This window comes from Convolutriloba macropyga, chromosome 8 (assembly GCF_964194025.1).
Source record: "Convolutriloba macropyga chromosome 8, txConMacr16.3, whole genome shotgun sequence".
Lineage (NCBI taxonomy): Eukaryota > Metazoa > Xenacoelomorpha > Acoela > Convolutidae > Convolutriloba > Convolutriloba macropyga.
In genome coordinates this window covers 41867642-41939730 of record NC_134475.1, presented here as the reverse complement: position 1 = coordinate 41939730, position 72089 = coordinate 41867642, and the positions used below count along the sequence as shown (strand labels likewise).

Sequence of the window (72089 nt, the reverse complement as noted above, 5' to 3'; positions counted from 1 at the left end):
TGTCTTATATAATTCTGTCAAAATTTCATAGCCCGGGATATTGAAAGGGCGGGGGAAACTAAATGAGTTATGATACAATATGGTCGTCTGAAATTTGAGCTTTCCAAGAACGAAGAAACACGACAAATCCTTCTAGCTCACAAAATGGCACAAATTAGGCTCGCTGCAATCATGAGAGATTTTAGTTTTATTAGTTGTGCCAGATTTAGTTGAATGCGTGGCAATTCGAAACAATTGATGTCAAAATTTGGTATATAATTTTTTCTGATAGGGGGACTATATAAATAAATGAGATTCAGTATGCGATGAATCTCATTTATTTATTTGTTTTACAGCATTAAAAAATCTTTTTTACTGACAAATACTGAGACTCACAACAAAAACAAACAAATTGCATAACGGACAAATTGTCAGAAAATTTTGGAAAGTGATCCAATTGACGGTACGAGAACTACAAAGTATATTCAAAACCTGCATTAGTTGAACTTCGGCGATGTGAGATTTAGAAGTTGAATTTTAAAAGTGAGACGGTTTATTTCGAATCTAATATCTTGCTTTCAATTTATAATAATAATGATTTTCTGAAGTGGTCTCAACAAAAAAGATATTTTCCGAACAATTTGAAAAACAAATTTTGGACAAGAAAACTAAAAATTGAGACTAAACTGTATTTTTTTGTAAACAATTTCAAAAACATTGGTTTTAAGAGGATAGATACGACATTCGAAAGAAACAGCTTTAATAATTAATTGTGTATTTTCTCAAAACTGGCTTAAACAGGATCCCTAAAATCTTAGATGAAATGTGATCCATTTTTTTTAAGATCCATATTCAGAAACAATGTCAAATATACAAATTAAATTGGACACAGCACAAATCAGGAAAAATTTGATTGATAACAGCATCAAATTATTTAGAAAAAGGCAATTTGAATTGTTTTTCTGTCAAAGTTGTTGAAGGTGAGCTTTAAACGTATCTTTTGACTGGCTTTGGTACCCAAATCAAGTTGCGTTTTTTTGTATATCTGAATACTAGATATGTATTTGCTAAAAAGATGTGTTCATATTTGCATGTAAATGGCCGACATTATGCCTAAAAACGTCAAAAAATTCGCAAAAATGAAAAAATTAACTATGGTACATTTACATATATTGTCAAAAAATGATCTAATCAGTAAATTGTGTGAAGCCAATTCAGATAGAATGATTTTGAGAGAACTATCTCTGAGGAGGTTCAGAGATAGCAGCAACGTAATAAAAAAATCACAAAAGGAATAATAAAAAAATTATTAATAATAATAATAATAACATTAAAAATAATAATAATAATAATAATAATAATAATAATAATAATAATATTAATAATAATAATAATAATAATAATAATAATAATAATAATAATAATAATAATAGTAATAATAATAATAATAATAATAATAAAAATAATAATAATAATAATACTAATAATAATACTAATAATTTTAATAGTAATAATAAAAAAAATAATAAAAATATTAATAATAATAATAATAATAATAATAATAATAATAATAATAATAATAATAATACAAATATTAATATTAATAACAGTAAAAAAACAATAATAATAATAATAATAATAATAATAATAATAATAATAATAATAATAATAATAATATTAATAATAATAATAATAATAATAATAATAATAATAATAATAATAATAATAAAAATAATAATAATAATGATAATAATAATAATAATCATAATAATAATAATAACACTAATAAAATTAATAATAATAATAATAATAATAATAATAATAATAATTATTATAATAATAATAATAATAATAATAATAATAATAATAATAATAATAATAATAATAATAATAATGAAAATAACAATAATAATAATAATTGTGGTGAGAGCAAGAATAAGACAACGAGAATAAGTAATTTCCGTTTCGAGACTACAACTTTTGAATATAACATAAAAGGCAGAACTGCACTTATTGTGTGTGGGCAGACTAACACCTGTCACTTTAAAGATAAACACATCGCTAACAATTCACCAAAACTCGCATCTAAGAATAGCTCGGCTGGTTCTGATGCTTTATGCCACTATTTACAACTAAGTATGATACTAGATAAACATACAGTTTTAAGAGTATTTATAAATAATACTTGTAGTTCGCTTGATTACAGTTTCTGTTCTCCATCTGGAGTCACGCACCAAATTCCCCCTGCCAGTTAGGAGAACCCTACTTGTAAAAATCTGCTTCATAGAAATCTGCTGACATTATATTCGAAATTGAGCTCTTTCCGGGATGAAGCATGTGTACATCATGTTCTTCGTTCTTTTCGTTTTCACTTATTTCTTTTTCTTGTTGGAACTCGAAAATATGCTATCTTTGTTGTTGGTTATCTGTGCGTGATGTAGGTGTGCTTAGTTCTTGGATATTTTTGATGGATTTTCCTTGTAATATTTTCTGTTCAATGTAGAGCAGCAATTGGTTTTATTGGAGAGGTGTTCTGGATTGTCTTTGGTGTGCACTTCAGTCTCTGAATTTTCTCTACTGCCTTGTCAACTTCGGGTGTAGATATCTTTGATGTGAATGTTGTTGGGAACTTGGGCCGTCTGGGGATGTTACCATAAAATCGTATTTGTTGGTCGATGTGTTTTCTTTGAGGGGCTGTTTTAGGTTGATTCCGAGGCCAAAGTTATTACTTCTACTGTTGGGGATTTTGTTTTTTTCGCTTTCTTCGATTCGTAAGAACGATCTATTTTGTTGTGCATGTTTCTCCATTAGGAGTTTTGTCTGCTGTAGCGCTGCGACTTGGGATTTTGACAAGAACGATTCATTCGGGCTCTTCTTGGTGCTTTCTTCTGGTAATAATGACCGTTGTTGTTGTTGTTGGGCTCCTTTCTTTTCCTGTGGAATGTGCTTGTTGCTAAGCAGCGTTGCATTCTCGGAGTCTTCGCTTTCTGTAGAGTTGGCACTGTGTGTATATGGTTCGCTCTGAGGTTGTTGTTTATACTGTACATTCGGTTGGGGTTCGGAGTCTTGTTCCATGTCCCACATAGCTGCTGGTGTTTGTACGGGCTGCTTTCGTAGTCTCTGATCTTGTTTGGTGCATTCGTCACATGCTTGCTCCTATGCTGTTCAGTTTCTATGGATGCACGGGAACCATATTAAGTTTCCGGGACTTAGCATGCCTGCTTGTTCAGGATGTGTTTGGTGAATTGCATCTATAACTAATTGTTTTGATTGCTGGAAAATTACTCGTTTGTTATCGTTAAGCAAACATCCGGTCAATAATAAATCTTTGCGTAAGGTGTAAAAGTTTTTGTTGGTCTTCTTGTTGCTTTCCTAATCTTTCTCATTGATAAGTTTTATGATTGGGGTGAGTGACTTGTCTAGCTTTGTCGCATCAGCAGGGAAATCTCCTCCGAATATCTTTGATAAATTTTTCCTGTAATCGGGCATTGCTGGATAGAATCAATCCTTTTAAATTTTCGTTTGCCATAGCAGCTAAGTTAAATGTGGAGAACCACTGTGACCATTCTTGACAGGGATTTGCTCCCGTCTCCTAATATAAGTGAACTCATATTGGAGACTTTTGGTTGCTTGGCTGCGCCATGTGGTGAGGGCAAGAATAAGACAAAGAGAATAAGTAAATTCCGTTTGGAGAACACTACTTTCGAATAAAACACAAAAGGCAGAACTGCAGTTATTGCATTTTCGCGCGTTCACACTTTCAATGTACGTAGACTAACACCTGTCACTTTAACGACAACACTTCGCTAACATTTCACTAATATTCGCATCTAAGATTCGCTCCGCAGGTTCTGATGCTTTATGCCACTCTGTAGAATTAAGTATGATACTAGATTAACATATTGTTTAAGGGTGTTTATAAAAAAAACTTGTAGTTCACTTTGTTACAGTTTCTGTTTTCCATCTGGAGTCACGCACCACAATAAAACTAATAATAGTATTAATAATAATAATACTAATAATAAAAATAATAGTAAGAATAATAATAATAGTAACAAAAATAAATTAAAATAATAATAATATTAATAATAATAACAATCATTATAATAATAGTATTAATAAAAATAATTTTAATAATATTAGTAATAACAATAATAATAATAATTAGCGTTACCATAAAATCGTATTTGTTGCTCGATGTGTTTTCTTTGAGGGGGCTGTTTTAGGTTGATTCCGAGGCCAAAGTTATTAATTCTACTGTTGGGGATTTTGTTTTTTTCGCTTTCTTCGATTCGTAAGAACGATCTATTTTGTTGTGCATGTTTCTCCATTAGGAGTTTTGTCTGCTGTAGGGCTACGGCTCGGGATTTTGACAAGAACGATTCATTCGGGCTCCTCTTGGTGCTTTCTTCTGGTAATAATGACCGTTGTTGTTGTTGTTGGGCTCCTTTCTTTTCCTGCGGAATGTGCTTGGGGCTAAGCAGCGTTGCATTCTCGGAGTCTTCGCTTTCTGTAGAGTTGGCACTGTGTGTATGTGGTTCGCTCTGAGGTTGTTGTTTATACTGTACATTCGGTTGGGGTTCGCTGTCTTGTTCCATGTCCCACATAGCTGCTGGTGTTTGTGTGGGCTGCTTTCGTAGTCTCTGATCTTGTTTGGTGCATTTGTCACATGCTTGCTCCTATGCTCTTCAGTTTCTATGGATGGACGGGAACCATATTAAGTTTCCGGGACTTAGCATGCCTGCTTGTCCAGGATGTGTTTGGTGAATTGCATCTATAACTAATTGTTTTGATTGCTGGAAAATTACTCGTTTGTTATCGTAAAGCAAACAACCGGTCAATATTAAATCTTTGCGTAAGGTAAAGTTTTTGTTGGTCTTCTTGATGCTTTCCTAATCTTTCTCATTGATAAATTTTTTGATTGGGGTGAGTGACTTGTCTAGCTTTGTCGCCTCAGCAGGGAAATCTTCTCCGAATATCTTTGATAAATTTTTCCTATAATCGGGCATTGCTGGATAGAATCAATGCTTTTAAATTTTCTTTTGCCATAGCAGCTAAATGTGGAGAACCACTGTGACCATCCTTGACAGGGATTTGCTCCCGTCTCCTAAAATAGGGGAACTCCTATTGGAGACTTTTGGTTGCTTGGCTGCGCCATGTGGTGAGTGCAAGAATAAGACAAAGAGAATAAGTAAATTCCGTTTGGAGAACACTACTTTCGAATAAAACACAAAAGGCAGAACTGCAGTTATTGCAATTTCGCGCGTTCACACTTTCAATGTACGCAGACTAACACCTGTCACTTTAACGACAACACTTCGCTAACATTTCACTAATATTCGCATCTAAAATTCGCTCCGCAGGTTCTGATGATTTATGCCACTATGTAGAATTAAGTATGATACTAGATTAACATATTGTTTAAGGGTGTTTATAAAAAAACTTGTAGTTCACTTGGTTACAGTTTCTGTTTTCCATCTGGAGTCACGCACCATAATAAAACTAATAATACTATTAATAATAATAATACTAATAATAAAAATAATAGTAAGAATAATAATAATAGTAACAAAAATAAATTAAAATAATAAAAATATTAATAATAATAACAATCATTCTAATAATAGTATTAATAAATATAATATTAATAATATTAATAATAAGAATAATAATAATAATAATAATAATAATAATAATAATAATGTTAATAATAATAATAATAATAATAATAAAAATAATAATAATAATAATAATAATAATAATAATTGCGACACTCCGATTGGAGATGTAACCAAGCATTTCAAGTATTATGTATAAACACTTTAATCTCATATGTTATATAATAATCTTCTGTAAATAAGTTCACTTTGAGTTACTTGTTAACGCTACAGTTCTGGTTGATTAGACCGGTACTTAGCTGGTTCGTCTGACAAGCGATGCAAACTCGCAGACGTAAATTAAGCAAACTGAAAAACAGTTACAAAAAAACGTGGCCTTAATTCAACTTTAAATGTTGTTCTTTTATCCGCCAAGATTCAACTATCATACCGAGTGAGACCCACACTCACTCTTGAGCGAAGTCCGGGACTTAGAGTAGAACGTCGGGCTATAGTCCATTTGGATCAGTCCACAAGATACAGCAATCTCACAGACACACATTCACCTAAACTCCACACGGAGAATCAAAAGATCCTCCATCACATGGCGCAGTCGACCAGATCTCCAATTGGAGTTAACTTATTCTGGGAAACAGGCGCCAACCCACCCGTAGAATGGCAACCGTGGTTAGCAACATTCAAGATGGCCGTAATGGCCCAACATAACATAGAAGTTGAAAAGCTCCTACGGCTCAAGCCAGCACGAACAGAATTATTTTACCCAACAATGTCAACACTAGAAGAAGAGCTTGAAAATGAAACCCAAGACGAAGCCAGACAGAGAGAACAGCCCAACGAGAAAAGACGTGTGGACTGGGAAAATGAATGCAAAATAATAGAAACAAAAGGTCCAACCGTTGACAGAATCCCCTGGGACGAACCGGACATAAAAGTCAAGAGCTTAATTTTAATTGTCCTTTGGAGCAGAGGCTTGTCGAACATTTCATCAGAGAAACCCACATACAAGAATTGACAGATGCACGACGAATGAACTAGTTCACGAATTGACACTTACATTTACAAGACCCAGAAACATCACCTTCGACAAGTTTCAACTTTTTAAAGCACAACAACAACCAAACGAAAGCCTAGAGACTTTCTACAGCAGATTCGAACACCTTGAGGAAGATATCGTAAAAGACCTATTAATAAGCAACATGAACAACACCGCGATCCAGATGGATCTATTGTCAGAAGTAAGAACTTCCCAACAGGTATTAAACTATGCAATCAACCGCGAATGCGGACAGGCCAAACAGCAAGAAATACTCAGAGCAAACAGCACCTCCGCATGGAACCAAGTCACTTATATAAGACAAAATAGAAGACCTCAAGCAATACTTCCTACACCCCAATCCGGAAAAATCGAGCCATGCTGGAAATGCGGAAACCCATTCACCCCCAACCACCTACAAAATTGCCCGGCGAAAAACACAATATGCAAAATCTGTAATTAACAAGGACATTTTTCGTCCATGTGCAAAGCACCTATGCCGGAACGAAGAAGACCACCCCAACAAAGCACGTCAAGCCCACAAACAAGATATCAAAACACTTACACACCTCGCCCCGGCAACAACCAGACTAGGAGAGTACGTCATATAAAAGACAACACCGACCAATCGGAGGCACAAAATTATGACGGCGGCTCAGATCAACCCGAAGAAGTAGACGCGGAAGCCGCCCTCTATATAAAAGAGCTCACAGCAGACTGGGCTAACGTAAACCTTATAAGACCAACAACGTTCCATACGGAGAAGAATTCAGTCATAAACCACGAGGGCACAGGAGAATTTTTGGGTGGCGACGATAACAAACAACAAACGGATTGTGTGGCTAGCTGACACATGCTCTCCCAGAAGCTTTATGAACAAAGAAACAGCAAACGAGCTACTTCTCCACTTTTCAAAAGCCAAAATTGTCCCATATAAAGAACACGAAAAATTCAAATGCTTCAACAACAAACAAATCAAAATCGAAGGAGTACTCCATCTGGATCTCAAGTCAGGATCCTGGAACGCACCGGACTGTCAAATCCTCCTGGTCGAAAACAAAACGAACAACATAATGGGAAGAAACATTCTACGAAAACTCGGAATAACCCTCACGGCCAGCAAAAATACAGGTAAGAAAATTCTCCAAATCTCCGACACATCAATAGAATCCAATATAATAAAATGGATACTTAAGAAATACCCCAAACTATGTACACGATTAGGAAAATCAAAGAACCACATGGCAAAACCAACAATGAAAGAAAATTTCAAACCAGTGAAACAAAAAAAGACGCAGAGTACCTCTACATCTACTCGATAAAGTAGAGGCCGAAATCGAAAAATTAATACAGGACAAACAAATAATCAGACAAGACAAATGCTCGGACGAATATTTTATAAGTCCAGTAGTAATAACAGTAAAACACGATAAAAGCTTAAAAATCGCGCTAGATTCAAAGAAACTCAATGGCGCAATACATAAAAACAAGTATCAGATGCAAAGCATCACCTAATAGACGAAGTAGCAAACTACATCTCCGAGAGGAAACAAAACCCAGGTCAGTTCTACTTTAGCAAAATTGATCTAAAATACGCGTATAGCCAAATCCCATTGGACCCAAACATCTAAAAACATTGCAACTTCAGGCTCCTAGGGGGAAAGCAACATGAAAATACCGGTTCATAAACGGTTTTTACGGTCTTACAGACATGCCCGCAGCATTCCAGAAAACGATTGATAAAACCCTGCAAAGCATACACTCGAAATTTGCATTTTTGGACGATATATTTATCATCACTAAAGGCTCCCTAAATGACCATGAACAAGAATTATATAAAATTTTAAATCTCCTAGACAAAGAAAACCTCGCAATAAATCTAGAAAAATGCGAATTCGCAAAGACAAACTTAGTTTGGCTCGGTTTCAAAATACATCCGGACGGAATAATCCCAACCAAAAAAAATGCGCATCAATAGTTAATTTAGACACCCCGAAAACACTCAAACAACTACGCTCATTCATGGGGTGCATACATCACCTCATAAAGTTCACACCAAACCTCGCAACGCTGAGCGAACCGCTCCGTCCTTTACTCTCAAAAAGCAACTTAAAATCACAAACTAAACTGGACTGGAAACCAATCCATACGGACGCATTCAATAAAATAAAAGAAGCAATAAAACCAATAACAAAGAACAGACTATTCGACGTAAATTGCCCCACTAGAGTCAGATGTGACGCAAGTAAAAAAGGCCTTGGGGCATGCTTAGAACAATTTGTAAACTCAACATGGTACCCAATCGCATACGCGAGTAGGTTTCTAAACAATTTGGAACAACGATACAGCATCAACGAACTAGAATTACTAGCAGTAGACTGGGCATTAGAACCTTTCAGATATTACCTATACGGCTCACATTTCATACTCCAAACGGACCATCAGGCATTATTAAGTGCACTAAAAGAAAACAGAGGAAACAAAACATATCAAAGCCGCCTTACAAGATGGGTAGATAGATTACTCCCATTCCATTTCTCAGTAGAACATATACCAGGACAAAATACGGGATTCGCTGACTATATTAGTGGAAACACGTCATCCGATGCACCACCCCCCTCAGAAAAAAGACAAAAACTTTGTCGTTAACACTGTCGAAGAGATTAAACATGCGTTACTACAAGTTAATATTGCTCCAAATGGAGCGACCAATAAGAACACGGAACAAAAACAATCATATGACGTCACAGGTACTAAACACGCACACTCAAATGAAACAACCGCTTTTCGCCAATTACCACACACAAAACAGTCGCTCTCTTCTTTACGTAAATTAAATTGCAAATCTCAAATTAAACATACTAATAAAATTGAAAATTTGGTAGCGATTACAACTCGCGCTAATCCCACAAAAGACACATTCAAAATACCCATGAAAAGAAGATTCAGGGCCCCTAACAAAAACGAAATCCATATGGAACAACAATCCCCGAGTTTAATCTCCGTGTCCACCCAAACAGACTCTACGTCAAATAAAGGTAGAGGACTAGACCCCCTAGACCTGACAAGGCATGAGGCCCTATTTACTGCTTACGACCAAACCCCCACTCCACTTTATCGGGAGAACCTCAATCGCGTATTTAATGAGGAGTTTACCGCTCAAGCCTCGAAAAAAGAACTGAGTCCAATTATTGAATTTGTTAAAAATTCCGAATGGGAAAAACTCAAAGCCAACAACCCAATTTACTACCGTATCAGAAGAGACCTTTCGGTCTCCCCCTCAGGATGTTTAATTTACGATAACAAACTAGTGATCCCCAACAAACTGAAAGGAATGGTACTCGAAACAATCCATAACAAACACCCGGGTCAGGCCGGTATGCTTGCCCTTGCTCAACTCATTTGGTATCCTCACATACATTCAGACATTGTTGCCCAAGCCCAAGCAAGCCGCCACTGCACAGAAAAAGGTGAAAATCTAAAACCACTAATCTCCAAATCACAAGTTGGAAAATTTCCATCACTTTCCGAACCTAATGAAGAAGTCCAAATGAACTTCGCTGGCCCAATACCATTTAAAGACAACGCCCTCTCCAATTACATATTAGTAACAGTAAATAGATTATCTCGATACCCACACGCAGAAGTTTTCAATAACTGCGATTCAAAAACCGCAATTGAATATCTCGACAGCTACTGTAAAGTACATGGCATCCCTAGGTCGATACGGTGCGATCAAGCACAAGCTTTCAAAGCCAGAGAATTCGAAATATATTGCAAAAATAAAAACATTAAACTAATACTCGCTTCAGCTGGAGACCACAGGGGAACTGGGATGGTAGAAAGACTAATACAAACTATAAAACGTAGACTAGCAGTTTTAGACATCGACCCCAAATGGACGCTAACAACATTTAGCGAGAGAGTAGCGATTACAATAGAAAACATCAGACCAATCCCGAACGCAAGCACTAAAGTAAGCCCGTTCGAGGCACACTTCGGACGTAAACCTAACACAGAAATTTCTAACATAATTACCAAGCCATCACACAAAAACTCAACATACAAAAATTACGTTCGAAATGTTTAGACAAAATAATCCTGAAACATGACGTACTCACCAACGAAGAGATGTGGCGCCATGACGGACTATCGGAGGTCAACCTAGACATAGCATACAAGGAACCAGAAAACCCCACCCCTATCAGTATTGACAGCGACGAGTCCGACAACATGCCCCTCCGTCCACGCTCTCCACGTAAGATCACACCATCCGAAATTCATTTCACCATAGGTGATAAAACAATAAAAATATTAGTAAACAAACGTAACGTAGCACGGAAAACAATCACACGAAAAACAAAGGAACTTAGACCAACACTTGCACCACAATGGAACATAATTCCAGATGGAACCATAACAAATTACACACCTCACACAATCACAGTTGACACGCCATTAAGAAAAAACACAGTCATTAGAAAAAGCGACATAGCTATTGCAACAGAAACTAAACCACGACTCATACACATGGTAGCTTGCAAAACTGTAGGTGAAATTAAACGCAACCAATAAAAAATAAGAAAATTCTGTTTAGAAGAAGCACGCAACAACGCAACACGTAAACAACAAAGGAACCAAGGACCATCAAGCGAGTCCAACTGGACAAACGAGAAATTCAAGAAGTTAGCACAGGCCAATTAACAACAACAACAAAGAACACCCAAAAGGAAAGCGTCCACAAAGCCAACACCTCCACGTTCGCCCAAAACAAACAAAAGAAAACTATCCGCAGCAAAATCACCAACACAAGTCTCATTCAACATGCAAGCACAACAAGCAGCCCTAAACTACGCATCGGAGTCACCGAATGCAAAGCGTCCGTCAATCAGCAAAGTAATACAATTTACCGACGATACAAATGACAACTCAGATACGGTAATCTACAACATAGAACAAGACTCAGGCGCTTCACCAATCCAAATAGTGGCATCATCCAACCCCAGCATATTTTTGGACCCAAACTTCACAAACATTCATGAACATCAGCTCATAACATCGGAAACCGAACAGCAGGAAGAATGCCCGATATCAATTATACCAGCACCCACTAAAAACACTACAAAAGCGACGGAACAGGTACAAACGGATACAACCGAGTATGCGGCAACCGAGAAAGAAACGATCCAAGTGGACCAAGACACAGGCAACAACCTAGTAGTGGATGATCAACTCAAAGATCACAGGCCACCATCGGTGATTTTCCTTGACTCTCCAAATGGAGAAACCGAAGGGCCATGCAACGACCCCAGTCCGCAACCCCATACAACAACCGAAATCGTAAAAGATGCAACACAAGCAGAACCACCCACGGACCCGGCACTCACAAGGAAAGCCCCAACAGCTACAACATCTTTATACACAACAACTTATGACTCTCCAAGCGGAGCGTCAAGCGTATATGCTACTCCCCCCATGTCACCCTACAAGAGAAAAAACTCAGATAGTTGCATTATTGACGTGTAAACTCATAAACTCACAAAACGAGCTGCTAGAATTAGCACCTCGTTTCCCCTGCAGGGGGCATGTGATACTCCGTTTGGAGATGTAACCAAGCATTTCAAGTATTACGTATAAACACTTTAATTTCATATGTTATATAATAATCTTCTGTAAATAAATTCACTTTGAGTTACTTGTTAACGCTACAGTTCTGGTTGACTAGACCGGTACTTAGCTGGTTCGTCTGACAAGCAATGCAAACTCGCAGACGTAAATTAAGCAAACTGAAAAACAGTTACAAAAAAACGTGGCCTAAATTCAAATTTAAACGTTGTTCTTTTATCCGCCAAGATTGAACTATCATACCGAGTGAGACCCACACTCACTCCTGAGCGAAGTCCGAGACTTAGAGTAGAACGTCCGGCTATAGTCCATTTGGATCAGTCCACAAGAGACAACAATCTCACAGACACACATTCACCTACACTCCACACGTAGAATCAAATGATCCTCCATCACAATAATAATAATAATAATATTAATAATAATAATAATAATAATAATAATAATAATAATAATAATAATAATAATAATAATAATAATAATAATAATAATAATAATAATAATAATAATAATAATAATAATAATAATAATAAAAATAATAATAATAATAATAATAATAATAATAATAATAATAGTAATAATAGTAGTAGTAATAATAATAATATAAATAATAATAAAATAATAATAATAATGTTTGTAATAGTAACAATAGAAATAATAATGATGATAATAATAATAGTAACAATAATAATAATAAATAATAATAATAATATTAATGAAAATAATAATAATAATAATAATAATAATAATAATAATAATAATAATAATAATAATAATAATAATAATAATAATAATAATAAAAATAATAATAAATTGTTCTCGAGTAGTATGGACATTTGTTTGCATCACATATGGTATAAATCACGACGTAACATAATATGAAGACTACTCAACAGGTCATCAATAGGTCCAAGAGGTCCTAGTCATGAGATGACCAGTGCCTTTACTATGATCAGAGGTCCTATGAGTGGCATATCATAGCATGGGAAAATAGGTACGAAACCTCAAAACATAATTCACAATGGCGTTTTCTTTCAACCAATTTTGCAAATCTTGATTTTTATTGCTCTCGGCCATTACTGAATCAACAATTACGTAGAAGCCGGTGGTAAAAACACAAATCTCTCATTCCAGTGTTCAGGTTACAACACCTTATTGTTGCCAAAGATTGTTTCTTCTTCGCAAAATAACACCTGGCCGGAATACAAAGAAAGGATGGTACTTTCTGGAGATAGAGAGGGATCATAAAAAGGAACAAACACCTGTACCGGATCGAAGCAGGATGTGTTAAGAAGGTGAAGCTTAGAGCTAGGATGAGCTCAAGTCTTATATGTAATAAATCCATACATTTGTATGTTACAATGTATCATTTCTTTTGTGTAAGTGATAGTGATCATAGTGATTAAGAAACAGGAAACTGGAAAAGAATCCAATGGGGATTAACACAATGAGGCACTAGTGGTTCAATGACCAGCTAGCCTATTTTAAAAATTAAGCCAATTTTGCAATTTTCTAGAAACTCATTCATAAATTTTCTAAATAATGCATTATTTTTACAAATATTTGCAAATGGTTTTGAATTTCCTCCTTCCATCATTAAAAATTGGCCTTCTAGGTTGCATTTTTCAAATATATCTCTGATAATGTGTATTATGCATGCGTTTTTAACCTGACTTGCAATATCCGAGCCATGGTTAAGAAAATGATTAAAGTTGTTGCGCCTTGTGATTAAACTTTAGCCTTGTGAAGAGAAAATTTGCAAATATTTACAAACTTGTCATTATCGAGCAAAAATTTGTCAGCCAATTCAAATTTGACATTAGTTCTTGACAAAGGTATATTGATTGAGCGTCAGATCTTATACTGTTGACATCATTTTACTGTTTTTTATAAAGATTTTGTTGCGTATTCTCATTATTCTTCTTCCTTCAACTGATTATTCTGCACCAACATTTCAACGAACGCTGTTGTTGGTTCTTTAAATGTTTAATTCTTTAAGCTCAAAGTCTTTAACTCTTTTATTCTTTTTCGGGAGAATTTTGTTCCCAGAAGGAAACACAATTTTGAAATTAAGCTCCAGAAAAAAATTCAAATTACTGTATTATTGCTATATAGAATCTACTTCTTTTTGAACAGCATAAGAGAGTTAAACGCACAGTTGCTTGAAGAAGAAACTGTCAAAAATGTAAAACAAATGATAAATGATTAAATTTATCTTATACTTTGCACTTAGAATCAGCTCCTTTGTGCAACGTGATACTAATTATAAATAAACACAGAAAATTTCGACTAGAAGAAAAAAATGACAAATATGTACAAAAGATGTTCCATTGATCTTATATTTTACATTTGGTAGCTGTTCCTTCTTTAAATAAAAGTGATTGAGAATTGATGCGGAGACTCAATAGTGGAAAATTAGTGGTTTGGAGAACTGAAAGACAAAAACAGCGAGGAAACTTTTTTGCATTATTTATGTGTAATCTTTGACCAGACGCGCGAGAAGAAGACTTTCTTTTTAATGCTTTGTCATACACAAACGGTATCTGAAAATCTTTATTGGAACTGGTATTATCCGTCGTTTGCTCATTTATTTTATTCCCTTTTGCATATAGATACTTAACAAGACAGCCGCTTTATATTACGAATTCCGGTAGAGGCAGTTTCTGGATAAAGAGATACTTTTTTCAACTTCAAACGCAAAAGTAAGTATACTATTGTCCTGAAACAATAGCGGATGAACAATATGCTCTATTAGATTTTTCTTTCTTAGTTCAGTCATTTTTGGCCTAGTGATATTGATTGAGTAGAAGTATATGAGTGGAAGGTATCATTAAATGTACCGCGGACAATCGACCGTCAAATATTTGACAGGAGGTTTATTTGAAGTTACAGATTAAAATAGATGTAAATTTTTTTATTTAGCGTCATTGCTTTCGTTTTTTTTGATGATCACATAATAGAGCTGCTGAGTCACTTGACTTTTTTATCATCAAACTTGAATACATTTGACCGATTGTGGTGACTCAGACTTTTTTAAAAAAATACTGTTTCAAAATTAGCCATTTTAGCATACTCTTCTTGTATATGTCAGAAACATTGCCATAAAAACTTCCGGCTCAATTTTTGAAACCAACGTTACCTCTATAACGGCTTTCAATAGCAGCGTACATTGGCATTACGGCATTGCAGGATCTCAGCTGAAATAATGCTCTTTCTAGTGATCTGTTTAAGCATTTTAAATTATAACGACAGTCAATTAAACTATTTCTTTCAAAACTCTGTCAATAATTAGTTTATACTGTCCAAAACAATAACAAGCTGAAAAGAAAACAAAAAGATTTTGATCAATTTAGAAAATTAGTTTTTACTTTCTCATTTTTCGTTGCCTCAAATATTGTTTTCTTCTAAACTCATTGCAGTTTTAATTTACCTTCTTACATTTTTGATTTTAGATGAAGAAATTTGAAAATAAAACTTTGTTTTCCATTTTGTTTTATTTATCTTTTACGAGTGATAAAATTTTTTTGTTGTTCTTTTTGATAAAAAATAATCAATTGCTCGTTTTGGTCTTGATTAATTGAACTCAAAGACACTGATCCCCAGCTTGAACTTAATGTCAAATTTGCAATAATTTATAGGAAATTTGCAAACTTTGTAAAATAATGCGTTAATTTTACAAATACTTGCAAATAAATCGAAATATTTTTGTCCATTATCGTTCGTAGCTGCCCTTGTAGGGTGAATTTACCACATATCGTTTTGAAAGTGTACTTTATACATTTTCCAATTGAATTGAGCAATCTGCGAGAAATGGTTAGGAAATTAACACATATTGCTAAATTAAACAGAGCTCGACCGGAACGTACTCGACCGATCATTTGCAAATTTCTGCAAACTAAATTTTTTTTGCAAAACTTTGCAAATTCGAACTTGTAAAGAGATAATTTGTAAATTTTTTACAATTTGGGAATTATCGAGCGAAAATATGCAATTGATTGTAAATTTGGCATTATTTTTGATCCAGGGATGTTGATATCTCCGTGAGTAGCTTCTCTTTTTTTCATATGTCTTAAAATTTGTTCAACAAAATTTTAAAAATGTTTCCATGTCCTGTTGAAAGTTTCTTTATATCAGATTGCACTATAACCTTCCAAGTGTTTTTAGAGTTTCGTGTTATCAGTCTCACGATGTAGAAGAGTTTAATCTGAATATCAGTCCAAAAGAATTGAAGTGCTAAAATTATTAGTTCATTTAATACTGGTAGCTGAAAAATCGAATTATCTTTTTTACAAGTAGACGGACGTTCTGATAAAAAATATCTGTACTGATTACTTTTGTTCAAGTAATTTCAGAAGAGCGGTATTTTCGTCCTTTAAAGCATTAAAAGAAAAAAGAATTTTGTAGGGAAAGCCATTATGCGTAGGTTGACTTAATTGTTCCTTGTTTTGGGAAACATCGTATTTTTTATAATATAGTTGAGGCTTAGATTTTTAGAAACGCAGACCGTTTTGGCCGTTTATTAAAGTTGTAAAGAAGAGTGAACAAATTGTATGGCGACAGATTCACATAGAAAACCCAAAGATTTTTAATCCAGAAGAAAAAAGATTCATGCCCAAAAATAAAGAGATGAGAAAGAAGTTTGAAGAAACTTTTGACTAAATTTCTTGATATTATTTTTTGTTCATTTGTAGTTCGGTCATATTTACATATCAAATGTTGGAACCAGATATATGAAAAAAAAGTTTTCACTTTTTATTTTTGTAAACATCATTAGTTTTCTATAAAAGAGCCAAAGTAAATTGAAGTTATGACTACTTAGGATTTGTTGAAGAGATGTCCACAACAAATTCCTTTGAGTTATCTGTGTTTGGTTATATTTTTTAGAATTTGACGTGACAGCGTAGTTATTTTAGTTTCAAACTTCGTTTTGAGATTCGACAAATTTGAATTGATAGAAAATGTTATCTTTCTGTCTTATGTTACTCTATCGCACTTAGATCTGCTAAAACGTGTACCACTAAACTTTGTCCTGAATAACCTTGTCAGAGCTTGATAAATGAAATTTACACGTTAAGTAAAGCTTGAATATTCATGAACCAAAATACTTTCTTAAAATTCTGATAAGGCCTTCAATCTTTTTTCCCGAATTTTAACAGTCGAAACAAAATGCTTATCAGAAGGTATACGACATTATACAAAATATGAAAACATTTCCTTCTATTGAAAGAAATCTTCTAAGATCTGGTAACCCAAGTTTATTTGCACCAACAAGGTCAGATCTTTTGAACAAAAGGTGCGTCAGAGCAACTGCTGAATTGAATTTCATTAGGTTATCATGAAAAATGATAAAATGAAAAAAAAAAGAGTTTCCTGCAATCATTTTATTATTGGTCCAACAGCACATTATTTATGGGAAGATCAATAAGCTCCACTGATTTTTTTTTCTGTCAACTTTTCATCTCACAGAGTTGTGAGAGGTATCATTAGATAGCTGGTCCATCGTAGAAATTACAGTTGAAAACAATTTTTTGAAGCTCGATTTTTGCACGGAGATATCGAGGTTTAGAGTTTTGTTCACATTTCACTGATTTTTGTTACCTTTGTTCAAATTTTCAGTACTTGCTCAAAATTTCGTCAATTGTATTGTGCTTAAATGTTTTGCAGAAAAATTAACGAAAAAATTATTGGTGTTACCTTTAAAAATAGAAGAGGGAGCTGTTTGATCCGGCCTTTTTGCCAAAAAATTCAACTTTTTTCAATCAAAATTGGCACCAAAATGCTTCTTTAAAATATTTTTGTTTTTTTTTGCCGGAATTGAAGGAGTTAAAATTGCAGACACAATCTTTTTAACCCCTGAAGTTTTACTTCCGCTTCCTATGAGACTGTTCTTTAATGAAATTTTCCCCAACTTTTGGCTAACTTACACTTATGTTTAATATACAGAAACTTCTCTTTGCCATTTTATCATTTCTACAAGGCGCAAATTCAGCTGTATTTAATGAATCAATTCCGATTCGAAATTCAATATTTCATTTTTCATTGGTAACAATATATTTTGAGATTAATCTTCCCCAAAGTAATTATTTTCCTGGAATATATTTTTGAAATTTTATTTTACGCTATTCTTTAGGACAATATCTTTGATGTGCGACACTTCAGCAATCTCACTCTTCAATTAAAGCTGATTGAAAATTAAAGCCCCTGAAATATTATATTGGAAATGGTTAAACGTAATTTCCAATGGAAGACATGTTATGCAGTATTAGTATTTCTTATTCTTATTTATTTCTTCACCATGAAGACGGACATTGAAACCCGTGCTACTTTCAAATACAGAACATCAAAGACTTCATTTATTTCGAGTGATAATTCCGTATGTTATGTACTGCGATTTACAAAATTGGACAACCAATCAATTGCTATAGTTAGACTATTGGGCCCAAGCCTACCTCCTTTACAAAGTCCCCAACAAATGAGTTACAATTTAAAACACTTATTACATCACGAAACTTCACTAAGGCATTCACAGGAATGTGTGAAGTCATTGTGGATTGTAGGATGCAATTACAATTTCACGGAACGCAACTTGATCATTTCAACTCTGATCGCCCACAGTCAAAATTATTCAGGAATGTTTCTTTTCCCTAGTTGTGTACAATAACGAGGTTGAGGTACCCGATTAAAGGGACCTTCGATCAGACTAAGTTTGAGTGCACAGGAAGAAAAACGAGTTTTTCCCATTATAGCCCACCTCACTGTGAAACTATAGAACAGTACAAATTTTTGTGTTGTTATATGATAGACAGTGTTGTGGATACAATAAAAATTAGCAAATTAGTGCGGCTTAAAAGTATAGTGATCTTTTCCTAGGCATAAATTTGCTTTAGTCTGAATATAAAGGATTCATTATTAATTGATACTCAATTAAAATGCGCAGATGTGAGAAACAGGTGAAAAAATTAGTAAAATCGCATCCTTCAAATATAGCCCCCACAAAATTATAGTCACTCGTTATGGTATATTTTTTAGTAATGGACGTATATGCTCATTAAGCAGGATGGGCGCTACTGGGAAAATTAGCAATTGGATCAAAACTTTGACATCTTTCTGTCATCTCTCGCATCAGATTCTGACATAATCTGTAAATCCTATTAACCTCTGAGGATTCTGGCGACCAATAATGATATCATCCGAGCCAATGTTTTCCGGTAATTAAACAGGATTATCATAAAAAATCTTATGAATTCCAACAATGATCTTTGTAAGGAACCATGGAAATCATATAAGATCCTTGCACGTTTTTTGAGATAAAATTTTTATTAAATGATCATTAGCTCAACGAAACGTGATAAACTTTTGATTATAATTGTATGAAATCGCGGGAATCATTTATGAGCTTTGTATAATTACCATGAAATAATGTACAGGCCGGGAAGTTTTGATTTTGGAAAATTTCAAAATAATTGGACCAATTAATCGTAAATAAATTTTTGGGAAAGGAAATAGCTTGCTTTCAAGTGATTCCTGGTTGTGATGAAAATGCCAGCAAAACAGCAATACTTAATTCTATGCATTCGGTCAATTCAGCCAGACAATTTGGAATTTCACTGGCTGCCCAATTGACCCCAAAACCTGCCTGGATTTTACCCTTGGACGGGAACAGCTTCATTACGAAAGAAGCCTTAATTCATATTCTCCGCGCGCTCGTTCCGCGTGATAAATTTGAAATGCATAAGTACAGAGGCATAGCCATGTTTAGAAGTTTGGGCTGCCAAGAAAGTATAATAAACGACAATTTTTCCTTGTTAAACCATTTAGAAAAAATTGACCCGAAAGATTTTGACAAACAACCGGTAATTTCTGAGTATTTGACTAAAAAAGACGAGGGCCAAGTTGCAGTTTCAACAAAAGCTCGCGACTTACATAAAGTGTTTCAGAGTAATTTAGCTTACGGAAACGACAGCAAGTATGAATTGATAAAACGTTTGAATCGAAAACGAGCAACCCCTCGATCGACCTGTTTATTCGCAAATTACATAAGAAAAACCTCGCTTGAAAAAACAAAAGAAGACATTAAAGAGTGTGGTTACGTAATTCGTCTCCAATATTGGCCTGAAAACTCTTGCAACGTGGTGCGTGATAATATGAGTGACATCAGGAAGTTATGGATTTTTGAGGAAGTGGTTGACCGACCGGAATTTACAAGCAGAGTTCGCGAGAGGCTTCGGAAAACTTCCATAGGGAACTTAGCAGACCAGGCAGTGGTTAAGAGAGAAACTATTCCAGGAAAAAGCACCCAATAATGGAAAAGCGATACAGAATGCGCTAATATGAACAGATATTGTATCATTCAAGTAGCATATCCAGTTCGAAATGGAAGAAAAATATTAACAGATCTAAAACGATACAACTTAATAATTATGTCAAAATTTCTATCAAATAAAATTAACTTTCGGGATGTTTAAAAAATTTTATATATTTCTACATAACAATATTTGAAATTTTCTTTTTCCTTTTGCTAGAAGGTTGGGAGTGAACAATCTAATTTAAATTGTTCATAAGATAAGCTTGACATAGCTTGACAAGAAACTCTACTTGTCCAACGTACATTGGCTAGAGAATGAAGCCTTGTGGAACAAGAAAGAACGTGAGAACGGGTTATAAGAGATGCCCAAGTTCGAGAGCTTAAGACCAGTTGGTGTAAATGGGTAGCAGACTAGGCTTGCAATTAAGAGATGCTGGTTCAAATTCAGTACCGCTCGAATTATACAGTAGTCGCAACTGCATAGACCGCCTAACATCGTTCTTTTTCAGGCTAAATTGAGGCGAAGTTTTACGGCAAACATCATTGTATACATCAGAAGATAGCCATTAACAGGAGAAAGTAATAGTTCCTTCGTTTGTAATACAACATTGAATTCCCTTCTATAACCTAATTCGTTGCTTTTTGAAAAAAAACCACACATTATTTTCCCTTTTTAAATTTAAATCATCGGTAAGCACTCGAGGTAGCTCAAAAATAACAATTTTGATGGCTAGCCGTAATAATTTATGGGTCTCTTCCATATTTCTGCATTCAATTTTTCGTTAATTCAAAGATAACTATAACTTTAACCTATCTTCCCTTCCAAGACATAAGCCATTCGTAAACCTGCTTTCTTAGTCGCAAGTTTTTTGTTCTTTATATGACTGAGAAAAGGTGCGCAGTCAACATTAAATAAAGTTATGGCAAATTTAGCTTAACAGAGTTAAAGTAAACCGTTGTTAAGGTAAGGTTAAGGTTAAGTTTAACTTAACTTTATCTTAACTTGAGGTAAGGTTTAAATTTACTTAACTTTATTTAGGTAGAATTACCTTTATTTATTTTAATTTTTTTACGTAGTGCAGTAAAATTAAGTTGAGTTTCAGTTTTTTTCAGGCATTATTACGTGTGTTCTTCAGGTAAATTTAGGGTATATTCGCTTGAAGTTTATTTAGTGTGTGCCTCGATCTTCTGTGGGTAATAGTAGCTTTATCAGACGTCATCGTTGTATCATACTATGGCCCATTACTGTTTGAGTTCTTTTTAAATGTATAGTTGAAGTTGCGATCAAAATACATGACTATTTCCCATTCATTCAAGGAGTGTACGCTCATATCTTAAAGATCATAGGAATTGAATGGCAGAGCTTTGATTGCCAAGTATTCTGTATCTTTTTGCTAAGTGCTAACTTCAAAAACAAATGTTCAGAAACAAACGTTTTTCCTTAGACCGCTGCTCAGATTTAGAAGTAAATGTTTAATCATTTTTTCGGGCATTTTGTAAAAAATTTGTAGGAGAGAACTGCCACAAATCGACTAACAGAAAAGAATAAATGTAGAAAAGTGATGAAATGAAGAGTGGTGTAGTAAAGTGATATAATAAAGTCCCTGAAAAATCAAACTGTTCTGCTGAGCAAAACAAGGTTCTTAAATAAAACGCTAATGTAAAGTTTTGCAGAAAAATGCACAGACGACCACAATGGCCTCAAACTTTGTTCAGGAGCGATGAAAAGATTTAAATAAGATAAACTTCAACAAATAAACATTTTGTGATTTAAAAAATGTCAATAATATAACCCAGGTTGAGGTCCGAATCGGAACTGACATCTGTTAGAAGGTTGAGAGAGAACAAGCCAAAATAAATTGTTCATAAAATAAGCTTGACATAGCTTGACAATAAGCTCTACCTGTTTAGCATAAACTTGGCTAGTGAAATGAAGCCTTGAGGAACAAGAAAGAACGTGCAAACTTGGGTTATAAGAGATGCACTAATTCGAGAGCTTAAGACCAGTTGTTGTAAATTGGTAGCACTCTAGGCTTGCAAGTAGAAGATGCTGGTTCAAATCCAATACTGGTCCATTTTCACAGTAGTTGAACATGCATAGACCCTGTAAAAACATCTAGCAGACTCATCAAACGCACATTGTTTGTTGTCAGACCAAAATATTACAGGTTTGGGAAATTAGTTGGAAGTTAGTTAGTCCGTCCGATGATATTTCAGTCTGAGTTGGTCTGATTAGAGGTTACTTGGTCTGGGATGGTCTGATCAGTGCACCCTTTTGTCTAATGTAGTCTGATCAGAAGCTCAACAAAGTCAATTCCGTTGGAATTTTTTCTCAGTAATATATAATTAGTAATTGATGTTGGCTCTGTCATGAAACATATGTTTTCTAACCAGAGACTCATTTGGAGTCCGTTGCCTTCGATCACAGCCATCAGGGCAAAGGAGGTGCAGCCGTCAACAAATTTTTGGTCCCCATAAAAGTTTAAAAAGTAACCATAGATTTAAAGGCTTCTGGTTTATTTTAAATGACTGTCTAAATTCAATTATGGGCCAGCCAACTGTAGCAATGGCACATAAAGGTTCCAATTTGCCATTTTTTGAATTGTTTTCACAGAAATGTTTCGATTTTGAATTGGGTTTACTGCATTTTCTGCCAGAAACATTATTTTTTAATGAATTGAATATATCACAGCGAAACATATATTTTCGAGCAATTTTAACTTAACAGACAGTCAGAGGATTTCGAGCGCACAAAAGTCTTATTAGAACTGATTTTGTATACGTAATTTTGGACAGCGGTCTGGGTTAGTTCTGACTAGTAGTGGTTTCAAACGCAAGAAAGTCCAATGAGAGATGACTTCGAGCACACAGATGTTTGGATACTGGTCTGGATTGGTATGGGTCAAGATTGCACAAAAATCTAGACAGTGGGCAGATTTTGTCTGATCAGAGTTCTGCTCCGGCTAATCAGAGACAATTTCAAGCGGAATTCAACCGCACACGAGGTTTCGAGCCCAAGCTAGTCTGACTACTGTCACTTTATTCTGGAAAACTTTAATCACAGGTCGCTACCATCAAGAACCCCTACACGGGAAGGTCTAAGGTCTTTTACTTTAGTTAAGAGGTCTAACGGGCAAAAAAATGCTAGGTCAAAAATGTAGTTTCACTTGCTTTTCTTGAATTTAGGATGCATAAAGGAAACAAAATTTTCCTTTTTTTAATTATATCATGCTCTCAAATTAGCTATTACAAAATCAAGTGTGCGTGTTGAAATACTAAGTAAAAGACAAAATAAATGAATCGCTCAATGCCGAATTGGTTAATCACTAAGCTCTGTAATGACGAAAAACCCGGGGTGAGGTGGTGGAAATTTGAGCCGACTGATCGAGATAAAAATTGATTTATGTCCCGACGGAAATCTGGTTTTTTTTCTTGAATTAGCACGAACTACCACAAACAAATCTCACGAAACATGTTTATGTTTCTATTCTCTGCTACTATGCAAATTTTTCGCATTTGAACCAGAAGTGTGACTATTAGAAACTGTGTGCTGATGATCAGACCTTGTGGTTGAGGCAAAAGCCGCCATGACCAAAAGCATATACAAGTAGTTTACTCGATTCGAAATTGTGAGCCTGAGAGCGCAATATTGCAAAATTGTTCAAAATTGTCTATTTTTAGATAAACATGGTAACAGACAGCGGAAATGTAGAGGCTGCTTAACAATCTCAGCCGAACCCAATTTTCATAGCCTGAGCCTGGTTCTTGAGCTTAGCGCCGACCTGGGTCTTTGCTCTACTCCCAATTGACTAAAATCTTACCGAAACCAATTGTCGCCGGGCCGCTCAAAGGATTGGAATTTCAAATTCGATTGAAGCTAAGAATATCTTTAGCGATGGACTATATTCAATCTCGTGCTGATATTCATGAGGCTTCAGTAAAATTATAATATCACTGCCAATGTCTTGTACAAAAGCTCAACCAACGAAAGCTCAAAACTAACAAAGAATCAAATTATTGACAAAAAGGAGAGACAACGTAGTTTTGTGTTTTTGAAATAAATATTTGTACACTATTTAAACCTTTAGATTTTAGTAAATAACGTTTAAAATGGGCCTCCATAACAAAATGTTTACCTATTACTGATTCGCTGATCAAGAAAGGGATTAAAATCAATAATTACAAATTAAATATCAAGTAACTGACTACTAAATACTTTAAATACTTTAAGTGACCCACGCATTGCAGTGCATTTGGCTATTCATATAATGAAGATCTAAGACTTCGCAAAGACATTAGGAAATTTGACTGGAAACAAAAAAATAGGAAAAGATCCACTTTTGCACCATATAAGCCGGGTCAAATGGCCCTGAGTGGCTTAGAGGTTATCCTAGTCACGTGATGAAGCTTTTAGTTGCTCCGGCATTCCCTTCCCAATTGCGGGGTGACGTGTACATATTTTTGATCCCAACCTGAAAAAATTTGTTTTGTTTTTTGGTTTTTTCCGGCTTTCGCAAATTCTTTCGCAAAATTTTTTAATTTTATACATTTTTTTCTTGGTCTGATGGCTCATACTTTTGTTCTCTTCTAAAGTCAACAATGAAACACTAGGATTCAACAATTCAGGCAGAGTGAAACTGCGCGACTTTGACCTGACAAACTCTTTCGCAAAATTTTTTAATTTTATACATTTTTTTCTTGGTCTGATGGCTCATACTTTTGTTCTCTTCTAAAGTCAACAATGAAACACTAGGATTCAACAATTCAGGCAGAGTGAAACTGCGCGACTTTGACCTGACAAACTTGAACTCATTTATACACGCTTGAACTCATTTATCTCATTTTTATTTATGTTTTCATGCCACTAGTTCAGCAACTGAAGGAAGTAGTTGAGAAAACAGCGAGGTAAATTCCCATTGATAACCGACGAAACATCATACTCAATAACTAACAACAAAACTAAATGCCTAATTTCAAAATCTTAAGTTTGATTTAGTCAATTTAATCAAAAAAATCAAGTTTTTTAATGCAGGATTGACATTTCTAGTGTTGTTTCTGTTAATGCAGCTAATGCTGTTAAGTTACTTGAGCTAACTTTCTCAGTTACCCCAAACAGATGAAATGTTAAAAATGAAATTCAAAAATTTAAAATTTTAATTCAGCGGCACTATGAGCCAGATTGTGAGTCAGATCTTGAATCGAAATAGTACGTTTTTGTGAAAATAGGATTTAACATGACGCCCTTTCGATTCAGATTTGCACGGCGATTCATTCAGACGTATTTGGACTATGGTTTGATTAAGTGATCTCCCGATTCAATATAGTGCTCTAATATTTTGAAATAGAGCGGCAAGACGTCTTACACATACCGTGTGATTAACGTCTGGGAGGGTGCCCCCAGACAATAATCCTACCTCAGTGAAACGTTCTATGCGAGGTTGAATTCTCACCAGAACATGACCAATCTAGGCAGCAATAATGACACCATGTTTCCGAATTGAACTGTGACCCCATAAACAGGAATGCTGCTCATTACGACGCAGAGTTATACCCCAAAATTTCCGCCTCAGTAAAATTGGCTCAAAAATTAGATACATACAATGAACGAAATTAGGAGACATCCTTTGTATCTTACTTTTCGCAAAAGGGGTTCCGCCAATTTTGCGAAATAAAAGAACATTTGGAACGAAAAGTAGGTTACAAGTCTTGTAGCACGTTTTCGCTCAATTTATGTATCTATTATTCGCGCGCGTTTTGAGCATGCAATAAGCACTTTAATAAAGATTTAATTGAAGCTTTCAAAGCTTTAAAGTGCTTTAAATACATGCAACAACAAAAACTGATTTTTTTCCATCAAAGGCTTTGTACATCAATGTGGGACTGGCCGATTTTAATAAGAAGTAATAAATAGTACTAATAAGTAGTAATAAAGTACTACTAATTGTAATAAGTTAGGCTTAATTGAATATGTAGTAATTAAATTAGGCTTAATTGCGGATTGTATGCGAAATCAAGCTACATTGCGTGCGAAAAACTGATACATAAATGGAGCAGATGCGTGATACAAGACGTGCAAAAAAGAGGTTATAAAGTTTGTACTTGTATTTAGTGGCGTGATAGCCGAGAGGTAAGGTGTGTGGTTCACACGCCAATGATTGAGAGTTCAATCCCCTGCCTCCGGGAAGCTGTCTGTGTGAGGATGAGCTCTTACTTAACCATAGCTTCAAGTTGACCATAGCCTGACCAATGTTGGCTGCAATGATGGTACCACGTGAAAGTTTTAGACGCAAAAAATGTGGCTATAGTCACCAATAAAAGAGCAATGCTGCTCATAAAGAGATCAGTCTGAAATGCGGGGGGAAATAAGAAAAAGGGTACAGCTGAAAACAGGCTACTGTAGGCCTAATGATGTTCCGCTGCGATTACGCAGAAACCACAATTATTATTATTGTTATTTTTATTATTACTATTATTATTAATATTATTATTATTATTATTATTATTATTATTATTATTATCATTATCATTATTATTATTATTATTATTATTTTTATTATTATTATTATTATTATTATTATTATTATTATTATTATTATTATTATTATTATTATTAATATTATTTCGCTGCTAGGATTAGGACACTTTTGCGAAGACGGGTAGCTTATTTCCCTTCCATTTTGCCGGTTTCTGCTAAAGTCGCTATTTTCAGCAATATTGCTTCATTTTCAATGTATTAACATAGTAAAAGTGAACACGGGATATACGCATCGGGCATATCTGCCAGTGACGATTTGGGTATACCTCTGTGTCGTAATGCTTGCAAAATAACATTCCATAGTGTGTGGAATAAAGAAAAAACAGCTGAGATAATTATCAATTTTTTATTGAATCACATAAATCTGTTCCACTGCAATTCCGAAGAAACATTTTTTTCAGTTTAATAATGAATTAGTTTTCTTCGTTATGATCACATAAATGTTTTGAAGAAAAAGTAATTCGTTGCCACCTAACCCTTGTAAATAGCACAGGTGGGAGAATATTGGAAAACTGCTGCGAGAGCATCATTGATCTGCAATCTCGGAATGATGAAAGAAAAAGACCTCAAAGAGCGATTTCTCCTTTTTTTCCCAAAAATTATTGAAAAGTTGTGTTTTGATTAAGAGTCTGATTAGTTTTTGCTGCTTCTTCTTGTTACTCTCAAAAAAGCCTGCAACTAGAGTGACCGACACTCTGTTGAAAGTATCCCCTTGAATTAAATTCATTTCAGTTCACAAAGAGTTAAAAATGATATCACGCTTGCCAAATTTCAACCAAAGGTTCAAGAATGAATGAATAAAAACAGATTTGAAATGATCGTCACGATATATGATCATAAAAATTTTGGTACGGCTGCAAAGCATAGCAAGACAAGTACTGAATTACGCTTCAAAAAATGTTAAAAATTCAAGACAGAACTGTCAGAATCTTTGGAAGAACTACCTCTGATATTAATCAAATCATATACAAAGATGTCCACGAAAATACGCAAAACAATAAAAAATCGGAAAAAATTGGAATACTTTTAAAAAAAGCCGGTATCAAATTACATGAAAACAATTCAGCGACAACGTAGAAAACGAAACAGCAAAATCATGGGCAACAATCAAAATTCCGAAACATTGCCATTCAAAAAGATGCAAAACTACTCACATTAAAAAAACTGTGAAAGTTTTCGGATTCGATAGAGTTAAAAGTAAAAATAGATAGATACAAATGTGCCTCCCTGGAGAGACAGTGAGAATTGTCATGAGCGAGAATAAGTAAGAGAATAAGAAGTAGCAAAAACAAAAAAGATCCTTACCTGTTTTTGAAAACTAGTAGTTTAAGAATCTGGAAAAACTATCTATTCAATAATGCGAATATGCGATTGAATAGGAAAATTCAATCAGCAATTAAAAAACTAATAATTAGACTAATTACAGACTCTAGGGACTGCTCATTAGTGAGATTACGTGGTAGAAGAAGAAAAAGGAAACTAAAAGCGCACGGAAAATCAAAGTCATTTGAAATTTATAAAATCACGTAATTTCAACAAGGTGAAGAGCGTTAAAAAAACAAAATCTTTTAATTGATCTGAAGATCATCAATAGGAGAGCAGAATTGGGGTTGTCAACAAAGAAACCCAGTAAAAAAACCATAAAAAAACTTAACAAGCTGAGAAAATCCAAAAAATTGTTATTTTTTTTTTAAAACAATTTTGTCAAAGGAACTTTAAAAGATCTACAAAAACACGCGCTTCCCAAAAATTGGCACGTAATTCTTGAAAAGGAAGCCTCAGAGGCTGAAAACCAAAAGTTACTCTTTAGGGGTATACATCCGCAAATATGCATGAATAGATCAAACGTATCACTTTTTAATAGTATTGTCCAGAAAACATTAGAAAAACAGAAAATTAGACGTCAAATTGCCGGAAAAAAACCGATCTGAAATTGCCACAAACTTATTAAGCGCCAATTTCTCACCTCACTTTGTGAGCAGTTTGTTAAAAATATCGTTTCCTAAAATTACTCTTTTTTGCTCCTCTTACTCCTACACAGCGTGTCAAAAATCACGACTCCAAATTGACTTCACAGTTACAAAAAATGTCGAAAAAATTGTAAACAGATCTTTTAAAATAGGTAACACACAAATACAACTCAAACTCAGTGAATTGTAACAAAGCAGCCGAGTTGATAAAAAATATTCCAAAAAATTGGCTTGAGAAAAGGAAAACATTACTACATTCCAGCATCCATCTCGTCATCAAAAGATTCGAAACTGAAAAATAATAAAAGAAACAAAAAAACAAAAGAAAGCTAATGTACAGAAGTATGATTCCAAAGCAAACGAAGAGTTTACATAAAGGAAAAATTTTTGTCAAAAAATTTATAGTTAAGGAACAAAGTCGATAAGTTGAGCGTCAAAGTAAAAAAGAAACCACATCTACGTTTTATATAAAAAATTAGATTCATTTACCTCCCACTTGTTATGTATGTAGCTAAACGATAAGCTAAAAATAAATAGCAAATACAGCCAAAACTAAAAAAAATAACAAAAATTGTTTAGAAGCGTCTAGTGTCGAATTCAAGGAAATCACAAACAATTGATCAGGCAACTGAAGTGATTGATTGTCTCTCTATGCCTCATTATCATCATAAGTTGAGAAATATCATTAATGAGAAACGCTGATTACAACCAGAAATCAAAATAAACATCGACAAAAGGCGAAAGTCAAGTAATTTTTTTTACGACAACGGAGATTCAGTTTCATAAAAACGACTGCCCTAACATCTGCTAAAAACAAGTTTATGCCCCAATTGCAATCAATAGTCTCTCAATATTTTGGACTAAATGATCAGACAATAAATGAACAACAAAGCATACAAAACTCAAAAATACGCAATTCAATAAGCTTCAAAGTTAAAGATACCATTTCCTATGAACTGGAACGATTAACTGATTTTATTTATCCAATGAGACCTGTCATTTATGAAAAATATGCAATAACGCAACAGAATTAAACAATGTAAAAGCAAAAATGAAAAAAAACTGATATTCTATTACAAGGAATAGTGTCAAAGACATAAAAAGCATTAGCAGCTCATTTAGTGACTCAAGCATTTTCAAAGAGGCGCAATTGGATTAGAAAGGTAACATCTTATTAGAAATGAAGAAGGAAAATAATGATAAAAAAATCATATTGCTACACGCGCAAAAAAAAACGTCCTATCAAAAACCGAAATTTTGTTAAAACAAAAACTTCTCACTCAACTTTACAGGCAGTCTGAGAAAAAAAAGGTTCAAATCTACTCGTTTTCTGCTCATTTTACAACAACAGCATGACAAAAAACAACACTCTAATTTGACTTTCGATTGATATCATCAAAAATTCGCAATTGTGTGAACAGATCTGAAGATAAAATACAGCGCCCCAATCAATCCAAATCTTTTGGATTGTAAAAAAAATCAAGAGAGGGCAATGATAGCTCGTTATCTAAGTTTTCAGAAAAGTTAAAACAAACTTTAAATTTATCTATGAGAAGAGAAAGTCTTGACCAAATTATAAAGCTGTACACAATTTTACCGCCAAGCAGGAGCAAAACTTTTCTGGCTGGGCAAGACGGGTGGCAACACATTGCCTCTTCTTTCGGCAGACCTCCCGGATGTCATAGCGCCCGGTGGACCAACAAAACTGCCCTGTCTGGTGATGTTATAACCACCTGGTTTCTCGGACATAAATAACGCTGACTTTTCACGTGGTCCAAGTTTGGGTGCTTGACTGTCGCTGAATTCGTCTTCGTCAATTAACAAAAGAGTGCTGCTACGGGTGAGTGGCCCTTTGACCTTGGGTTTGTCGTCCTTCATGCTTCCTGTCGTATTTTCACGCTTCAATTTTTGGCTGACTTTGGAGGAAATCTGTACAATGTTTGTTCTTTTATTGGTGGAAGTTTTGAGGCTTTGCGAATTCTGGTTTTCCTTGTCGTTGTGCGAGGAGTGCTCATTCTGAAATCATATAGGCAGCAGTCTTACTAACGTCAATTTCATATTCCGATAGTTGGTAAATCCCGGGTCGCGAAAAAAATGCAAAAATATGTAAGATAAGCGGCGAAAAGTTAGTTTTTTCACCGCAAATTTCGTACATAATTTTGCGGTGAAATGCGGTGAAATTATGCAAGTTCACCGCTAGACTAAGCGGTGATCTTACAAAAATTCACCACAATTCACCGCTAAAATATGTAATTTCACCGCCCTTACAAGGGTCCGAACCTCTCACCTCCTGCATGTCATCCACTTCTTCTTCCACTGCGCCATCTCTCACTAAATTCTATTATTTTTTGTTTGAATATAAATCGAATTCACTCTACTTTCTGCAAAACATGCGCGGTGAATTTTTGTAAGAATTGCAATTTTTAGCGGTGAAATTACATATTTTAGCGGTGAAATGTGGTGAATTTTTGTAAGTTCACCGCTTACTCTAGTGGTGAATTTACATAAATTCACCGCTTAGAAAAAGTGTCAAAAAGATGTAAGGTTAAGGGGTAGTTTTAGTGGGAAGGCAAATCTAACAATTCCTTTCAAACTCACCATTAATTTCACCGCATTCTTTGCTGATCTCAAACATCTTTAACAATTTTTTCTAAGCGGTGAATTTATGTAAGTTCACCACTAAGTTGAGCGGTGAATTTATGTAATTTCACCGCATTCACCGCTTATCTTACAAAATTTGGACACTTTTTTTCGAAGCAGTGAATTTATGTAATTTCACCGCTAAATTCAGCGGTTAAATTATGTAAATTCAGCGTTACCAGGCGATAAAGTTTTTTTTCACCGCATTCACCGCCGGATTTATGTAATTTCACCGCATTCACCGCTTATCTTACAAAATTTGGACACTTTTTTTCGAAGCAGTGAATTTATGTAATTTCACCGCTAAATTCAGCGGTTAAATTATGTAAATTCAGCGTTACCGGGCGATAAAGTTTTTTTTCACCGCATTCACCGCCGGATTTATGTAATTTCACCGCATTCACCGCTTATCTTACAAAAATTTCCGCATTAACCGCTTATCTTACATAATTTTGCGTTGAATGGCGGTGACACCTCGACCCGGGATTAAAGAATGCTCAAACTAAATTGCAGCATTTTATTTTAAGCGCAGTGGATGACAGTATTATTTGGCAACTAAAAAGGAGTCAGCTTGGGACTCGGCTCTCAAAAACTGTTTAACTTCACGAGCCAGACAAAAAACTGTTTGCAACCAGCCCCTAACCACACCCATGTATGTTTTGATAAGCATACATGAACCAGTCATCGGAACCAGTCATCGGAACAAGTCCCCAACGACATCGGACTAATTCGTAAATCTTAAGTTAGGAAACGGAAGCAGAAGAGACCCTAACTTACAATAATGTCGATTTTTTGAAACCCAAAAATTCTTTTTAATCAATGCTTTGATGCGCATTATACTGCCGTAGACTTTTGCTCCTAATTATATGCTTTTGTGGACATTAGTGAAGACAGATTCAATTGGCTTAAAGTTGATTTCTTGAATTAAATTAATTTTTCAATCATCACTCTAGAATCAACTTGGAAAGCTGATGTTCCCAAGAGCCATTTTATTGATCAGTGCTGAATTTTAACTAACCTTCTGAATCTGCGATTAATTTCGGCACTGATGTTTTATGCAATCACTTACGAATTTTCAAAAGAACTTTTCATGAAGAATATTTGCGAAACACAATTTGAGGTAACTGAGTGAAGTTTCCTGAATTACACCACTTGGGCAGGTGAGCAATTGTAAAGAAAAAGCAAGTAAGAAATAACGGTGTCAGGACAATGTACCCAATTACATTTCAACAATACCATTCTACCCAATGCCATTATGCCCAACCTGCCGTTTTACCCAATGATATTATACCCCATGGCAACAATAAATTACCCGATTGTTAAAATTACCAGAATGACTATTAAGCCGGCTATATAGTTAAATGGCCGCTTGGACTTAATTTGATGGTATCACAATCAAACATGGGATTATAAATGGTTATATAATTAACTAGGACCGTCGGACTTCATATGAAAATATCGAAATCCAACATCAGATAATTGAGTAAATTATCATGTAACCAAAATACCAATTCGAAAATAGCAAAAGGTGCTTTGAAAGTAGAATTTTTGGCGTACTCACAATTTACGGTTGTTGACGGGACAATTGTTATGCTACAGAAAATCATGAGAATATCTTGCAAATTATTGAATGAACGGCTCGCAGAACTTGCTATCATTTAAAGTCTTCAGTCTACGCCATCATCATGTAAGAATGATGCAGGTATAAGTTCAATGCATTTTCATGCATACATTACATTATTATTTTGTGTTTTTCAGGCATCGTCCACACAATTAAAGTGGTTCAAGGCGGTGATGACAAATATGATGCCGTCTTATATGTTTACATATAAACCTAAGGCTGAATCATATTTGTCCTCACCACCTCATTTATAGATGCTCAGTTATTGGCTAGAGTATTGTTTCAAACATGTTAATATATAACTCTAACAATAAACTGCAAGAATCTTAAAATATTTTTGCTTTAAGATCCATTAGAAGGTTCTATCTGGCGCAATTACTCGAAAACGGAAAAAATGACCAAAAAGAGCAGAAAAAATGGAAAAAATTATTTCTTTTTTGAAATATCCTTGCAATTGGAATTCACAAAAATATTTTTAATCGGTGAAAACTTTATCAGCTGAATTTCACAAAAATTTTCATTACAAATGATACAAATGATGGATGACAAAGACGTTGGAGTATTCGTAAAGCAATTTTTTGAATGTCTCTTCTTTCTCAAATTTGGGTCGGGAATGATTGTTTTTCGCTTTCAAAAAATTTCTAACTAAATTCAGATGAAAATTATCCTTGTATGATTACTGAGAAGTTATATATATATGACCTAGTACGACAAAGAGCCTTTGAATTTTTGTTGGTCTATTATCTTTGTTAATAATAATACTGGCTTAATTTGTTGGTTTTGAACAGTAAAATTTTTTGTTTGATCCTTGTGTGGCATCTAATAATTTATGCAAATCATATGTGACCTAGTAAGACTCCTGAGAAACTTCTATGATGAGCGACCCGGGTAGGTAATGGCTTAACTGGTTAAAAATTTTGCAGGATAAATTAAATCATGACACAGCGAAACGAAACTCTATACAACTTGATAAGAAACTCACTAAAACGTCATAAATCTTGCCATGATCTTCACATGGCAGTTCTCATGAAATCAATAAGTTTTGTATGAACTTCTAAGGTCTTTCCATCGGTATCAATAAACAATATCTTGACCAAGAAAGTCTAACCAAGAAATGACAGGACATACTATACTCTAAGAATTGTAAAGCACCTTTGAAGAATATTTTGCGGAAATTCACATGATGAATCACCAAATGTCGAAGTTTTTAAAAATATCACAACATATAGGAAAATTTAGCTCCCGTTAGTTTATTTACCAACAATTGAAACTACCTTTTGCTGGAATAAGAAAATTTTAATAGAATCAAGCTCGGAATGTACTCACCGTACACGAGACCGCCACCGGGCCCCCACTAAATTCCCCCACCGAAAAGTTTGTAATTCAAGTTCTTGGCAAGATGTTTTAATTTTTGCAAGAGATGTCAAAATCATACATGTCATCAAAGTGTATCAAGATTCGATTCACTGGACAAACCATTGATTTCTGCGCTCATTTTAGAATAAGAAGCTCGGGGTAGAAAACTAATTAGCAATCTTTTTGAGCTTAAAATTAAATAGATATTTTAAATTAAGCTCAATATTTTGAGCTTAATTTAAATAAATTTTTAATCATAATGAAATGTGATTTTCAAAATGCTGCAAATATAAATTCATGATGCAAATATGCATTCAATATACACAGGCTTAATTTGGCCCAATTGACTCTCGAACGTACCGAAACACTTCGGAGGTTGTAACTAACTGGTCACGAGCTGAAAATTTTATGCAGAGTCATCATAAACGATTGAAAAGTTATTGCTAAGAGATGGCGCTTTTTGTAATTATTCGTAATTTTGTCGATTTTGTAAACCATTTTTGTACCTTTGGGGTGCATTGGTTATCTTTGGGTTGGTGCGTTTATTGCATTTTCATTGTGCGATATATCGGTAATTTTTGTTCATTATGCGGTAAATTTCAGGTAATATTCGGGCATGTTCAGGTTTAGTTCAGGTGAGAACGGCTTAAGTAAATTCAGGTGTTTTTTCAGGTAAATTTACCTGAACTTTTTGAGTGTGTACATTTTTACCTCTGGGTGGATATCTATCTCAGGTGTTGAATAGTGGAATTTTTACCTCCGGATTGGGTTGTTCTTCTTGCAGTGGAAGAAGTGGCAGTGAGGGTGGCTTTGGGATCACTTTACTCGCGAAATTGTCATCTATGCCCAACATCTTCCGCGTGTGATTGGTCAGGGCGTTCAACTTGAGATAAACGTTGGACTCTTTTAGGCAACAGCTGAACAGAGAATTGTTACTTAATTCATTATCCTCTCATTGGCATTCATAAATTGGCATGGCTCTCAATTTCTTGAATTCTAAGGCGCTTAGAGGAAACCCACCAGAATTATGCTCAATTTTTTATATAATGTAAAACTTATCGAAGTTTGCAGATACGAAGTGTACGAGACATGTCAAGGACAAGTTGACTTTTGATCGATTTCGACGAAAAAGCCGGTAAAACGAAAACACAATTATGGTCAAAACCTGACGGAAGTAGTCGACTTCCCAAAACCTTTTATAGCAACAAACAAGCGAAACAAAACGAATCAAATTTAATTTTACTTTAATAGTACAGAATCAAAATCGTCCTAAGCATCCCCCCATCCCAACACAATTCATTAATAAGACATCTTTTCTAAAATGCTTCTCTCCAAGCGTTGAAATGAGAAAGAAATATTCCTAAATTGAGCAATACACGAGGGGAGGTGGTAAAAATCTGCAAAAATTGGTTCAGGAAAAATTGGCAATGATCAAACAAGGCAGACAGAAAACCGGCCAAATGATTCAATACCGTGCGAACTGAATGACATTGCAAAGGCAGACCTGCATTGCATTAGTCAATTTTGACCGAATATGTAATCAATTCCATTTTGCTATGTACGATTTACAAGAATTTCGCGGAACTCGCTCACAATCAAAAGCCACGCTATTTTGAAGGGAATTTGTTAACTGATGTGCGTGAAATTAACAAGTGTATGTATGAATTGCGGAATTCAGGCTGAGAACCTCGCAGCCTTAGTTCCGAATTCGATTGTAACTCAATTAATTCCTTTTTTTGGTTGCTAAATTCCGCGTTGGATCTCAATTTTCTGGTAACTAAAGCCCCAAAGTGGGTGATTATTATCACCTATCGCCCACGCACACCAAGAGTATAAAGGTAAATTCATGGGTCAGAGTTAATTTTCACAAACTTTGTAGCTCACTTTTGACCAGAGTTTCAAGTAAACGCTAAATCAGTTCTTCTGACAAATTTGTTTTCCCCTTAGAACCTACTTTTTGTTTAATTCATTTTATTTAATGGACTCCAGGTTCTGCTGCTTTGTTTTACCATTTCAGATTCATGTTTTGATGTTCTGAGTTTGTGTTAATGTTCCGTGTGACGTCTGTGACGTTTGACATCTTTCCCGTTCGATTCGAGAAGATGGCGCATGATGATGGCGCTTGGAGCTGCCTGCGGCAAATGTTGGGAAAAGATCACCTGTGCCAGGCGAAGTTGATTTACATGCAGAATATGACCTGAACAATTACAGAAAGAAGGGAAAGAGTGGGGACATTTAAACTATTTAATGCAAGGGACATTAATTAAATGGACATTAATTCCATATTCCATATTTATATATTCCGTATTTATAAATTCATGCGTTTATAAATTCAAACAATATGACATGTATTTATAATCATGCGTTTATAAATTCAAACAATTTACCAGAGCTTATTTTTTTTTGCATGAGAGAGGGAGCAATTTATTTGACCGAGCAGCATGAAACAACCACTTAAACCCCTACCAGATCAAAAAGCGGCAATATTTAGGCAGCAATTAAGCATGAATTAACAAAATGTGCAGAGCGAGTTTTGGCAGTAATTACTTGTGTGCAGACCAAAATTAGGCGGTAATTACTTATACACAGACAAAGCATAGCCGGCAATTATTCATGCGCAGATATCATTCAGGCGGGAATTATTCATTGGCAGATAAAACTAAGCCGTAATTTACCCCTGCAAATAGAGTCAACAGTAAAACTTTTTCATGCTCGTAGTATTTACTATGAAATTTTATCTGTAATTTCCCAAAAGTGACATGAACATAGTAATGGTTAGCCAAAAAAACAGACTGCAATTTTCAATGATTCAGCGATGATTTTTGCTGCAAGCAAGGTACGGGCATATATGTAATGTTATTCCACGAATTTGTCCGTAAATTAATTTTAAAAGAAATACTTATAAAAGTAAAGCAAAACTTCAAAACTTTTAAATGTTTCAGCTTTCCGTCAAGGTAAATGTTTCAGCTTTCCGTCAAGAAGAAATGGGCAATTCTGTCAAATGTCTTTTTTCTGTCGTGTTCATAAGCAGTCCCAAAGTACAAAATCGCGTAACTTGAAAATTAGCTCTTGTAGGTGTCCAGAAACCACAGAAATAATCAGTTTCCTACAATTTGCTTTTGATGAAATTATTTCATCAGACAATCTGATATTCAAACAATTTTGTTGAAACTACTATTGAAATTGGAATCAAACTATTGATCTCCTTGGTGCTCAGTTGTTGCTAGATCAAGATACTTTCTGAAAGATTCCTTGGCGAACAGAAAGTAAAGACTTTTTCAGAACAAAAATATTTAATTTAATAAAGTTTTATCTATTTCCTCTGCAATCTATAGTGGGCAAGTTTATCGAAAAAAAAGTCTTCTTTTGCCCAATCTTTTTTTGGATGTGAAAAACAGTTAACCAAATTTGAACTAAGTATGACAATTCTTATCGTTTTAATTCAAATTTAATAGCCATTGAAACTCACATGTTAGCGATTCCCTAATCAAATTTCAGTAAAGCACAATTAGTGCACAATCAGTTAAGAAATCGTCATATTTATGAACACACATTCTTGAATTATTTACATATACTGTTGAATATTTATAACGACATTTTAGAAATTAGAAACACAAATTTTGAAATTTAACAACACACAATTCGGAATTTAGTTATTCCCTAGTTGAGAAGACCGACCAAAAACGGCAAAAATTTTGTTAGAAATCTTCGGCGTCTTCGGTTTCAGTTGTACGAAAGCTTCGTATGTTTGGTTTGTTCTGCATTATCAGTTTCAAACGTAAGAAAGATTCGGTATGGTCGTTTTGGACGCAAGAGAGATTCAGTATGTTGGGTTTTGGAAGAATCGGTATGTTCAGTATTTAACGGTAAGAGATCGTCGGTATGTTATGCTTTACATGAGAGAAATTGTCGTTTTTTCCATAAGAAAATTTGTTTTTTTTTGTCTGCATATAATGAAGAAAAACGTTATGATTCGGTTTTTTTGCAGGAGTTTCAAGTGTTCTTCTTAGATAAAAAATCTGAGAGAATATGGACTTTCATTAAAAATTCTTCATAGCACATTCGCAAAAATAAAAGAATGAGTATAATTCCTGGTTAATTTTGAATTCAAAAGGGTAACATCCTTGTTGAACTCTGATGAGAATTCTGTTGATTTATTCGCATTCACTGAGTTTTGCCACTACTTCTTTTTTTTGAAAGCAGAGTTGTTGACATTTGGTTGCGTTTCAAAATGCCCAGTGCCAATCGTTTTCATTGTTCGGTCTGCTGGACTAATCTGCTTTTCAGACCCGGAGTTTAAAAAATCCGGGTGTTTTTCTAAAGATACGAATCTCACTTAATTTGAAAAATGACGATACCGAATCGCTCATAGGTTTGAAAACTACGGTGCCGCATCCGGCTTACAGTTAAAAACGACAATGCTGAATCTTTCTTATGTTAAATACCGAAAAAAATGACGACACCGACGAAAAAATTGTAGGAAATTTCGTCGTTTGTGGCTAGAAAAAATACAACAATATCGACGTTTTCTTATATTTAAATATCAAAAATTTCGCCACAGGGGTTCTTTTTGTGAAATTCAGTTCAAAACTTTGCGAACAGAGTTGTTTTGAACGTAACGCAAGATCACTTTTTTTAAAATTCGTTTTTTTTGGAATTCAAGCTAAAAAGTATATAGCCCTTGAGATCAGAAGTTGAAAGTCATCAAACTCCTCAAGGGACAAATCAGTCGAACCATTTCAGGGCTGCATTTGCGGTTTCATTATGCATATCAATATATTTCATAAAATTCGTTAAAAAGCATTCAATTTTCAATTTGCGTCGATAATTTTCTTAAAATTCGAAAAAAGCATTTATTGACCAGTTTGCTTATAAGATTGATTCGACAATTGTGAATTTACAGACTTTGATCTCAGTGGTAAATTAGCGTGGGAACATATTAGTTTAAATTAGAAATTAGACCATGCAAAGAAACTCAATTTAAGAATCATTGAAATATTGAAGCTTGAGCTTCAAGAGCATTCAATTTTCTTTTTTTCCTGATCACAGAACCTCAGTCCAGAAGAACAAACAAAAAGACCTTATGTATATTTATCACACGTTTTCTTCTTTAAAATCTTGCCTTTGTTTTCTTCCATATCTTCTCCATATGCTTTCTTCCATGTTTTCTTCTTTGAAATCTGAAAAATTCTCAGTTCCGCATCTTCGAATTTTTTGCTTTTAAAAAGCGCCGGTATGCTTGGCTTGAGAACTGTAGAAAACAATTCGTACCTCTGTTCAATATGAAATAATTTGTCCATATGTAAAAATAAAGAAATTGTTGGTTCCTTAACACAAAACTTGAGTTCTCTGTTGATAAATGTACTTGATAATGAGATCAAGTTTATAAAAGAAATGCGCGAATTTTTTGTTGTATTTTTTTGTTTTATTCTTTGACAAAACAAGTTGAAGAGAGAGCTACTAATATCTGAATAAAATCTGAACTCAAAAACGATTTTATTGGCTACCAAATAATAAAATGATAGAAAATTTTTAAAAACATGCATATCGTTCGAAAAACCACTAATTAAAGACAATTATGCCAATATAGAGGACCGATAAAGTTTTTTGTAAATAGGACTACTAGAAAAGACAATTAAAAAAATCAAATAACAAAAAATAATTACGACCGAAATTCGATGTGTAAATTAAAGGCCAAAATTAACAGGATCAAACTCGCACCACATAAAATCTGAACATAAGAATAACCCATACTTCATTTGAAAAGATATAGGACCTGTCCTCAATGCTACTGGGTAACAGGTCGACAAAAAATCAAAAAGTTTTGAACTTCTTAAATACATTTCTATTTTTGAAATCAATTAATTATAAAGCGTTTAATATCATTAGATATTAACTGAAAGCACTAAGACGTTCACTGATATCTCGCTAGGAGGCAATTGAGACCGATCATTTTTCAATTTACGGCATTCGACTTCAAAAAAAACCAAAATAAAAATTCATAGAATCTTTGCGCAAAACGGCAGTGAAGCAATTAAGACCATCAGCTTCAATAGAGAAATCTTTCCTTGCCAAGGGCACCTACTATTAAAGTTCTAAGTGAATAAATAGAACAAAAATTCTATAAAACCTTCGAATATAGACAGAATATAGCAGACGTTTTACGAAATCTCGCAGTAGCAGTAAAACAAAAGCCTACAAACAAATGCTTGAAACTAAAACCGTTAAAAAGATTAAATTTTTGCTCACTTGAAACAAGTTGTGACCTGTCGCTACAGCAACTAAGCTACAAATTGACCAAAAAACAACTTAAAGATAAGGCCGAAGCTCAAAAAATTATATGTGTTTTTGAAAACAATTAATTTCAAAAATCATAACAGACATAAGATTTAAAAAAAAAGGAAGTTGGATAAGTCGCAGCACCTCAGGAAGTTCATTAGGGTTCTTTTTAATGAGACTAAGTCACGAGACTACAAGACAATAACGAATACAGGAAGAAGCCAAAGATTCACAAACAATTTAACGACACGCTACTGCTCAAGGCACTAGAAATATAAGATATTATCTGCGAGATCTGTAATTATTCAATTGCTTTAATCTGAACATCAAAGGATTTTTTTAAATATAAAAACTATGACAACAATTAGAAACCAAAAAATTGAACACTAGACAAATTTTTTAATGAAAATAAGTGGTCGAAGCAACCAGTAAAAACATGTAAACAACATTGAAAATTATGTTTGAATCGACAAAACTAGTGGAAAGTTTCCATTAAATAGACCGACATACATGGTGACAAAATTGAGAAGGAGAATAAGACAGGCAAAAAGGACTCTTTTTTTAAAAAATGTCATTCATACTTTGAATGTCATTAAAATAAGTAGCTATAAAATGAAATCTTAAAATAGTTTCAATTAAATATCCTGGTAAAGCAACTGAGACCAATCATTAACAAGAATATATCGTATGAAAACAAAAAAGAAAAAAGGCAAGAAGAAAAAAATCCAATAACTTTTTCGATAGACCTGTGTCTCAGCCCAAAAATTTAAACTATAAAAAACTATTCAACAGAAACCATTAATATATTCAGATATGCCTTTTAGTGTATTTTACAACTTTGCTTTCCTTCAATAATTTGACCTGTCAATAATGTGGTAATTCAGATTCGACAAGAAAACAAAATGAACTTTTTTCCGCGTGTTTTTACTGAGACTACGCCACAAGTTGAGAGAAGTAAGATAAAATAATGGCAAAGTTACAAAATTCACGGAGGTTTTCTTAAAACAAACACGTTCAGAGTCATACGGACATTAGATAGCAATTGAAAGCATTTTCTAGGTTATATAAACCACCTAATAAAGCCTGGATATTTGATCGGGGAGACTAATTCATTGGACTACAAAACCATGACGAATAAAAGCAAAACATAAGAAATCCATAGATATTTATGAAAACGAATGATCAAAGCCATAAAAACCAAGAGCCTAACTCTGAAACCGTAATTTATATTGGTTGAGCGTGAGTTTTTTTTAAATACATCTATAAATAATTGAGCCCTGGTCTGAAAATTTTGAAAGTAGTTTACATAAAAAAAACAAAAATTCGGAAATATTTTGAAAAATGTCATGACCCATTAAAATACAAAAAAAAATTTACCATAACTGAAACATACTGAGATCAGAATCAGCACTGATGTTGCTGTGTGTCTACGAATAAACTCAATTGTTCAAATGGTTGCGAAGGAGATCAATTTTTGTGAAAAAACTTTTTTCAGTAAATCAAAAAATGTATAATGCAATTTGAATAACTATCGAGTTCAAAATTGCGAAACCTCGCAGAATTATAGTTCTAGAAGACTCATAAAGCCAGTGGGAGTACAAATAAGGCAGTGGAAGTTTTAAGTGCCTGCTTCTTTATTTAAAACCCTCCTTTATTTAAAAGACAAAATCGATAACACCACCGTAAAATTTTAACATATTTTGACAAAAATGTGGTCAAAAATACAGAAATGTGAATAAAAACAAGGGAATATAGTCTACTATTCACAAAACTTTAAACCACGACAAGCGAAAATGAAAATACAAACGAATCTTTTTAAATCTATATTCTACGCCAAACGGGTTTTGTAGTGATACCGCTCACAACTCTGTACGATGCTTATGTCGATCGGCTAAAATTGACTTAACAAAAAAAACACATTTGATTATACAGTTCCTCTCCCCACTAAACTCGGAGCAGCTGGTCGGAGCAAAAAACTTGTCGAACATTGAGGGGGATTCAACGCAATGGTTTACACACAAGGAGTTTGGATATGATCGTGCTAATGAACACAGTGAATGAAATTGAACGCACCGACAGTTTCTGACAATCAAAAACCAAACTTACTTACAATTTTCTTAAGTTTGCAAGGAAACAGGCCATTGACTTCCTAAATTTTAAACCTGAGGTACAGTAAACTCTTTAGGTCTGAAAACCGAACACACCGAAGTGTTTGATACGATTGAAAATCGAACACTGACGCAACTGAAGGAAAAACCGAAAGGTCTTGCGTCATTTATTTTAAATAATCAATTTCTGAAATAGTGGACCATGCGTGACACATCGATTAGAAACATTTGGACTGTAATAAGGGAAAAAATCAGGTGGGATGGTAGAATAAAGGATTGGCGCTTTCCCCACAATCATTTCAAAATGTTCAGATGCTCAGAGAAAGTTTACGTTGCAAACAGTGCGAATATTGGTTGTAGTGATTTGTACAATTTCAGACAGCCATGACCAGACGGAACAGAAAAGGCAAAAACCAGCCACTATGCCTCGACTAACTAGACGAGGGAAAATTTGGTGGATAAGATTACATAAAATTATAAAATACGTAGTTGTTTGGTCTATATCTGAACTTGATTCGTTTCACGCCATATCGACCGCAAAATCCGCTTAATATTGTATTACTGTACTAGAATATTTCTGAATAAAAATTCTAAAAAACGATGAAAAAATAAACATGAGAGCAAATGAGACTTTTTTCTGCGTTTTGTCTGGAAAAATCTAGAAAAAAGAAATAAAGAAATAAAGTCATAGTAACAAAAAGTTAGGACCGATTGTACCGCCCTCTGCAAAAAAGTTGTTTTTCTTTTCACAAGCTTCACATTTTGTAGTCCTCTTTATGTCAAACTCGTGCTTATGCTGATAAGCTGTCTAAGTGTACTTTTTCGGTTGGCCAAGAGTTGAAGTAAAATGAAAATGTAAACAAAACATTTTTTTTGTATTTCAAATTTTTTCAAACTTTCCGTGTTGACCCCTTTGATCTTATGATCATATGATCCCACAATCCAAAATAACTGACTTCACTTAGAAACTGAAACATGAAGCTAGACAAGTTCATACTAACTCGATAGCAATCTCTACCCAAGCATCGAGGAATGCGTTGAATGACATGAGGGTGTTTTCCTTTGAGAAAAGGAGGTGGTGGTGTTTGGCCCATCTCACTGCGTGCTTAGAATAGAATAAGTCAAGGTCAGCCGACCTCTCAGCGTACTTCTTGTGCGTCAGACCCACTTTGCTGCAAAAATAAGCAAATTCGGTGACAATAACGATGTAAAAATTTCGGGTGTCTCAAAGACAATTTAAGTGTAATTGTGAATCTAGCTGCACCCGGAATTTTGTGAGAAAGCAAATCAGCGCTGAATCAGCCTACAGACGTTCTGCATTTTGTTGATGGCCAGTACTCTGTTCATGTCCGAATTTACACTGTCTAGTTTACACTGTCTGATTAGGGTGTAAGGGGGACTGATAGACTCTCAAACAATTAGACTCTTACACATAAAAAATAGACTCTTACACAATTACCATTATAACCAAATTGAAATGTCTAATATTACCATCAGTGGGTGCCATGGTTAATGTACAAACTGAGAGTAACGACTCGGGAATAATCTGAAGGACGAAAGGGATCAATCCTCACTACCTCCTTCCACTTTTACTTTTTACACTATTTCAATTACACTCTTCCACCACTAATTCAGCAGAAAAAAATTTTGTCTTCACACTCTTTACAGTTTTCCTCCATATATTGGGGGTAAATCATCGGCACGGGTCTTCGTTTTTGATTAAAAATTTTTGCATGAAAAATAGTATGATCAGTTTAAATCCCAACTACAAGATTTGCTTTATCTGCGACTCGTAATCTGACGAGACAAAAGTCAGGGCGCACTGTTATACCCACATAGACCCTGACTCTTTAGTATTTTTTGCAATTTCCTGTAATTACAATTAATTTTCTAAACTTCGTGAAATGTTAAACTTGAAGAGGTCATTCTTGCTAAATATCTTTGGGCTAATTCAAGGCATCACTTGACTGGGATTTTTTGAAGCCGACTGATGCCTTGTCTGATCTGGGCGATATGTAAAAATTGAATGAATAGAACGTCCTTAGATTCTGAAAACTAATTCATTGTTTTTATTGATTCATAGTTATTATATTATTCAACTTGATCCAAAATGTTTAAACCGTCTGATGGTTCTTGCCGAAACAAATAGTCAATCGCGTTCTGCCAAATGCTTCTTAATGATATCTCAACTACTTTAATACGCTTTATTACTACGTTTATTGATTAATGTACTCAAAAATTGACAATAGGTTTTTCTAATAGGTCTTTCTTGATGCACATTTGATAAGATAGTTTAAATGGCTCATCCTCTCTTGCTTAAAATATTTCTTTTGAATAGTTGAATAAATTTTTCAAATATTTCCTTACTCTTGTCAAAACTCAGCGTACTTCAGATATTAAATCGCTTTTAATAGGTTTAAACTTACTGTTAATACCCCTCATTACGCATGCGCCTCATTATCCAGTTAAAAATATGTGTCATTAGGTAAATATTGTAGGTCATACATTTGAACGCATTTGAATATAGGCGTGTGTTAGGGTCCACTCTGCTGGAGTGGGAGGGCGTCAAATAGACCCGGGTCGAGGTGTCAACGCTAAAAATCGCTAGAAAATGTAAGATTTGCGGTGAAAAGATGTAAGAATTGCGATTTTTAGCGTTGAAAGCGATGAATGCGGTGAAGAGGAAATAATTCAACGCTAAGAATCGCAAATCTTACAAAAATTCACCGCTAAGAATTAGTGTATATTTTAAAATTTTTTATGATTTGCGGATTTTAGCGGTGAATTTTTTATTTTCAACGCTTCCCTGTGGTAGCGGTGATATAAATTTTTTCACCGCTTAAGCGGTGAAATGAAAAACTTATCGCTAAAAAGCGCAAATCTTACAAAATTTCAACGGATTTGTTTTCATAACGTTTTTTGAATCTGATTAAAATTCACAAGAAATGTGAATAAAGTGACAGATGGCGCAGTGGAATAAGAAGTTGTTGACATGCAGGAGACGAGAGGTTCGAACTCGTGTGCGCAAGCTTCTTTTTTGTAAGAAATCCGGTGAATGCTGTAAAAAAATTTCACCAATAAATATCGCAAATTTTGCAAAAATTCACCGCTAAAAACTACAAATCTTACAAAAATTTACCGCTTTCAACGCATTCATCGCAAAAAGATGCGGGCGCTTTGCGGCGAAAATTAATTTTTTTCACCTGTATTCATCACAATTCTTATATTATTTTTCAACCAAACCTCGACCCAGGAAGGTAATTCAGATTTATTTATGCGGACTTGTTGACAACAAAAAGGCTGGTAATATCAGTTTTGTTTCTTATAAAACTCACCTGATTAGGCTCCTGAACTCGTACTTCGCCATCTTTGGTGTACTGTCGGGCGCATATAAACCAGATATTCTTAAACAACCAAATATTGATTATTAAAATGAAAATAAAATCTTTAACATTCTCATGGCGATATCTGTCTAAATAAAATCAAATTAAAATAGAAAACAAAAAACTAAAAGATAAAGATTATGCACGTCAGTGCTTAGCATTCCCAATTTGCAAATTTTTTGAGCTAACTCTTACAAAATAGTCAACCCAATAGAACTGAATTTGGAAGTCCTCCGAGATTAATGAGTCGACAAATTGAGCAGAAAAATATTCAAAAGCACAATAAGATTTTTAATTGATTTCGTTTAAAATTTCGTCAATGATTATGATTTTTACGAGAAGAGGCGCCCGAAAGGACGAGGTAGAGCAATAAATAATGAATTGAAACAAAATACGGAATTAACGTTAAAATTAATTAGCATAGGCAAAAACCATTGAACGTTAAAGTTGACATAAAACAAATTCAAATGTTAATCCATCATATTGTCATTTTTTGTTATTAAAAATTGAAGAATTGCCACAATTCCAAAATAGTGATTTGATAAAAATTGGAAGCAGCCTTAGACGACATCATCTGTTTATCTTCTGAGATGTAGAAGGATTCTCACAAACTGGTATTTCTTGCAAGATCTTGCAAGACGATGGCTTTTTTGTAAGTTTTTGCATGATGAATGGTTATCTTGCCAGATCCTTGCAAGATCCCTTCGGTCGAGCTCTGCTCTCATTGGTTGCTATAGGAGCATTATATTGCATTTTGTGCAGAATTTTATCTAAGATATGGTTGCGTCTCGTTTAATAGAGAGTTTGAAATAAAATTGAATTAGATAAATGTGCTATACAAAAGAAAAATTTAAATTCAGCCAGCAACTTAATCTTTTCACTGATCCGTTGAGCACTATAAAATAGAATTTTTAACAAAATTATTGAACAATCGGGATCTCCAAAATTACAATTGTCAATCTCAATTTTAACAAAATTACACTGATATATATTTTTTAAGCGACTATATTTTTTTATAATAATATTTGTTACTATCAATTGCTTTCATTTTTTCTCATTTCAGTAATAATATTCATATATGCCCTTTCCTTTCATTTATTATATTCTTCATTTTGCGCGGAAAAATTAAAAATTACTGGGTATTGGTTGTAAACATTTATAATCTTTGCAATGGAGAAAGTTAAAACAAGGTGCTGATCTAATGCTGGGCCTGTTTGGGTAGGGGTTCCAATTAATCGCATGTTTGTGAAATGAATGATAATCTTGAAAGATTAACCATTCTAAATTGACTTGGGAAGATATTTTTACTGCTTTGAAGAAAAATTGTTTTTCTCATTTTTCCCTGCCTCTTTCATTAGAATATTCCAGTCAGAGATTGCAAACCTCATAAGTTAGTTCTAAATTCTGTTACCAAGAAATGTCTCTAGACAGAATAACTTTTTGTCCCTATTGATTCGTGAACATTAACGGTGTAAGCGAAGGGATTCTTTTTTTCCAAAACTGTTGTGTTCTGTAAGAAACGGATGATAAAAGCAGCATATTATAAAATATTTTTAGTAACTAACAAACATAGTAAACAAAATATTTAAAGTTTAGCTAAGAAATTAAAATATATAAGTAAAAAATGATACAACTTGATTAACGCGAGATTTGCGAATAGTGATTAGACATCAAAAATATTTTCAAGTATTAACGAGACACTTTTTCAATTTTTAGTTACATGGAGCTTCCTCTATGTCCGATCTTGTCTTTTGAAGAAGATAAAAACAAAGAAGGTTGAAAGGATTCAACTTAATAAAATTGAAAAAAAAAATATTTGAGCAGTAAAACAGATTTGCTTGACAGGTATTTTACATTGACAACAACATATTGCCTAAAAAGTGATAAAACGGCGCCCTGCCCGAATGACGTAAGAAACAATCACAATGTGGAATTAAAAATAGTTTTAAAAAGTTTAATACAATTATCAACTGGAATTCAAATGCTTCACTCTGCGTTATTTTAATTGCAGTGATCTTTTCCGAACAGTAATTACAGGCAACAGCACAGAAAAACTTCTTTAAAGCTTATGTTCCATACCTTTCTCATTTTAGAAATAGTTGAACTCTAGCATTTGTAGGTCAAGTTTTAATAGCGTTACATTTTATAATACTATTTTTGTGGCAAAAAAAGGTTGTTTCCGTTGCAAACTTTTTCAAACTACATAAAACCCCAGTCGAGACCAGATGTTTATCTTGCAAGATTCTGCCAGAATCTTGCAAAAACTGCCTATCTTGCAAGATCTGGAAGAAAAATGGTTATCTTGCAAGATCTGCCAGAAAAATGGTTATCTTGCAAGATTCTTGCAAGTTCGCTCCGGTCGAGCTGTCCTCTTATTGGCTCTCATTCAAGCAGCACATTTCATTTTGAGCAGAAATTTACCGAGTTGCGTATTTTCTTAGAAAAATAATAGTTTTAAATAGATTTTGAATCTGGAAATATGAATTATCTGAAGAAAACAAATTAAAATATGCCTTTGAGAACTGTTCACAGAAAATAATTTACAATTAAAAACTATTTTCCTTCAACTTTATTATGATTTACAAAACTACACGTCTGGATTACCTTTTCTTATGAAAAAAATTATGTGATTTTATTCTCAGCATCTTAAACAGCTTCCTGTCATTTAATTCAGCTCCTTACGCTTAAATTTTCTCGCCAATGCCCAAAAAATGCGATTATTCACGGCTTGCCATTTTTTGAGCTTCGAAGGACTGTAGAAGAGCTTTCGCGCACATTTCTTGCTGTCAGAATTACTCGCCTTAATCAATTCATCCTGTAGGATCTTGTGCCAAAAAGTGGATATATTAGAGGATTCTGACAGAGAAAAGATTATCTTGTAAGATTTTGGCAAAAAATTGCTATCTTGCAAGTTTCTGACAGAAAAATGGTTATCTTGCGAGTTTCTGGCAGAATGAATGGTTATCTTGCAAGATTCTGGCAGAATGAATGGTTATCTTGCAAGATTCTGGCAGAATGAATGGTTACCTTACAAGATTCTGGCAGAATCTGCGAGAATCTTAAAAGATAACCATTCTAAATCGACTGGGGAATATACCGAGAGTGCTCAGCTTGAATTTTTAACCGTGCAAAAATCAACAAGTTTTGTGCAAAATAATTGAATAATAGAATTTTGTCTCTCTTTCCATCGTAATCGATAACTCCCATAAATTATGCCATGCTAGGCGATTTGCAAACAATTGAATCAACTAACGATTGATACTGGCTGGTCAGACTGGCAGTTATAATCTGTTGTCTATTGCCAACGCCCGCTGCGTTCAATGCAGTTCGAGTCCTCTTACACGTCATGTGTTGAATAAATATGGCTGCGACCTTCTCAAAGAATCGCAGTTTGTCTGTCTTTTTGTCCTTGTGACAATAGATGAGTTTGAGAATGGGTTCTGTTGAAGGAATTTCTGTGTTTTTAAAAATGCCTTTCGGGTAGTTAACTGCACAGCTCTGTTTCAGTGTAGTCATATGACCCCTGAAACATAAAGATACACTGAACTTTCCCATTACAGTCACACATATACGTCTAAAGGCATTTCTTGACTTACATAGCCACCTACCAATCCGAAGTCAATATGGGGGACTGGACGAGCCTAACTGTCATCAGACCAGCCATATAGAAGGCTTGTCAGTGCGCTTTAATACAGCCCATTACGTACCTCTAACACTACTCTTTTAGTTTTTCCGTAATCCGCAAAACGTACTCTAAGAAGAGTACAAAAAAGAGCTTTTTTTTTCAATTAAAACTTGGCTACTTCACATGTAAAGTACACTTATCGACTATGTGAAGATGAGCACCTTTCGAAGAGCGAAATTGTGCCTAATCAAATTTTTTCATACAGCATATGCTTTCAAATTTTCCGTTCTGCAAGAAATCGACAGATAGGTGGTATAAAACATCTAGAGAATTGCTTTCGATGCCTAATTAATACTGCCGAACATTGGGATAGCTCAACTATGCTTCAACTCAATTCTGCCCAACATGTTAGTCAATTTGTACACAAAAAGTTATTTCTATCATTTATATTTACGTAATTGGTGTGGCTGAGAATTCCATTCAGGTTCTACGATCAAGTATTTCATACAAGTTAACTAGAGTTCAGTTATACTGACGACTACGTCAAGATTCCCTTTATACTATTTGAACTAATCTTACCAATTAACGGAAAGTTTTGTTCTCATAAGAATTTTTATAGTTATTTCGCGATATAAAGATATCTTCCATTAGAAACTAGAACCACCACTAGAAACTAACTTTCGTATGTCTGCAGCCTAAGAATAGAACCGTTAAAATTGAAATCAGAAACCCAGTTTGAGGTCCAGACCCAAATTTTCGCCTGACCAGACTTTCCAGACCGAAATTATCTCTGATCAGACTTTGCAGACCCAAAATACCTCTGATCAGACTTTTCAGACCGAAGGTGTTATGATCAGACCATCTTCAGACCATGGTCCAGACTCAAATTCAGACCATTGCCCAGACCTTAATCAGACTATGATCAGGCTCAAGTGCGCTCGAAGAGGTTATGACCAGACCCAGTTGCGCTCGAAGCATTTATGGTCAGACCCAGTTGCGCTTGCAGCCATTTATGATCAGACTGACGTGCGCTCGAAACCAGTTCTGATTAGACACAAGTGCGCTCGAAATAGTCTGATCAGAGAAAAATTTTACTTATGAAGAAATCTCCTAGTTTTGCTAAAATATATTCTTTTCATTAAAACTGATGTTTGCAGTATTTAATTCAGCTGAGGAAAATTCAATTATAAAAGCTTTGCTAAAGGCAGCGAAACCCAACTTTTGAGAACAAATTTTATTTAGTGTACAGTTTAGTGTATATTTCTGACTCAATGGATGAGTTTAGACAGCTTTCCATATGAAACATTGTGGTCTCCAGTTAATCAAAATTTCTTCTGGAGGGGACCGGCCTCTGCTATCAGTTGGACTCCTTTTTTCTGATCAGAGCTATCGGACTTATGATGAGTCTCTGATCAGAACGCTGCTTTGTGACTGCCGCGTGGCAGCACCAACATCTCTCAGTAAAAAAATATTGAAAAAAATAATGCGCTCGGAATGATCCATGATCAGACCCAATTGCATTCAAAAACATTTCTGATCAGACCCAAGTGCGCTAGGTTATGACCAGACCCAATTGCGGTCAAAGTCGCCTCTGATCAGATAAAAGTGCGCTCGAAGAGGTTATGATCAGACCCAATTGCGCTCGAAGTCGGCTCTGATCAGACCAAAGTGCGCTCAAATCCGCCTATGATTAGACTTTTCAGACCAAATCGACCTCTGATCAGACAATCTCCAGACCATCGTCCAGACTGTAGTGCGCCCGATCTTCCTTCCAGACCCTGTAATTTCGGTCTGGGAACACACGGGGGTGCGCTCGACTGGGTCTGATCATAAACCAATTTGGGTCTGGACTTCAACCTGGCAAGGTGTCAAAACCAAATAAATGCAGCGTTGTAATTGATTGACCCCAATGTATCGCCAATTGACCTCAACTCCAGCAAAAAATTTATCAAAAATCAGTTCAAAGGGATTGAAAAAAAAACGTTTAGAGAGTAAACTCAGTCGCTTGTAACCAAAAGAAATAACTAGTCACGAGATTGAACATAAAAGAGAGATGAAAGGAACAGGTAAAATTAAAACCATAAATAATTTTTGTTACCGAAATGTAGTCGCATGAAACTTTTCAGAAAATATATATTAGCCCCTTCAATCAATAACATCTCTCAAATATTTTGCATTAGTAAAATCCTCAGAGCAGAAAAAAAGATCTTGAGGATTTTTTGGAAAAACACGAGCTAGCAGAGCAAAAAGACTAAGTAAAAATTTGTCATATTTATTTGAGAAACTAAATGAAGTCATACAATAAAAAGGTACCGACAATTTTCAAAGAATTTTGAAAAAGGCAATTTTCATAACATTGAAAAATGAATTTAAAATAACAATTTAAGTAGATATATATGATATATAATGGTTGATTGATCAGTTACTATGGCTGGCTGTTTGTTCTTAACTAATTGGACAGAGATTATCTGCAACAATTCAAAGTCTTGAAATGTTTTGCCAAAAATGTTGAAGAATTATAAAGACTGCACTTATAGAAAATTTCTAAGAAATTAAAGGGCAAAAAACTTTTGAAATATCCTCTAAAAAAGATTTATATCTTTCGCGGTGATTAACATGACAACATATCGACAAAAACAACCGAACTCGGTTTTTTACATGTAAAAAATATGAAAGAAAAACGTTTCGCTATAAAAACAGAAATTGAGTTGCTGAAAAACCGTTACCACATGCACTGATTACCAAAAATTCCGGTTAAAGATTGAAGTTCCAAAAACTTGATTAAACCTTAAAATTAGTACTGAATAACAAATTAAGAGCCGAGTTTACATTTAAATTGCATCATCTTCAAACGCAATGTAATATCAAATGCGTAGGAAAAGATGTTACCGCAGCTGTGGTTAAAAAAGTATTTAGTCGAAAAAAAAACTAAAAATCAATTAAAACTTGCCAGAAAAGGCTTTGGAAGCCGTAAAGCCTTACTTTGGCCCCCAAAATATGTTCGATTGCACCTTCATCGAACACCGATAATGTATTATGTGGCCGCTCATTATTGAAAATAAGCAACAATTAGACAAAAAAGAAAAAAATGCAAAATTATTTAATACTTGTTTTTTTTTCGAAAAAAATTTATTTCCAAAGACATAAAAGCCAATAATTACAAAACAAAAAATTTGAATAGGTTCATCCATTCTTCCAAGGGAAGTCCTTGAGACCTGCATTCATCCAAAATACGTCTTACGTCAACAAAAAGAACGTCAAATATGACAAAAACTAAAAATTCATTTACTTTTTTTGTGAAAAACCCTTGTGGAAGCCAGTAAAGTCATAACGAATTCTCTTAAAACATTACTTTTTGTGACACCAATCTCTTTTGACACCTTCGCTTGAATGGTATTATGTGACCTCTCATTAATGAAACCAGGTAACAATTGGACCAAAAAGAAAAAAAAGCAATATTATGTAATACTTGTTTTTATCGAAAAAAGTTTATTTCCAAAGACATGACAGCCATTAATTACAAAATGAAAAAATTGAATAGGTTCGTTTGGTCCAATTATCCAGAACAAGAACAAGTCTTACGTCTGCAAAAAGAACGTCAAATATAACAAAAATCAAATATTAATTTACTTTTTTTTTGTGAAAAACCCTTGTCGAAGCCAGTAAAGTCATAACGAATTCTTTTAAAACAATAGATTTTGTGGCACCAATCCTTTTTGACAACTTCCCTTGATAACAAAAATATCATCTTTGACCTTTGATTAACGAGACCAGGTAAAAAACAGACAATAAAGGAACAAAATTGCGAAGTTGAAATGTTTTTTTTTTTCATTTTGGAAAACAATTGTTTTCAAAGTCATGAAAGCTATTATCTACCTTCCAATATATGATCATCGGCTCATTTTTTATTTAAAAATCAAATATTTTAAAAGTCAAAACGACCGTAAGCTTTCAAGCAATCAACTAGATAAATTAATTTCGAGCTAATTAGGAAGCCAATAGGACCTATCACTAGTTGGCCTTGATTTGAAATGTTCTGTTATTTAATTAATATTAAAAAATCGAATTTTTTTTTGTAAAAAACCGACTGACGACAATCCGAAATATCTTTGGATTGTAACGGTCCAAGGTTGGTACAGAACTAGTCCTGCTAATGCTGATTGTCCATTAGGAATATTCAATTTTTAAAATGTCATTGATATAGATATTTTGTTAGTTAAAAAATCAAAAATAAAAGCTGCGTTTTTGATAATCAACGAATAAAGTTAGCAAAAAACGGCAAAGTTTTATTTACAGAGCACTCTCAACGGAAGTTGAAGTGAAACTAGCCCCCTTTTTAGTTTACAAAGATTGTGTTGGTGGTGTTTGGGTGTGCACTTCCTGCAAATTTAATCAGAGTGGACTAAAGAAACTTATTTCGTGCTTTTTTTGATGAAAAAGTCTGAATTTTGTGAAATATTTAGCCGGAATTTGTGACAAAAAAATTCAATGAAAATAGCCGACAATATATTTTGTCTTTAAGCGTAAAATCAACATTTTTTTGAAAAATTTTATTAAATTTTATCAAAATTGGCAAAATTTTAGTCAAAAATTCCAAAAATAGGTGAATGAAATCAACGAAATTCACTCTATTTTCTCGAAAGTTTAAACCTCGATATCTCCCTGTCAAAAACGAAAATCAGAAAAATCTTTTTAATTCCATATTCTACGCTGGACAAGCTTTCTAATGTTACCAGTCTCAACTCTCTACGATGAATATATCGATCGGCCAAATTTGACTGAACAAAAAAACCCATTTGAGTATATAGTTCCTCCCCCCCCCCCCCCAACAGGGGTCGGAACAATAAATATTGATATAAACCTGTTCTGGTGGTAAGAAAATCACGTGAAGACCAACAACAGCTGCGCTCAGCTCTCGCTCGCAAACTATTAAAACGTAAAGTGACTTACGTCGGATAAACTGCTCCCGAACGAGAGAGGTGTTGAAACCCAACACACACCCTAGATAGCAGTCTGCGGTCTTAAACCAGTAAGCTACAGAGGCTTTGATACTTTAACCGCTTGCAATCGAGTTTATATTTATTAACAGACTTTATTTCGGAATGAGAGCAATTTGGATCACAAAAAAAATTAAGAAATCAAGCGATAAAAAATTTAGTTAAGATTAATATGCTTTAGAAAAAAAGCACAAAAACGGCCATAAGTAAATTTTTTGCATTTAAAAGAAGAAAAATTTACAATAATTGCTTCAAACTTCGTTCGAGAGCAATTAAAAATGTCTAGCGTAACTTAATTAGCTGGTTTCGAATTTTCGTACAGATTTCCTAATTATCTACCTCCAATGGGACAAATCAATACTCCAAATAAGTGCCAATCGTTATTTAGCGCATGATCCAATAACAGAACTCTATAGCAGTGCATTTTATTATTTTATTAAAATTTAATTTTGGATCAATATTTGCTTTTTTAATCAACTTCGACAGAGATTGAACTTGCCAAGTTGGTATGATCTGGTATTGTGGACAAGCTAAAAGCAGCGACTCCAACACTATCGGCTTCTTAATGCTCTCGTCAACCTTGCTGTTCACACTTTGAGACGAGGACTGAATTTGTTCCTCACAATTCGACGGGTCCTCAGTCAAGGCCTGCGTCAGTTCAATTCCAGTTGCTTCTTGTCCAGCTTGAGGAATTGAACCCGTAGCATTTGGGGGGAAGTGGGGAGATGGGTGATTGGTTGTGGTGGTTGTTGTAGTTGGGTTTGCTGTTGGGCTTGAAGTTGTCTCGCTTGTTGCTGATGAGAGACTTAGACTTGGACTCGCGTTAATTTCAAGTAGCAGAGGGTTCCCTTTCTCGTCTAGCAGAAAATCGAGACCTGCAATATAGTAGGCCAGTGCATTTATAGAATTTTCAACTGTTAATTTTACAAAATTGGTAAATTCACGTTGCAAAATTAATCAATTCGAAAGTACGGAGCTAAGTTCCACCAGAGCTTCGACGGCCTCGAATCTTTGAAAATAAAGACATCTAAGAAACTATTGAAATAAATTTTCTCCAATGCACGTGAAACATTTAATTGTTCCGACCCTCTTGAGGGGGGAGGAACTATATACTCAACTGGGTTTTTTCTTGTTCCGTGAATTTTCGCCGCTCGATATATTCATCGTAGAGAGTTGAGACTGGTATCATTAGAAAGCTCGTCCAGCGTAGAATATGGAATTAAAAAGATTTTTTTAATTTTCGTTTTCTACAGGGAGTTATCGAGGTTTAAACTTCTGAGAAAAGAAGAGTGAATTCACGTTGTTTTTATTCACATTTTCCGGAATTTTTGCCTAAATTTTCGTCAATTTTGGTAAAATTTGTTATAATTTTTAAGAATAGTGTCGTTGATTTCATTTTTGAAGACGAACAAGCATTGTTGATTGTTTTGATTTAATTTTTTTGGTCAAAAAATCTGGATAAACATTTCAAAATTTAGCCTTTTTCATCAAAAACAGCACGAAATAAGCTACTTTAGTCCACTTTGATTAAATTTGCCAACAGTACACCCCCAAACAACACTCATACAATCTTTGTAGACTCAGAGGGGGGCTATTTCTACTTCAGAGTCCGCTGAGACTGCACTGTAGTTAAAACTTTGCCGTTTTTTGCTAACTTTACTCGCTGATCATCAAAAATGCAGAATTTATTTTGAGTTTTCAACTAACAAATTATCTATATCTACAAAATTCGAAAAATCAATTGTTCCTAACGGACAATAAATATTAGCAGAGCTAGTTTTGGGCCACTCTTGGACTGTTACAATCCAAAAGAAATCGGTTTGTAATCAGTCGGTCTTTTTTTTTAAAAAAAAAAGACTTTTTTTTTAATAATAAAGAACAGAACATATCAAATCAAAGCTCAGGAGTGATAGGTCCAACCAATTCGCTTGCTAAGCACCTCCAAAATAATGCATTTAGTTTTTTAATTGAAAGTTTAGGGTCGTTTCTTTTTTTAAAAATAATTGACTTTTCAATAAGTAATGGCTTAATTAACTTTTCCTCTATTTTTTTCTTAATTTGCTCAACTTCCAGCTTAGTGTCAGCAAAGAAAGACTGCTTCTTCTTTCTACTGAGTTAACATTTATTCTGGGTTGCAGTTTTAAGCCTGAAGTTATTGTTTTCTGGCTTTGATACTACAAGATTTCAGATTTTTGTTTGGTTTGATATTTGCCAGTTTTTCACGTTTTCTAATTTTGTCACATTATCACATTATTGACAGTTCTATGTCACGTTATTAGCATTGAGAATAAAACACAATTGAAGATATTGAAATCTTGAGAGATAAACATCATCGTTTTTACGGCCTCGACGCCTCTTTCTTGAAGAAATCAATTGAGTTTTTTAATTTTGTCTCTAACTGTCATTTATACTTTGTCATTTCGGTCGTATGAAATTTCCTGTAGAGCGATAGCTTTCATTGGCTTTTCATGGAAGAATAGAAGAACCGATATTCTGATATTAGTTGATAGCTGATGGCTTTCATGACTTTGAAAACAATCGTTTTCCAAAATTAAAAAAAAAAAACTTTTTAACTTCGCAATTTTGTTCTTTTTATGTTTCTTTTTGTTACCTAATCTCGTTAGTTAATTACTGGTCAAAAATGACATTATGGGTGTCAAGGGAACAAAACGGATTGGTGTCCCAAATTCTTTTTTTAAAGAATTTGTTATGACCTTACTGGCTTCAACATCGGTTTTTCACAAAAAAAAGTAAATTAATTTGATTTTGTCATAATTGACGTTCTTTTTGTAGATGCAAGAAATATTCTGGATAATTACAGGTCTTGAGGGCTTCCTTTTCATGAATAAACGACCCTAATTAAATAGCTGTTTTTGTAATTAATGCCTTTCATGTTATTGAATGTAATTTTGTTTCGAAAAAGAAATTAAAAGTATTACATACTTTAGCACTTCGCTTTTTGTCTACTTGTTACCTAGTCTTACAATTGAATGGCCACGTACTACATTATAGGTGTTTGGAGAAGGCACAATCAAATATATTTTGAGTGCCAAAATCTGGCTTCACGGTTTTGACAGCGTTTTCTGGCAAGTTTCAATTGAAATTTTGTTTTTCTTTGTTCTTCTTTTTAGCCGCTTTAAAAAATGAACAAGTACAGGTCCTAATGCCCTTCTATAGGAGCAGTGTTAATCGTAAATTTGTGGTAATACTAATTGATTCCTGATGGTATTTATTACTTTGAAATTAACTGTTTCAAAAAAATAAGTTAATTTTTTTACTTTACTGTTTTTGTTCTTTTTTGTATAATTGTTACCAAACCTTTTTATGGACTGGTCGCATATGTTTTCTGGTGATTTATATGTATTTTTTTTTTTAATTTTATCTGACTGTATGTTGACTTTCTATTAAATTTAGTTTTTAAGAGGGACATAAATTTTTGATGTAACTAATGTTTGTTGTTGTTTTATTTTGCTGTTCGTCTTGACTCGCTTTCTTAATATTGACATATAACAGCAATCTAATGCATCAATTTTTACTCCACTGAGTTATTTGCTTTGGAGTCTATCTTATCGTTCATACAGAATTTTTTGAAAAAGATTTGGGCTTTTTTGGGATTCGCAAAAAATAATTTTTGGGTTTTTCTATCTGTTCCTCATTTGGTAGACAATTATGCCAAAATTGTGGATGGGCGGGGTCGGAACCTTATGTGCCATCGCACATTACCGAGCCGCCTTGTTGCTATTGTAAATTAAAAGCAATTAGATCCAAAATTCCCCTAAGCCCCCCTTCAGCCTTCCACCCCCACCACCAATTGTAGACAAAAGACAAGTCCCCTTGTGCATGTGTTCCTTTGTTTAATAATCGTCGGTCAGTAGACCTCCATGGGAATGCGGTTTTTAAAAAATTATTCTGCTACTTTAGTGCTGTCGACGAACCGAAACTTATTAGACCTCTGTGAATTTTTAAACTAGGGGTTTTCCTTATTTCTTTAAGCTTTTAATTCCAGATTTCTCTATGTAACAGCAGTTCTTTGTCTCGAACGTTATATGCTCTATGTAGTGTACACGTAAATCGGGTACCAAGGCAATTTAATAATAATACTTACCAAGTATATGAAAACATTGGGGTTTAGGATCCGTACTGGCGAACTCGTAGTGATAATTAATCAGCAAATCAGGCATCATAGCGACCACAATCTTCACTGAAATCTGTTCAATTTTCTTCAGCACTTTATTGGCGGCGAAAGCTGAACCATAAACTGATTCAAGTTCATTCAACACACTTGTCATTGTTCGTTTGCTACCACTCTCCATTGACTCAGTGTCTTGGTAAGTTGGACTGTTTTTGTTGAGAGAGTAGTTGGTCAAATGCATGAAAGTCTTCTTAGAGTTTTCTTTTGTAGGTGTCGTGTACTCTATTGTGCAGAACCTGTAAGTAAAAAAAGAACCCGGGTCGAGTTCAAATGGTTACCTTGTAAGAACTTGCAAGTTGTTACAAGGTGATGCATCGTCTTCCAAATTTTTCTTCCAAAACTTACAAGTTCTTGCAAGTTAATCATTCAACTTCCAAGTTCTTGCAAGTTAACCCTTCAACTTACAAGGTTCTTTAAAGATAACATTCGACTCACAGGGTGTTTACATCTTGAACATTCGACTTAAAACGTATGTTCTTGCATAAATTCTTAGAATATGAGTTCTTAAAAGCTAATCTTTCTGCCTGTATTTGGGCATAAAAACAATAAAACATCGCAAAATGTGAATGTAGAGAGATGTTTGAAATGTTTTGAAATTAATTATTTAAAAATTGACATTTGAAGATAAAACTTTAATCAAACTCAAAAAGGGTATGAAATTTAAGAAACATTTTTAAAAAAACAATTGGGAAGAAGCTAATTTTGATATACTAATTATTAACTAAATTGCAAAAATATTTTTTCTGAAAATTGAAAAAAAACTGTTTTTATCATCTTAAGTAGTCGCTCTGTTTTGTGGTGTTCAAACTGAGCAACTTATTCCAACGTTCTTTCTAATTGACAGAATGTTAATTTTGAATTAACCAATACGAATTGAAATTGACTGGAATGAACTCGCGAGAAAAATTCAAGTTAGCCGTTCGCTTTGCAAGTTATTGCAAGATAAACGTTCGACTTGCAAGTACTTGCAAGTCAATCATCTTTTGCAAGCCACTTGCAAATTCTTATAAAATAAACATTTTTTGCAAGTAAATGACAAGTTCACAAAAGATAACCATTCGGTGTTGACTCCGAAAACCATTTAATAAAAAGGAGGTTTATAACCGTGCTACGCACCGACGAATTAAATTGCATTTTAAAAAAATTGTGCTTTTTACAAGCTTTTTAAAGAATAGTTGATCTCAAAAAAGTCTACCTTTTTTGTTACGTAGCAGGAAATGATCACAGTCCAACAGCCACAATTTTTTCCTGCCGAACATATCCTATATCCTAGCCATATACGGATTCCATAGTATTTTACAAAATATACCGAGGGAAAATTGAACTAATAAATGTTAAAACAAGTGATCACGGAATACTGTTTGTTGAAAACTGCTTTAAGATATTATTAAAATAGTTCATGGAATCTTGAAAACCATATCAAAAACCTCAGATATTCATGATGCTATGCCAAGTTTTAGAGTTAAATTTCAAAAAAAGAAGAATTTGCACCTTATTAGTCCAAGCATTCAATTACTACATTATCAGTTATACCCAGATGGTCAAAGAGCGCAAAACTGGATTCAAGTTCTTTGCTTACAAAAGGTTGTAATTGAAAATCTTAGAAACAAACAAAAGCTCGTGTAAGAAAGGAGCAGTGGCCTTTCTAAAACCAAAAATGGCTCATGGATATTGATTCCAAAACAAATCAAACGCACGATTGATTTGATTATGGTTCCTTTCTTCCAACAGGTTATGTCATTTAAAAAAGAAGAAATTTACGAGTTTTTCTGACTCCCTGGTCCAGAAAACCGATCAAAAACGACGTAAAAAATTGTCTTTATGAGCGGTTTGTTCGGTGTGTTTGGTTTTATGCATTGGAAGTCTTTGGCATGTTTGGTCTGGAATGTAAAAAAGCTTCTGTTTGTTTTGTTTTGCAAAATTTGTTTTGTGTTTTTGAACGAAAAGAACGATTGGTTTGTTTGGTTTGAATATTAGGAAAACATCTGTTTTTCCTGATAAAAATTGAGTTTTTGTTAATAAGGTACTTGAAGTGTGTGTCAGTAATATTTTCGAGGCAATTCATAGAGAAAAAATTTGAAAAAGATTGTGTTAATTATTGCAAAACAGTTTGTAGCTCTTCGAAAAAAAGCATTTGAATAAACGTAAAACTTTTGTTTTATCTTTAGACCTGGAATTTATCAAAGTTGTTGAACATGACTGTGATATCTGATAATTCACATCTGCATGTGAATTTATCAGAATTCTTGAAATTGCACAAATTTTTGATATAATTTCTTCTGGTTCGAAGCAGAACGTATCGAACATACCGACACGAGTCTGAAAAAGGACTTAAGGGTTTTCAAGGGTTCTGTCTCACTAAAATAGAGCATGCCGACAATTTTCCTACGTTTCAAAACGATATATTCGGGACTAGCGCAGGTTTTCAAAAAATTTAATGAGTGGCAATGTTTGATCAAAAACTTTCTGCAACACAACGCCTGCTTGTTCACGAATTGCCTACTTCAATATTTTTTTTATAAATTGTCACTTGAAAATATAAATTTCACAACTTCAATATTTATATTAATTGTTCACTTAAAAATATAAATTTCACAAATTGAGAGCGACAGAAAATGATTTTTTATTTAATAGAGAGGTTTCCGTCGCTCCCCGGAAGCAAAACATTGCAACTTGTCCATTCAACTGAAAAATAAAGAGAAATTGTTTCCTACCTTGCCATGCCTTCAGTTGCAAACATGATCTCGAGTGGTTCCAACTTCCTGATGAGCACGTAGGTCCTTAGATCAAACTTTAGGCCCTCTAGTAGCACTGGGTTCTTAACGTACTGCTGCACCACATACTTTTTCCCATTGTCTAGGTCCAGTTTCATAGGGTGGTCAGCTATTCTGATGCCCGCGCCCTTTATTAAACTATACAGTTAATCATCAATCAGTCAAAAAATTTCACCATTTTTTGTACACTGAAAAATCCATTTCAGCATGCCCTAACCAGTTTTATATTAAATATAAAATTAAATCTGTTTTGACAGGTGAAATTTAACTCGAGTGATAATTTGCTCTGTTAAAAAATACAACGACTTTCTCTTGATTTGAAGGAATTGTTGGACTTTTACTCGAGGGAACTATGCACAGGCATAAAAAACACTTGTCGCTGCCAACTTTACAATTTTGTTCCGGGGAATAAAATTGTAAAGTTCGTAGCGACAAGTGTTTGTTAGGCCTGGGCATAGTTCCCTCGAGTTTTACGCATCAAACAATCAACCAAGTTGCTCGAAAGACATTCAGAAAATTATAAGTTTGTTTCAATAGTGTTAAAATCATTTTCCAATTTCATAAAATAAATCGTAAGTTGTAATGTGTTATACTAAAGGAAACTCGAATCCAAGTTTAAAAAAAATTAGAAAAGGCGTTGGAAATCAAAGCTCTAAAAACTTACAATAGTACGTAATTACCTGTGAACCAGCGTCAGGCTTTAAGATGTACCAGTTTTTGCCTTTATTTGGATCCTGCTTTCCGTTCTCATAATGCTCCATGAGCATTTTGAACTCCTGAGGGAGCAACCAGCACTCAGGGTAAAAATCATAATCATCCGGGAACAATGCCTGCATTCTACGCATGAGTATTGTGAAGTTCTGCTTGTGCGCAAGTTCGATCATGCCCGGTAGTTTGTTCACGGATGTTTCACGTGTGAGGGATACTTGCATTGGGTAGACGTCACTGATGTTACAGGCGCTCCAATAAATGTGGGGAATCTTGCGTTTATGCCCTGTTGCCTTAAACATAATATTTTTCGGTTGAATGAAATAGTTGCCATTTCATGTCAGTTATAACTTATTCCATTCAGTACAAAATTGTTAAGATAATATTAACCATTACCAACGTCAAAACCCGGGTCGGGGTGTCAACGCCATTTCAGCGCAATATATTCTTTAAAAAATGCAATGAAATTATATCAGAAATTTGCTGAAACTGCAAAGAAGTGCGCTCGCATTTCAACGCGTTTCATAAATAATTTCAGTTCTTTTCAGCGCTTTTTAACAATTATTCTTGAAATTCCTATCAATTAGTTTGATCTTAGACTAAAAGTCTTAGTTTTTTTCTGAAATTCGCTGAATTTTCAGTACATATATAATTTAAGCGCGTTTGTGCTCATTTGTTGCCAAATGACTTATCGAAAATTTTAAAATAATCGGGCAGTTGTTCCAGATAAGTGGCATTAAGGGTGGCCGCCGTATTAGCCGACAGGGCGTTTAGCCGACAACCAAAAAATGATAAATTTAACCGACAATTTAAGTAAAATGAGCGATAAAAGTTATTCTGAAGCTGTGATTGGCCAGTTTAAAACACTATTTCGTAAGCGGACAAATATACCGCAGTTATCAACTACAGTAACGAAGGCCTATCCGTGGTCGGACCGTATTTTACCGCATCTGGCCATTCCTCAGCGGCCCGTGGAACTTAATATGAATCTATCACAACCGAACTACTGAGACTTTTATGGACCAATTTATGGACCAGTGAGACTTTTATGACCTATTATGATAAAACTGTCGGCTAAATTTCTCATTTTTTCCTTGTCGGCCAATTTTCCTAGCACCGGCATTAAGTGATGGCTGTTACACACGAAATAAAAGTTCGAGACTCAGTCAAACTAATAAATATTCAAATATTTCAAAATTCAGCAAATTTTAGCGCAATTTCTTTCAAAGGTTACGCAAATTATTATGTAATTTTTTCGCGCGGAAATTTTTAAACACTTGTCTTGACATTTTGTTGCAGAATTTCTTCAACCCTGGAGAATATTTTAAATTAATGCCGTTTCCATGTCCAGTTGTAAGAATCATGGAATGATTGAACAAACAATGGGAGAGAATTAATTACGGAGATTGCGTTTTTGATTGCACGAAATAGTTGAATAGTTCATGTCAGCTTGACTAGGATTTCGAAAACTGCTTGGAGACAACATTGATGTATAATTTAAGGATGCTCATCGAAACTACATGACATTGAAACTTTGAGTAGTTAATTAGTTTGCAAAGTTTATAAGCTAATCTTGAGCATATTGACTATGTAAACAAAAGGAACGAAATTGAGCGATCTGTCGGAGCGAATTGATTAAGTGTTTGTTAAGTAAACAAAAGAGAGACTAGCTTTGCAAAAAGATCAAGTTATTAGAAATACTCAGAATGAAACTCAGAGGTCATTAAACGAAAGGAGCAAATTATGATTAGAGCAGAAAAAAAGAATGGAATTGCTTGGGAAAAGCAATGATTTTTATTTATGAATTCCCCCCAAACCCCAAAAATGCACAATCTGAAAGCCTGTTTGGCATAATAAAACTGAGTATTTATACTTATAAGTAGCTACAAGTTTGGGGTTATTGTTTACTGTTTTCAGGAAGGATATAATGGGTATGTTAATTAGGAAAAATTAATGAATAAAAAAGGGAAACAAACAAAAGATATGCCTTGAAAGATTTGTCGGCCAATTTTATTGTATTTTTCCAAAAAAAAGCAGGTTTGTTTGCCTCCAACGATTACCCATAGCATGGAAAGTACAAATTAAAGACAAAGACAAAATGTTGTTGTCAGAAACTTATTGTTTGAAAAATCAAAGCAAATTGTATGTGAAAAAAAATGATTTACCAATAATTAATTTTTCAAATAGGTATAAAAAAGAGGTTTTTTAATCATTAAAACTGATGATTTAGTGGTTTAATTCAGTAAGTGTTTAAAATCCATGCACAAGAAATAAATGGGCTGGGTTCCATAACAAAATTTTACAGAACAATTGAAAAAGAAATGAACAAAGACTTGAATATAAAAACGGAAACCGAATCAAACGTTTTGTTTGTTTGTTTATAAAGACGTAGTTTTGGATGAAATGTTGTTAGGCAACCATAAAGAACATCCAGTGGTGTGATATTTTTAAGGTGAATTTGTGATTGAGGAGAACATGCGGAAAAAATCTGATTAAATAATTCATACAGTTGTTGGAGTTCTTAGATTCAAATTTTGTCAGTCAAGCCTAATTTATCAGGTAAAATTTGAATTTTTTTGGTTTTTTGGATGGAAATAACGAGTTATGAAGCGGTTTTTTTTCGGTACCTGAAACCATTCATTTTGGCTTTTAAAACAAACAAAAAAGAGGCGATAACTGATCTTTTTGTACTTTTATGAAAGAAGCAACACTTTTACCAGAGTCAAAGTAAATACCAACAACCACACTCAAACGTGCATATCGCATATAGGTTATCCTTCAGATTCAAGGTATTAACGCTGATTAATAATCTACAAAAAAAGCAGAAAGATCTAAGTTTTCCCTTGTTCTTAAAAGATTGTGATTGTAAGAAAATAGTTAAAAGTTGGTTAAAAAAAACATTGCTAGATCCACAGGGGGAGCAAACGTATTCTTCGGCTAAATCAGAAAAGTTTCAGTAACATGGAAAAGGATAAAAACAGAATGCGCGTACTTGTATAAGAACTGTTGAACATGAAACGTAAAGTTTGTTGGATCCTGAAATTACCAAAGCGAGTTGTACACGAAATTCCGGTCGAATTGAGCAAACATTTATATATGAAAACTGCAGCGCGTGACTAAACTTCTACGCCTACGATTGCACTTATACGTTAGGTCATAGTGTTCCAAAAGGAACTAAACGTTACGCTTTGCTGATGAAAATTGATAAGTTTGAGCGCCCTCAAGAACAAGAAAAACCAGCAGACGAGAGAGTGCTAGTCTGATAGAGAGACTTACGAGGCTTAGGAATAGCAATTTGTTAGTCAAAACTGAGATAGAAAAAGCTCAAGTGGAGCAGTCGGTTCTCAGAGTGAGGAAATTGTAGTTGCTTAGTGAGTTCTGTGCGAAAGAACAAAGTTTCGCAGTTGCAGTGAGTCAAATTGCAATGTTGTTCTAAATTGTTGGTTGCGAAGACTATAATTTTCTGGCCAGTAACAAAGCCACTGGGAGGCAGAACTCATTTTAATTATTTGGGATAGGAATTATAGTGACGGATTAGTTGATACTTGCGGAGAAAGTGATTGAATTGCTTTGGTTCAGTGTGGACCATTATATAGTTTTGATAGAAAAATTCCTTTTGATTGCTGAATTTACTCAATTAATTGCCTCTGGCTATAACGGTTTTTAATGCTGGTATTACATATTTTGATTGTTATTTCAATTATGCAGAGTGAATTTTTCAAGCAGCCGAGAGAGCAACATTTTTTGGGGACAACACAGTACACTCCCTACAACAAGAGGAATTACGAAATAAATCTTTCGGAGTTTTGATAGGGTTTTGGGCGCTAGTCAGTCCCCAGCTAGAAGCCTTCTAACGACAAAAATACAAAATTCTACAATTGAAAAAGAATTTTTATGAATTAAAAAATTAGTAAACATTATGGCAAGGCAACGCTTAAATTGAGTACATATTCAAATATAAAAGTTACATATATTAACCGTGAAAAACTTATACGAAGTAAATTTATATGAAATGTGTAGGATTGGAAAGCAGGCTAAAAACAAGCAAAAATAAGAAAGCTATCAAATTTCTCGGAAATGACTTGGATTTCCAAAAAGGTCGTTTGAATTATATGATCAATTTCCAGCACATAACTGAGATACACATAACTCAAGTTATGGCTATGTTGTATCAACCATAGAAAAAATTCTTTGCGTTACGTACTGCAGTTTGTATCTTTTCATTTTGTTTTCGTTTTTCCATTGCTTCTATATCTTCTTTTCGTTTTCGAGTTTTTCAATTTCGCAACAAATTCCGAAAATTCACGAAAGTTTTGCACTGGCTCTGTTTTCAGAACTTTTTTTGTGATTTCAATGCATTCAGGAAAGAATGTTCACCGTGGCTATCAATCTTCATCGATGTTTGATTAAAAACATTTATAATCCTTTCAAAATTAATCAACAACTCGGCGTCACCGCAAAGTTGAATAACTTCTCGATGGCAACCGCGTGTTAACAATCATGAAAAGGAACTTGAAAAGGTCGCTTTTACTTTTTGGCTAAAACATCATTGAGTTTTTGGCTAACATCATCTTCGAGAAATATAACCAAGTTCTCGAAAAGCGCCAGAGTCTCTTGGTGGCTTCAATCACAGTCACCCAATTTATAAGGAATCAGCCAATGTGCAAACTTGAAAGGCTGGAAGTTTTTGGTGCTTCGAAACCTGGCTTTGTATATAGAATAAAATGGCGTTGTAAATCGGACAACGATGGTGTTTAGTAATAAAAAACTTATGCGTGTATGATTCAAGTATAAATCACGTGACTTTGCAGAGAGATAAGAAATGCGGTGAAAAGCGGTGAATTATTTTTTTTCACCGCATTCACCGCAATCAGGGCATTTCTTACGAAAATTCACCGAATTCACCGCATTTCTTACGAAAATTCATCAAAAAACCTCGATCCGGGCAGAAAAAACTTGACATTCATAGAGAGCCGCGCAGTGGATAATGATGTAAGTGAAAACAAACTATAATATGACTTACAAAAGTCCGTTGCGTCTCGTGCCACCCGAGATCTTCCAGACACATTTTGACGACAGCTGAGTTGGTCCGGGCACAAGTCGTGTCCACACATACTATCGGTGCCCTAATTCGAGCACTGAAACTGGCTGATCTGGTCGCCTCGTCCAGTTCCTCTCGATGAGACTTCAGAACATCGTAAGCATCCCCAGTAAGACCAGAGCTGTTTAATGGTTTAACGGGTGATATTAGCTGAGTTTTGGGGGGTATGCTATCACTAGTAACCGAGCCCGAGTTTCCCATTTCTGCTTACATATAGTACAAGATGTTATTGTTTAAAAATGCTCAATTTTCGTCGAACTAAATGACTTAGTTTCAAACGTATCATTGTTTTTTGTGTTCTTGGCGTACTTTCTGTTATGATTTTTTTTCAACTTCAGCAGCGTTTACGAAGATTGAATATTTTCAAGCTTTTAATTAAGCAGTTTTTAACTATAACGTTATTAAACATGCATAAAAGCTACACGTTCAGTTTCAGTTCATTTAGCATGACTAGTTTGACCGAGCATTTCTATTGTTTTCAATCTCAGCTAATTAGTATGTGTTGTATATTGTTTTAGAAGTTTTCATAACCATACTGAAACCAACCAGAGTTTTTGCTCCGCAGAACATATTGGCGAAATTGTAACATTGCTTTCACTTGAAGTGACTGAGATTTATGTGGCTTTTGGTAACAAGTAACTGATATTTCCGCTACCTTTTTCAAGCGACCCATGTGACAACTCTAAACAATTTTTGAGTTAGATATGATATGATATGAAAAAAAAACTGGTACAGATGCCAAAAATATGCTTATTGGCGTCAGCTATTTTGCACAATTTTCTTTTTTAGACTTGACATCAATTATTGGTGTGTTGGTTGAAAGCTTCGAAGGTTGCAAAAAGAAGTTGAAAAGTTTAAGCGAGAAAGACATTTCTCTTCCAAAACTTTGCCTTCGTAAGATTTCTGCTAAAGACCTATAGCTGACAAAATATGTCATCATTTTGTAGAAAATGAATAAGACCTGAATATGTCTATTTTTCTGATTTCCACACTCATATCTACTATAATAATCAACGAAAACTTCTCAAAAATAGGTTCCATCAGCAGATTCGGAAACTGAGTAGAAACAGGGCGTAAACTGGGACAAAAAATAAGATGAAAAATAAAATGAAAGATCTTTCATAATTTACGTTTTACATTACCGGTTGTAAAATTGAGACATCTAAGATGCATTCCAGCTCATTTTAAAAGCCAAAACCGACCATAACAGGACATTTCGGTGGTTATATTTTGGAATATCAATATCGGAATCCCCTTTAGAATTTCAGGAATCATAAAAAACTGCTGAAAAATGAAGGAAGCCGATTCCTTCTATGAGAAAAAAGATGGATTCGCAGTTGAATAAGGTTTGTTAAACTAGTTTCTTAGCGAGAAACTAATTTCTTCACTAAACATTCTCTAAATTGCTCTAAAGTTTCTCTTGATCCGCATTAATTTCAGTCTGAGGCATAATTTCGTCGCTGAACGCTCAATTTTAATGCAGTGGCATTAAAATAAATATTTTTTATCCTCAGAATTTGAAAAAATATGTCTTAAAATAGTTTTTACTTAGTTAAATTGACAGGCGAGTTTTTTATTATTTGAATTCCCTGCTCCAGATAGCTCAACACAGCCTTGCAATTTTCTATTCATTATTACAAATTTTTGTCAAATTTATTTTTTTTTCTTACCGTTATTTTGAATTAAAACTTTATTCCAGCCATTAATTACCAAAAATTTGGGCATTTGGCCATCAAAATGTTTGAAATTTCAATATTTTTACAAAGAGCAATTAAAATTGGAGGTAAAATTGGTGGTAAACTAAAAACTGTATGTGACTTCCTATATGGGAAGTGAATTTGAAAACTTTCGGCAAAATGTCGAAAAGGTTTTTTGAATAAATTTTTTAAAGAAAATGTTTTTTTTTGAAATATTTGAGGTGTCTGTTTGGTATTTTTCGAGCCACCATTACCTGAAAATGCAAATTCAACTCGGGTGCAGTGAAAATGAATACTATGGACCTGCGAATGCTACAGGACTGGTTAGGGAATTACAAATTGTATGATTTTAGTTTATATGTTTTTCCTCTTAAAGCTCAGCAATCAATTGATGTCCTGCAAATGCTTCAAGTATTAGCTGTTTTAGTGGGTAGCCTTGAGGACAAAACCATCTTTTCTGGTAAAACAACTAAGAATAAATTAGACTTTTAATAAATAATGTAAGTGGTTTTAAATTAACATCACTGATTGGTCATCACTTTTTTCTTTTTTTTTACAAAAACCGCTTCACAATAAGATACAGCTTAATGCGTAATTGAATGAAGAGAAAACAAAAAATTTATTGGCAAAATTTATCACTACTAAATTCATACCGATTAACCTTTTTACATTATTAAGCTAATTAACAAGTTTGCAGTTAGATTTATAATAAAATTTTTTTTAGTAGTCATACTTGGTCAACATCTATTAATTGCAGTAATCCTAAAGCGCAATGTGTGATATATATATGATTTTTTTTAATAGTGATACAAGGATTTAAAAAAATTGAAATGCAACAACGTAATCAAAACGTAAAGAAGAGTTTGAAGAGTAGCAAACTAATTCATATTTTGATTCATAGTAGGTAATAGGGCTACGGGAATCATTGAAAGTTTTTTCTCGTGATCTTATTAAAAAAATGTAAAATTGATTTGAACCCTTAAACGCCACAGAATGAGAGAGAGAGATGGAGAGAGAACTTTTCAGTTTTTAAATCTAATTTTACATAATTTTAGCTAAAAATTGACTTCGAAGAAATTAGTGCACAATAAACAAACAGGCAAAAAAATCGTTAATCTTCATATTAGATTTTATTGTATTTAACACTTTTGCAAACATTGGAAAAAGATACTCCCAAAAGTCAGTTTACGAAATGAGTAATCTAATTCTTTTCGGCTAGTTTTGTATTTAAAGTTTCCTTTGAAATGTTTATGGTTATCATGAGAGCAAAAACAGATCACAAGTTGCCCCGCAGCCCATTAGTGATATTCAAGATTTTTTTAGCTCACTCAGAGTGGACTCCATATCAGTCATGCACCTGTATTCGTTGTGCAATACCTGCATCTTGAGATGACTAATTTTTACTTCGCAGATTAAAAAATTCATCTAAAACTCTTAAACGGTTAAAAGAAGTCACTCGTTAAAAATTGTCAATGGTTGCGCACATTTTTTCCGCATATGAACTTCTTTGTTTTTTTAAGATTAAGGTTCAGATTTCATAGCTCATGTTATTAATTTCACAATTTTTTGAGAGCTATGCAAATATCAAATATGGTTAATTGATATCCTACAGGGATCATTTATGTATTTAGTACGATGTACAAAATTCAAAGCATTTCTCCTAAAAACGATAAAAAAGATCAGTTATAAATTCGTTTGCTAGTGGACCGGTCGTAGAATTACAAATTGTATGATTTTAGTTGATGAGTTTTTAACCTCACAGCTTAACAATCAAATTTTTCAAAACTTTTTTTGTGTCTTGAGATCACTTCAGGTATTAGCTTTTTTAGTGGGTAGCGTTGAGGTCACATTCATCATTTCCATAGAACGACTAAGAATAAGGTAGGTTAAATTTTGTACATTATCAAGAGAGAGAGAGAAAAAAAGAGATAATAATTCTTAGTTTTCAAACCTGACTCTGCTTATTCACAGCTAAATGTTTACTTCAAAGAAATTACTGTTTTTCAAACAATTTTGCCAAAAATAATCGTTAAATTTCCTATTAATCTTTATTGTATTAAACAATTCTGCTAACACTAGGAAAAACCCCAAAAATCAGTTGATGAAACGAATAATCTATTTGTAGAGTGGATAATTCTTGCTTGGATAACTTTTTGTAAAGTTCCCTTGGTTTATTTATGATTATCGTGAGAATGAAAACAGATCACATGTTGCCCCGCATCCCATTAGAGCTCTCCAGTATTAATTGGCGCAATCGCAGAATACTGTAAACCATTGGTGCTCCTGTATTTGATGTGCACCGTGTGTTGAGTAATTTTTACCTCATGTTGAAAAAAACTGCAACAAAATGTTTTGAATGCCGGGTATTAATTCAATCGTAAAAAAATTGTCAATGGTTGCTCATATTCTTTTCGCATATGCGTTTCTTTGTTTTTTTTAGATTGAGGCTCCGATTTGGAAAAAAATTGCAAAAAGATACCCCTAAAAGTCAATTTGTGAAATCAACTGTCTAAAAAACTCCCTTGGCTAATTTTTTATAAAGT

General features: G+C 34.1%; 1 protein-coding gene across 1 annotated transcript; it reads right to left on the bottom strand.

The window, feature by feature from the left end:
* Nucleotides 1-30589: 30589 nt before the first annotated feature.
* LOC142344126 (uncharacterized) lies at nucleotides 30590-68276 on the bottom strand. Its single transcript, XM_075395643.1, has 10 exons — nucleotides 67772-68276; nucleotides 62721-63041; nucleotides 61981-62168; nucleotides 59180-59502; nucleotides 55574-55949; nucleotides 49706-49975; nucleotides 46405-46473; nucleotides 44071-44241; nucleotides 35440-35599; nucleotides 30590-31081 (listed from the first exon to the last, which is right to left on the bottom strand). Exons 1-10 carry the CDS (start codon nucleotides 68048-68050, stop codon nucleotides 30659-30661), a joined length of 2580 nt encoding a protein of 859 aa, XP_075251758.1. The 5' UTR covers nucleotides 68051-68276; the 3' UTR covers nucleotides 30590-30658.
* Between the last annotated feature and the right edge of the window lie 3813 nt (nucleotides 68277-72089).

Coding starts and splice junctions, on each gene's coding strand:
- LOC142344126 (XM_075395643.1), bottom strand. CDS start 68,050: ATGGGAAACTCGGGCTCGGTTACTAGTGATAGCATACCCCCCAAAACT. Junction 62,169..62,720: donor AGCCTGACGCTGGTTCACAG/GTAATTACGTAC, acceptor AGTTTAATAAAG/GGCGCGGGCATCAGAATAGC. Junction 59,503..61,980: donor GCAACTGAAGGCATGGCAAG/GTAGGAAACAAT, acceptor TTTTACTTACAG/GTTCTGCACAATAGAGTACA.